Source organism: Parasteatoda tepidariorum, chromosome 7 (assembly GCF_982258835.1).
Source record: "Parasteatoda tepidariorum strain Cologne lab strain chromosome 7, Ptep-v5.0, whole genome shotgun sequence".
In the NCBI taxonomy this organism is placed as follows: Eukaryota; Metazoa; Arthropoda; class Arachnida; order Araneae; family Theridiidae; genus Parasteatoda; species Parasteatoda tepidariorum.
In genome coordinates, this window is record NC_141761.1 from 3,594,878 (window position 1) to 3,655,825 (window position 60,948).

The window sequence follows — 60,948 nt, forward strand, 5'->3', positions numbered from 1 at the left end:
TAAAGAATCGTTTCTTTTTACACGCATGCAAATAACATTTTGCTCAATATTTAATAAAAGGTTTTCAGTGAGAAACAAGTTAAAACATTTTAAAATATTAAGACCCAAAAACCTTTACGAATTTACCTTTGAATTCGATAATTTAACTGATAATAAAAAAAACACAATTCAAAGCAGATTTTAAGTAAATGATTGTTTAAAAAGTAATAGTAAAGGACCTATATAAAAAATGTAGAAACTTCAAAATTTTCAGTATTTATCTGAAATTACTGTTCAAAATGTATTCTTTCGAAGGAATTTTTTTCTGAAATTAAACACAATTAATATATGTTTACGGTTACTAGAAAATAATATTATGGGGAGAAAAATATCAATTTCGTTTAGTTACCGTAATCAAAACTAAACTTAATGAAGCAGAGCGAAATAAAGAAGCCAGTAGAGATTATTAAATCATCATACCTGTAAATGACTACTAAATATATCAGTTAAGACCAACATTTTTAAACCGATTGAGAGCCTTTTAATACATTTTTCTTGAATCACGAGAAGTTGATTAAACAATATAATTTAAGTAAAAGTTTTTATTTAAATCAGTTCTTTGATCTCTTAGTTTCTTTAGATCCTGTTCTGTCGTTGGTGTAATCAAAATGCAAAACCTGCTAACAGATCAGGGTGCGTAGAAAAATCATTCAACAAAAAAATAAGCACCTTTTAAGTACAATATACATTAGCAAAATGCAAAATAATTTTCAAAGACTTTACATAATCATGATAAAATAACTAGTTTCAGACGATGAACTCTTTTTCTTGATTATTACATCAAGAAAAGAAAGATCAGATAAAATATTAAGTTAATCTTGTTATAATTTTTATTTTACGAGGTTGTTATAATTATTTGCATTGTTAAAATTATATGTTAGAACTTTTCAGTTAAGTAATTACTGAAAGTATTTTACAAAATATGTATTTTATTAATACTTTAAAAAATAGTTGCATCTTGTATTTATTACTCCCATCTGTTAAGTTATTATTTAAATCTCTCAGAAAAAAAAATTTCTACAGATTTTTGGACATTTTTCTTAACTTCAAAATGTTTCGATGTGTTAATGCTTTAAAATTAATATTATTGACAGTTAAAGGTTATTTTCTAAAAAAATAATAGTACCTTAAATTTTGCCATTCCTGTAAGATACTTTTTAACTTATTTTATGTATAAATAGTCTAAGGAGTAAAACATATATTTATTGTATGAGCATCAGTTTTAATGGAACTGAAGAACAATGTACAGCAGGAAACTATTTTCTATATTTATATAAAATCACCTGTGTATGGAATTATTGATCCGGAAATCCAAGGCCCAGAAGTGTTAAGAAATAATCAATCACATTCATGTATTAAATTTCTTCATAGTAGTTTAACATTTGAGTGACATTATAAAATATGCTGCTTGTAAGATTTGAATCAATCAAACTGATTGTTATAACATCTTTGTCAACCCTGTTTGCTCTTTCTGATCTTTCAGCAAATAAATTTCTTGTGACCTAAAAGAAAAACCTCCTAAATTTATGAGTAAAAATTCAATGCATATTTGCGCAAAATGCAAATGGTTAAAATTCACCAAACAAAACTAATTCAATTTTCGATTCTCCACTTTTAATAATCTTTCTGTTCAATCGAATCTGTATCTTTTCCCTTTTTTCCCCTCAAAAAATTACAAATGATATTTATGCGAACTATTCTATTGTGGCAGAATATTGTACTATACACAATGCTTAATGGTTAGTTCGTCGAGAGTTTAGAATTGCTATACAGCTACTGATATGATTCATTTTTTATTTTGCTCAAAGTAATTTTTAAATTTAACTGCTTACAAAGAATTTTTCAAAGAAGTGAACGTTTGAAATATTATAATTTAGTGTAAGAAGTTCTATGTATGTTCATGTTAAAAATTTCCTGTAGTTCACTCTTATTTTTTATACGATTATTTATATTCCAATATATCTTTTAATAAAATATCTATGGCAGGTATTGCCCTATAAAGATTAAGATATAAAACATTTAAATATGTTTATTCTAAATTACATATTTTCTGAACTAAATTGTCAGATTTTTTTACGGAATATTTTAATTTTTCAATGCTCTATCATTTATTAAAGTTCTTCATTTTTAATATATTTTTGTCATCTATGTGAATGCATTTGAAACTAAACTAAAAGTGTGTCAGAGTAATATTTCAAAGGAGAGGTCTAAATATATTCCAGAATTAAAAAGCTTTTAAGTTAATCCTACTACGTCATCAGGTGAAAAATATATTCTCAAGCAGGCAACCTAAGATATTCTTCAGGCGATAAATTTCGAGTTTTGTCTGAAAGATACATCTTAACGGGATCTGCAAATTTTCATTAACGCTTAGCGAGACAGAAAAGCGTAAATTGCAATTGACTGGTAACTACGGCAACGAATGAGTGGAATAGTATCTAAATCCAGATATTAGAAAACTGAATTCATGGTCTCCCTATTCAAAATAGGATAATCATTTGCCGCTGAGATATTCTTAGTTAAAATTTCTGATGGTTTTCCATTGATGGACCAACATAATCTTGATGGTAACCATCAATAATTCCATCAAGAACCATTATATTTTTTTGATGGTAACCAACAATTAGTAAGAATTCGGATCGATTTATGACGGTCCAACATAAGAATAGCTGGTCCAACATGAAAAACACACCATCAACTTGATTTGTTCATGTTGAATCTTCACGAATTTCCATCATAGTGTCGTAGAAATCCAATGTTGGAACGATCATGAATAACCGTCATCCCGCAATGAAGAAATTCGGGATGGTTCAACATAATTTTTGATGGTCCAACATAAAAAACAAAGCAAATTGTTCTGATGGACCAACAAGAATTCCCATTAAACCAGCATGAACCACCACTGATCATCATGGATTGTTGGTTCATGAGAGTCAAACTTCTCTTGATGGTTAATCATCATAGTATTAAAGTAGCATTTTCCATCATGGAAATTTGCACTGAGTGGAAAAAGTCACTGATTAGTTGAATTATTTTAAAGATTGTAGCCTTTCATCTACAGCTTTACATATTTGTTAAGAATAAGCTTTTAGTTCTTGTTGAAACTAATCATTAATAAGAGACTTTGCATTTGCTTAAGCCGTTGGAGTAAAAATTGCACCAATTAAAATTCAGCTGTACTTTGGAATTCGATAAGTGCAATGTTTACACGAGTTCGGTTTATCACAATATAAAGAAAATTTGAAGTAAAAAAATGCCTTTTTTGAGAAAAACTATTTCCTTCAGTATTAAAAAAAAGTAATATTGTGGACTTTTTAATAATTTTTGAGGCCCCCCAAAAAGTGTGGAAAGTTTACAAATTTATTTATTTATTTCATAAAAGTTTATTTTGTTTTATGATTTAAACTACAAATTTCAGAAACGGAAAATTTTAAGAAATTTATAAATTTGTGAAGGAGAGATTTAAGTTTGGTTATGGTAAAAAGTTTTTAAGATTTTATATCAATTTTCAATTTATGTAAGCTTATTTCATTTTTTACCAAGTCGTTTGAAACCTAAACTAAATAATTTATTTTGCGAATTGATAAATTTGTTTCGATTAGGAGCAACATAGATTTAGTTTAGTATAAATTCAAGAAGAAATAAATAAAAATTAAAAACAGCTTATAATAAAATTTAAAGTGATGCAATTAATAATATTCTTTTCTCATCATGACTTTGATTAAAATAATTTTTGTAAATAAAAAAATAAATAAGTAAGTAAAAAATAAACGAATAAAAACAAGTTTTATTGTTTAATTACTTTTATAATAAAATTACTTTTATTATAAAATTACTTTAATTTCAATAACTAGATTTTACTTAGATGACTTAGATTTTAAAATAATTCAAATGTGCAAAACTCTAACTGAAAAACTCCCTTCGCTCCAAAATTATAAAATGATTTTAATAATTTTAAATATGAATTTTTTTTAAAAATTGATGCACACAGAAAGTGTACGTTTTCACCACTCTTAATATATTAGTTAAGAGTTCTTATAAAAATCTAAGAAATTAATTATTGGAAATTAGTATATAATCGAGAAAAAAAAACGAAGACTTTATAAAATAATAAATTATTAAAGAAGTAAGCTAGTTTAAAAATGTTGAAACCTGTTAGATTTCCAGAAAAATATACACTTTCTAAGAATTTAAGTTAGTATATTTTAAAACTACTTCAAAATTTCCAGCATGGATTCTAACTGGTTTCGAAATTTCCATCATGTTTGAAAACTGGTATCAAAACTGGCATCAAAACTGGTTGAAAACATGTTTGAAAACATTGCACAACCGACCAGATTGCGAGTTAACGACTACTAATATTCAACTCCGTGACCTTGTAATTTTGAACCGAATCCAGAAGACAAGGGAACTGCTAGATTTGTACCCAGAGGTATTTATTTGTTATTAGATTTTGGAGGACTTTGTGACCCCGACAGTTTTAACATGCACCAGTCACCATTTTATACATGGGTATTCTTCTGCCGGTTGGATTCAAACTCCCACTCTCACTAACACGAGTCCAACGCCCTATTAACCAGGCCAATATTATTAGTATATTTTAACAGTCATTGAACAACCGACCCGAATGCCCGAATGCGAGTTAACGACTACTAATATTCAACTCCGTGACCTTGTATTTTTGAACCGAATCCAGAAGACAAGGGAACTGCTAGATTTGTACCCAGAGGTATTTATTTGTTATGAGAATTTGGAGGACTTTGTGACCCCGACAGTTTTAACATGCACCGGTCACCATTTTATACATGGGTAAACTTCTGCCGCTTGGATTCAAACTCCCACTCTCACCAGCACGAGTCCAACGCCCTATTAACCAGGCCAAATTTATTAGTATATTTTATAAGTCATTGCACAACCAACCCGATTGCGAGTTAACGACTACTAATATTCAACTCCGTGGCCCTGTAATTTTGAACCGAATCCAGAAGACAAGGGAACTACTAGATTTGTACCCAGAGGTATTTATTTGTTATGAGAATTTGGAGGACTTTGTGACCCCTACAGTTTTAACATGGCCCAGTCACCATTTTATACATGGGTATTCTTCTGCCGGTTGGATTCAAACTCCCACTCTCACCAGCACGAGTCCAACGCCCTATTAACCAGGTCAACTTTATTAGTATATTTTATAACAGTCATTGCACAACCGACCCGATTGCGAGTTAACGACTACTAATATTCAACTCCGTGGCTTGTAATTTTGAACCGAATCCAGAAGACAAAGGAACTGCTAGATTTGTACCCAGAGGTATTTATTTGTTATGAGAATTTGGAGGACTTTGTGACCCCGACAGTTTTAACATGCACCGGTCACCATTTTATACATGGGTAAACTTCTGTCGCTTGGATTCAAACTCCCACTCTCACCAGCACGAGTCCAACGCCCTATTAACCAGGCCAAATTTATTGGTATATTTTATAACAGTCATTGCACAACCGACCCGATTGCGAGTTAACGACTACTAATATTCAACTCCGTGGCCTTGTAATTTTGAACCGAATCCAGAAGACAAGGGAACTGCTAGATTTGTACCCAGAGGTATTTATTTGTTATGAGAATTTGGAGGACTTTGTGATCCCGACAGTTTTAACATGCACCGGTCACCATTTTATACATGGGTATTCTTCTGCCGGTTGGATTCAAACTCCCACTCTCACCAGCACGAGTCCAACGCCCTATTAACCAGGCCAAATTTATTAGTATATTTTATAACAGTCATTGCACAACCGACCCGATTGCGAGTTAACGACTACTAATATTCAACTCCGTGGCCTTGTAATTTTGAACCGAATCCAGAAGACAAGGGAACTGCTAGATTTGTACCCAGAGGTATTTATTTGTTATGAGAATTTGGAGGACTTTGTGACCCCGACAGTTTTAACATGCACCGGTCACCATTTTATACAGGGGTAAACTTCTGCCGGTTGGATTCAAACTCCCACTCTCACCAGCACGAGTCCAACGCCCTATTAACCAGGTCAACTTTATTAGTATATTTTATAACAGTCATTGCACAACCGACCCGATTGCGAGTTAACGACTACTAATATTCAACTCCGGGGCCTTGTAATTTTGAACCGAATCCAGAAGGCAAGGGAACTGCTAGATTTGTACCCAGACCACATTCGCCACAATAGAAAATATTTTTAATACACAAAATAAATAATAAATCTTTTTTCATAATATTTTGCTTCATTTGTTATCCAATAGATGCCGCCACAATAGAAAATAAAATAATACAAAAATATTAATATTACAAAATATTAATATTACAAAATATTAATATTACAAAATATTAATATTACAAAATATTAATATTTCAAAATATAAATAATAAATATTTTTTTCTTTGATATTTTATTTTCCCTGTTATTCAATAGATGCCGCCACAATAGAAAATAAAATATTACAAAAATATTAATATTACAAAATATTAATGTTATAAAATATTAATATTGCAAAATATAAATAATAAATATTTTTTCTTAATATTTTGCTTCCTTTGTTATTTAATAGATGTCGCCACAATAGAAATTATTAATGTTACAAATTATATATATGATATTTTGCTTCATTTGTTATTCAACAGATGTCGCCACAATAGAAAATATCAATATTACAAATATAAATAATAAAAGATATATTTTTTTCTTGATATTTTGCTTCATTTGTTATTCAATAGATGTCACCACAATCGAAAATATTTATATTAAAAAATATAAATTCCTCTTCTTCTTGGGCACTACAGCCCATGACAAGTCAAGGCCGACCCAAGTTTTTGCCATCTTGATCTATTCTGTATCATGGCCTTCCAGTTAGTTATTCCTGTTATCTTTTTTGTCCCTCCCAACTGCGTCCAGCCACCTAGTCAGTGGACGACCCCTTTTCAAGTCTTCAGATCTATAAGGGTGTCCCAGCCATCGATTGCGATTGGTCTTAATAACACGAACTATGTCTGGTTTTTTTATACTTATTATATAACTCATGATTGTAAAGGGTGCGCCATTTGCTATTCTCATAGACTGCACTAAAAATTCTTCTAAGTGTTCCTCTCTCAAAAATCAGCAATTTGTTCTCCTCGTTTTTATTAAAAATCCAGCACTCACCGCCATATAGAATCACAGGCCGTTTTGCATAGGCTAATTTTTGTCTTTTGTTTAAGAAATTTACTTTTCAGTTGGCTTTTTAAATCAAAGTAGCACTCGTTTGCCATTGCTAAACGGCTATCGATTTCGGTATTAACATCATTTTTGTAGGTTACAGTAGTCTCAGGATGTTTAAATTTATCAACAGCTTCAAATTCATAATCATTCACATGCAAGGATATTGCCTTTGTGAGCCCACTGTTTATATCCTTTTATTTAGTTTTGTCTGCATTAATGGTTAGTCCCATTTCATAAGCTGCTACTTCAAGAGCTTTGAAGTTCTCCACCACTGATTGTCTAGATCTTCCCATTATATCAAGAGCACCTGCATAAGCAAGAATTTGCGTAGATCCTTGAAAAATAGTGCCTCTTACATTGATTCCAGATGCTCTGATTACTTTTTTAAGTGCGATAATAAATAGAAAGCAGGTAAGTGCATTTCCCTGCCTCAGGCCTGTATCAGTGCAGAAGGGCTCGGAGAGTTCGTTTTGCAACTTAACTTTGCACTTGAGAGTATTCTTAGTGTTGCCATTGTCAAGTTAATAAGCTTCAGGGAAATACCAAATTCCTATATTGCTTCATACTACTTATTTCGTTTGATACTGTCGTATTCTGCCTTAAAGTGAATGAAAAGATGGAAGTATCAATACTAACCAAAATATAACAAAATATATACCAAATATAAATAATAAATATTTTTTTCTTTGATATTTTGTTTTCCCTGTTATTCAATAGATGGCGCCACAATAGAAAATATTAATACAAAATACAAATAATAAATATTTTTTCATGATATTTTGCTTCGTTTGTTATTCAATAGATGTCGCCACAATAGAAAATATTTTTATTACACAAAATAAATAATAAATATTTTTTCATGATATTTTGCTTCGTTTGTTATTCAATAGATGTCGCCACAATAGAAAATATTTTCATTACACAAAATAAATAATAAATATTTTTTCATAATATTTTGCTTCATTTGTTAGCCAATAGATGCCGCCACAATAGAAAGTAAAATATTACAAAAATAATAATATTACAAAATATTAATGTTACAAAATATTAATATTACAAAATATAAATAATAAATATATTTTTTTTTGATATTTTGTTTTCCCTGTTTTTCAATAGATGTCGCCACAATTGAAAATATTAATATTATGAAATATGAATAATAAATATTTTTGTCTTGATATTTCGCTTCCTTTGTTATCCAATAGATGCCGCCACAATAGAATATAAAATATTACAAAAATATTAATATTACAAAATATTAATGTTACAAAATATTAATATTGCAAAATATAAATAATAAATATCTTTTCTTAATATTTTGCTTCCTTTGTTATTTAATAGATGTCGCCACAATAGAAATTATTAATGTTACAAATTATATATATGATATTTTGCTTCATTTGTTATTCAACAGATGTCGCCACAATAGAAAGTAAAATATTACAAAAATATTAATATTACAAAATATTAATGTTACAAAATATTAATATTACAAAATATAAATAATAAATATTTTTTTCTTTGATATTTTGTTTTCCCTGCTTTTCAATAGATGTCGCCACAATTGTTATGAATATTATGAAATATGAAAAATAAATAATATTATGAAATATGAATAATAAATATTTTTGTCTTGATATTTCGCTTCCTTTGTTATCCAATAGATACCGCCACAATAGAAAATAAAATATTACAAAAATATTAATATTACAAAATATTAATGTTACAAAATTTTAATATTACAAAATATTAATGTTACAAAATATTAATATTACAAAGTATAAATAATAAATATTTTTTTCTTAATATTTTGCTTTCTTTGTTATTTAATAGATGTCGCCACAATAGAAAATATTAATGTTACAAATTATAAATAATAAATGTTTTTTTCTTGATATTTTGCTTCGTTTGTTATTCAATAGATGTCGTCCCAGTGGAAAATATTAATACTACAAAATACAAATAATAAAAGTTATATTTTTTTCTTGATATTTTGCTTCATTTGTTATTCAATAGATGTCACCACAATCGAAAATATTTATATTAAAAAATATAAATTCCTCTTCTTCTTGGGCACTACAGCCCATGACAGGTGAAGGCCGACCCAAGTTTTAGCCATCTTGATCTATTCTGTACCATGGCCTTCCAGTTAGTTACTCCTGTTATCTTTTGGTCCCTCCCAACTGCGTCCAGCCACCTAGTATTGCATGAGCATATAAATATGCCTAAATATTGCATGAACATTTCAGCGTAAAAAATATTGTTCGCGTTGAATCCCGCATAATCTGACAAACACTCAAAAAAAGGCTCGTGTCGATTGGTACATAGAAATGTTGGAAAAATACGTTCAAGGTACATCAAAGGCTGTGTATAACATCTGCACAGGTGACAAATCATGGATCTATGCATATGAGCCGGAAACAAAACAGCAATCAACTGTATGGGTTTTCCAAGACGAGGCAAAAGCAACAAAAGTTGTTTGAGGAAGAAGCACATCGAAACAAATGATTGCCTGTTTCTTCGGCATTAACGGTCATGTGGCAACAGTGGCGTGAGAGCAACGCAGGACGGTCAATTCTGAATGGTACACGACCATTTGTTTGCCAGAAGTCATCGGAGAAATTCGAAAAAAGCAGAAGAACAGGCGAATCATTCTTCATCATAACAATGCGAGCTCTCACACATCGACTCAAACAAAGGCATTTCTGACGGAGCGAAAGATCGAACTGATGGGTCATCCGCCGTACAGCCTTGATTTGGCACCCAATGACTTCTTATTCCCACACATCAAAAATAAATTGCATGGACAACGATTTTCGACCCCCGAAAAAGCGGTTGATGCATTCAAAACGCATGTTTTGGAGTTACCTCAATCGGACTGGAAAAGGTGCTTTGAAAATTGGTTCCAACGCATGCAAAAGTGTATTGATCATCATGGAGAATATTTTGAAAAACAATAAAACCAATTTCGGTCCTACATATTTGTTTTTTCATTATTAGGCCAGAAATATGAATAGCAACCCTCGTATTATTCAATAGATGCCGCCACAATAGAAAATATTTTTATTACACAAAATAAATAATAAATATTTTTTCATAATATTTTGCTTTCTCTGCTATTCAATAGATGACGCCACAATAGAAAATATTAATATTATAAAATATGAATAATAAATATTTTTTTCTTGATATTTTGCTTCGTTTGTTATTCAATAGATGCCGCAACAATAGAAAATATAATATTACAAAATATTAATATTACGAAATATAAATAATAAATATTTTTTCATGATATTTCGCTTTCTTTGTTATCCAATAGATGCCGCCACAATAGAAAATATAATATTACAAAATATTAATATTACAAAATATAATAATAAATATTTTTTCTTAATATTTTGCTTCCTTTGTTATTTAATAGATGTCGCCACAATAGAAAATATTAATATTACAAAATATAAATAATAAAAGTTATATTTTTTTCCTGATATTTTGCTTCATTTGTTATTTAATAGATGTCACCACAATCGAAAATATTTATATTAAAAAATATAAATTCCTCTTCTTCTTGGGCACTACAGCCCATGACATGTCAAGGCCGACCCAATAAGTTTTTGCCATCTTGATCTATTCTGTACCATGGCCTTCCAGTTAGTTATTCCTATTATCTTTAGGTCCCTCCCAACTGCGTCCAGCCACCTAGTCAGTGGACGACCACTTTTTCTTTTACCTTCTGGTTTAAAAAAGTTATTTTTCAAGTCTTCAGATCTGTAAAGGTGTCCCAGTCATCGATTGCGATTGGCCTTAATAGCATGAACTATGTCTGGTTTTTTATACTTTTTATGTAACTCATGATTGTAAAGGGTGCGCCATTTGCTATTCTCATAGACTGCACCAAAAATTCTTCTAAGTATCCCTTTCTCAAAAATCAGCAATTTGTTCTCCTCATTATTATTAAAAATCCAGCACTCACCGCCATATAGGATCACAGGCCGTAGTACTGTTTTGTATATGTTAATGTTTGTCTTTTGTTTAAGAAACTTACTTTTTAGTTGGCCTTTTAAAACAAAGTAGCACTTATTTACCATTGCTAAGCGACTATAGATTTCGGTATTTATGTCATTTTTGCAGGTTACAGTAGTCCTAAGATATTGAAATTCATCAACAGCTTAAAATCCATTGTCATTCACATGCAAGGGTAGGCCTTGCCTTAGTGAGCCCTCTGTTTATCTCCATGTATTTAGTTTTGTCAGCATTTATGGTTAGTCACATTTCACTAGCTGATACTTCAAGCGTTTTGAAGTTCTTCGCAACTCATTGTCTAGATCAGTGATTCCCAAAGTGGTCTATATAGATGAAAAAGGGGTCCCAAGATAGTGGATCGCGTATGAGCAGCTCGTGTCTTTTGATTTTGACATATCTTGAATGGAATAATCAACATACACTGCTTGTACCTATTTACTTACATTATACTACCTTATGATACAAAGACATATATCTATCTATATAATTTATAAAAGTAGTTATGAAGTAAAAATTTTACTAAAATTTAAGTTATCATTATAGGGTATTTTTCCGCGGTAAATCGTAGCCTAACCTGTGTCAACTCTTTAGCTAGCTAGACTTCCAACTTTATCTGCGCGCAAGATCACGGACAAAAAAAAATCAATATCCGAAACTGTTAACATGGCAAGGGGTCTGCGAGACAAAAAAGTTCAGGAACCACTGGTTTAAATGATACGTAAGAGAAAAAAAAATATTCACTTGGTATACAGATCTGCCGACTTTCTACGCTTTTGGTAAAAATTTATTCTAGTAGTGGCTAAGTAAATGCTCAAAGTTATTATTTTTTATTCATTTAAACATATTTTCGGCACCACTACACATAAATGATTCAAAAGTTCATATACAACACCATATTTTTCCAGACCGACTCAATCTTGAGTTCACGCCCTATCAACCAGGCTATCCCGGCCAAATTTATTAGTTTATTTTATAACAGTCATTGCAAAGCCGACCTAATTTCGAGTTTACGACTACTAATATTCAACTCCGTGGCCTTGTAATTTTGAACCGAATCCAGAAGACAAGGGAACTGCTAGATTTATACCCACAGGTATTAATTTGTTATGAGAATTTGGAGGACTTTGTGACCCCAACATATTTAACATGCACCAGTCACCATTTTATACATGGGTATTCTTCTGCCGGTTGCACTTAAACTCCCACTCTCACCAACACGAGTTCAACGCCATATTAACCAGGCCGAATTTATTAGTATATTTTATAACAGTCATTTCACAACCGACCTGATTGCGAGTTAACGACTACTAATATTCAACTCCGTGGCCTTGTAATTTTGAACCGAATCCAGAAGACAAGGGAACTGCTATATTTGTACCCAGAGGTATTTATTTGTTAAGAGAATTTGGAGGACTTTGTGACCCCGGCAGTTTTAACATGCACCAGTCACCATTTTATACATGGGTATTCTTCTGCCGGTTGGATTCAAACTCCCACTCTCACTAACACGAGTCCAAGGTCAAATATATTAGTATATTTTATAACAGTCATTGCACAACCGACCCGATTGCGAGTTAACGACTACTAATATTCAACTCCGTGGCCTTGTAATTTTCAACCGCATCCAGGAGACAAGTGAACTGCTAGATTTGTACCCAGAGGTATTTATTTGTTACGAGAATTTGGAGGACTTTGTGACCCCGGCATTTATAACATGCCCCAGTCACCATTTTATACATTGGTATTCTTCTGCCGGTTGGATTCAAACTCCCACTCTCACCAGCACGAGTCCATAGCCCTATTAACCTGGCCAAATTTATTAGTATATTTTATAACAGTCATTGCACAACCGACCCGATTGCGAGTTAACGACTACTAATATTCAACTCCGTGGCCTTGTAATTTTGAACCGAATCCAGAAGACAAGGGAACTGCTATATTTGTACCCAGAGGTATTTATTTGTTACGAGAATTTGGAGGACTTTGTGACCCCCGCAGTTTTAACATGCACCAGTCACCATTTTATACATGGGTATTTTTCTGCCGGTTGGATTCAAACTATCACTCTCACCAACACGAGTCCAACGCCCTATTAACCAGGCCAAATTTATTAGTATATTTAATAACAGTCATTGCACAACCGACCCGATTACGAGTTAACGACTACTAATATTCAACTCCGTGGCCTTGTAATTTTGAACCGAATCCAGAAGACAAGTGAACTGCTAGATTTGTACCCACAGGTATTGATTTGTTATGAGAATGTGGAGGACTTTGTGACCCCGACAGATATAATACTACAAAATATTAATATTACAAAATACAAATAATAAATATTTTTTCATGATATTTTGCTTCGTTTGTTATTCAATAGATGTCGCCACAATAATAGAAAATATTTTTATTACACAAAATAAATAATAAATATTTTTTCATGATATTTTGCTTCGTTTGTTATTCAATAGATGTCGCCACAATAGAAAATATTTTTATTACACAAAATAAATAATAAATATTTTTTCATAATATTTTGCTTCATTTGTTACTTAATAGATGCCGCCACAATAGAAAGTAAAATATTACAAAAATATTAATATTACAAAATATTAATGTTACAAAATATTAATATTACAAAATATAAGTAATAATTATATTTATCTTTGATATTTTGTTTTCCCTGTTTTTCAATAGATGTCGCCACAATTGAAAATATTAATATTATGAAATATGAATAATAAATATTTTTGTCTTGATATTTCGTTTCCTTTGTTATCCAATAGATGCCCGACAGTTTTAACATACACCAGTCACCATTTTATACTTGGGTATTCTTCTGCCGGTTGGATTCAAACTCCCACTCTCACTAACACAAGTCCAAGGCCAAATTTATTAGTATATTTTATAACAGTCATTGCACAACCGACCCGATTGCAAGTTAACGACTACTAATATTCAACTCCGTGGCCTCGTAATTTTGAACCGAATCCAGAAGACAAGGGAACTGCTAGATTTGTACCCAGAGGTATTTATTTGTTATGTGAATTTGGAGGACTTTGTGACCCCGACAGTTTTAACATGCACCGGTCACCATATTATACATTGTTATTCTTCTGCCGGTTGGATTCAAACTCCCACTATCACCAGCACGGGTCCCACGCCCTATTAACCAGGCCAAATTTATTAGTATATTTTATAACAGTCATTGCACAACCGACCCGATTGCGAGTTAACGACTACTAATATTCAACTCCGTGGCCTTGTAATTTTGAACCGAATCCAGAAGACAAGGGAACTGCTATATTTGTACCCAGAGGTATTTATTTGCTACGAGAATTTGGAGGACTTTGTGACCCCCGCAGTTTTAACATGCACCAGTCACCATTTTATACATGGGTATTCTTCAGCCGGTAGGATTCAAACTCCCCCTCTCACCAACACGAGTCCAACGCCCTATTAACCAGGCCAAATTTATTAGTATATTTTATAACTGTCATTGCACAACCGACCCGATTGCGAGTTAACGACTACTAATATTCAACTCCGTGGCCTTGTAATTTTTAACCGAATCCAGAAGACAAGGGAACTGCTAGGTTTGTACCCAGAGGAATTTATTTGTTATGAGAATTTGGAGGACTTTGTGACCCCGACATATTTAACATGCACCTGTCACCATTTTATACATGGGTATTATTCAGCCGGTTGGATTCAAACTCCCACTCTCACCAGCACGAGTCCAACGCCCTATTAACCAGGCCAAATTTATTTGTATATTTAATAACAGTCATTGCACAACCGACCCGATTGCGAGTTAACGACTACTAATATTCAACTCCGTGGCCTTGTAATTCTGAACCGAATCCAGAAGACAAGGGAACTGCTAGATTTGTACCCAGAGGTATTTATTTGTTATGAGTATTTGGAGGACTTTGTGACCCCGTAAGTTTTAACATGCACCAGTCGCCATTTTATACATGGGTATTCTTCTGCCGGTTGGATTCAAACTCCCACTCTCACCAACACGAGTCAAACGCCCTATTAAACATTCCAAATTTATTAGTATATTTTATAACAGTCATTGCACAACCGACCCGATTGCGAGTTAACGACTACTAATATTCAACTCCGTGACCTTGTATTTTTGAACCGAATCCAGAAGACAAGGGAACTGCTAGATTTGTACCCAGAGGTATTTATTTGTTATGAGAATTTGGAGGACTTTGTGACCCCGACAGTTTTAACATGCACCAGTCACCATTTTATACTGCACCAGTCACCATTTTATACATGGGTATTCTTGTGCCGGTTGGATTCAAACTCCCACTCTCACCAACACGAGTCCAACGCCCTATTAACCAGGCCTAATTTATTAGTATATTTAATAACAGTCATTGTACAACCGTCCCGATTGCGAGTTAACGACTACTAATATTCAACTCCGTGGCCTTGTAATTTTGAACCGAATCCAGAAGACAAGGGAACTGCTAGATTTGTACCCAGAGGTATTTATTTGTTATGAGAATTTGGAGGACTTTGTGACCCCGACAGTTTTAACATGCACCGGTCACCATTTTATTCATGGGTATTTTTCTAACGCTTGGATTCAAACTCCCACTCTCACCAGCACGAGTCCAACGCCCTATTTAGGCCGAATTTATTAGTATATTTTATAACAATCATTGCACAACCGACCCGATTGCGAGATAACGACTACTAATATTCAACTCCGTGGCCTTGTAATTTTGAACCGAATCCAGAAGACAAGGGAACTGCTAGATTTATACCCAGAGGTATTTATTTGTTATGAGAATTTGGAGGACTTTGTGACCCCGACAGTTTTAACATGCACCGGTCACCATTTTATACATGGGTATTTTTCTGCCGGTTGGATTCAAACTCCCACTCTGACCAACACGAGTCCAACGCCCTATTTAGGCCAAATTTATTAGTATATTTTATAACAGTCATTGCACAACCGACCCGATTGCGAGTTAACGACTACTAATATTTAACTCCGTGGCCTTGTAATTTTGGACCGAATCCAGAAGACAAGGGAACTGCTAGATTTATACCCAGAGGTATTTATTTGTTATGAGAATTCGGAGGACTTTGTGACCTCGACAGTTTTAACATGCACCGGTCACCATTTTATACATGGGTATTTTTCTGTCGGTTGGATTCAAACTCCCACTCTCACCAACACGAGTTCAACGCCATATTAACCAGGCCAAATTTATTAGTATATTTTATAACAGTCATTGCACAACCGACCCGATTGCGAGTTAACGACTACTAATATTCAACTCCGTGGCCTTGTAATTTTGAACCGAATCCAGAAGACAAGGGAACTGCTAGATTTGTACCCAGAGGTATTTATTTGTTTTGAGAATTTGGAGGACTTTGTGACCCCGACAGTTTTAACATGCACCGGTCACCATTTTATACATGGGTATTCTTCTGCCGGTTGGATTTAAACTCCCACTCTCACCAACACGAGTCAAACGCCCTATTAAACATTCCAAATTTATTAGTATATTTTATAACAGTCATTGCACAACCGACCCGATTGCGAGTTAACGACTACTAATATTCAGCTCCGTGACCTCGTAATTTTGAACCGAAACCAGAAGACAAGGGAACTGCTAGATTTGTACCCAGAGGTATTTATTTGTTATGAGAATTTGGAGGACTTTGTGACCCCGACAGTTTTAACATGCACCAGTCACCATTTTATGGGTATTCTTCTGCCGGTTGGATTCAAACTCCCACTCTTACCAACACGAGTCCAACGCCCTATTAAACAGGCCAAATTTATTAGTATATTTTATAACAGTCATTGCACAACCGACCCGATTGCGAGTTGATGACTACTAATATTCAACTCCGTGACCTTGTAATTTTGAACCGAATCCAGAAGACAAGGGAACTGCTAGATTTGTACCCAGAGGTATTTATTTTTTATGAGAATTTGGAGGACTTTGTGTCCCCGACAGTTTTAACATGCACCAGTCACCATTTTATACATGGGTATTCTTCTGCCGGTTGGATTCAAACTCCCACTCTCACCAACACGAGTCAAACGCCCTATTAAACAGGCCAAATTTATTAGTATATTTTATAACAGTCATTGCACAACCGACCCGATTGCGAGTTAACGACTACTAATATTCAACTCCGTGACCTTGTAATTTTGAACCGAATCCAGAAGACAAGGGAACTGCTAGATTTGTACCCAGAGGTATTTATTTGTTATGAGAATTTGGAGGACTTTGTGACCCCGACAGTTTTAACATGCACCAGTCACCATTTTATACATGGGTATTCTTCTGCCGGTTGGATTTAAACTCCCACTCTCACCAACTCGAGTCAAACGCCCTATTAAACATTCCAAATTTATTAGTATATTTTATAACAGTCATTGCACAACCGACCCGATTGCGAGTTAACGACTACTAATATTCAACTCCGTGACCTTGTAATTTTGAACCGAATCCAGAAGACAAGGGAACTGCTAGATTTGTACCCAGAGGTATTTATTTGTTATGAGAATTTGGAGGACTTTGTGACCCCGACAGTTTTAACATGCACCAGTCACCATTTTATACTGCACCAGTCACCATTTTATACATGGGTATTCTTGTGCCGGTTGGATTCAAACTCCAACTCTCACCAACACGAGTCCAACGCCCTATTAACCAGGCCTAATTTATTAGTATATTTTATAACAGTCATTGCACAACCGTCCCGATTGCGAGTTAACGACTACTAATATTCAACTCCGTGGCCTTGTAATTTTGAACTGAATCCAGAAGACAAGGGAACTGCTAGATTTGTACCCAGAGGTATTTATTTGTTATGAGAATTTGGAGGACTTTGTGACCCCGACAGTTTTAACATGCACTAGTCACCATTTTATACATGGGTATTCTTCTGCCGGATGGATTCAAACTCTCACCAACACGAGTCCAACGCCCTATTAACCAGGCCTAATTTATTAGTATATTTTATAACAGTCATTGCACAACCGACCCGATTGCGAGTTAACGACTACTAATATTCAACTCCGTGGCCTTGTAATTTTGAACCGAATCCAGAAGACAAGGGAACTGCCAGATTTGTACCCAGAAGCATTTATTTGTTATGAGAATTTGGAGGACTTTGTGACCCCGACAGTTTTAACATGCACCAGTCACCCTTTTATACATGGGTATTCTTCTGCCGGTTGGATTCAAACTCCCACTCTCACCAACACGAGTCCAACGCCCTATTAACCAGACCAAATTTATTAGTATATTTTATAACAGTTATTGCACAACCGACCCGATTGCGAGTTAACGACTACTAATATTCAATTCCGTGGCCTTGTAATTTTGAACCGAATCCAGCAGTCCCTGGAGCAGGTGAGGGTCGTTACATTAATACTGTTTGTTAAAATCAAAAGAAAATTTCGTAAGCTGATATTATTTAATTGATGTTTATATTGAAAATATTTTTTCATTATTTTTGCTTCCCTTTTAGTTATTTGAAGTACATTTGATAAATTTTAGAGCAAGAATTTTTTTTTTCATTATTTATGTAAATTTTTGTCTTATAAGGGTTTATTAAAGGGTCTATTAAATATCAGAGAGAATAAATGTCATGCGTGTTTGAAGTATTAGCTCTGCTCTTGATGCTGTATAGTGGCTAGGATGTGAAAGAGCGACTGTCCCGGGCATCCAGCCAAAACGAGCATTCAACATATCAATGGAACACAATAAAGCTTTATATCAATTAGTTTTAGATAATTACAATTGTAGAATAATTATCTATTATAGAATGAAATGTTTTAAAAGACAAATATTTGTTAATGTTTAACATTTAATAAACGAAAAAACAGAACCAATATTGAAATCTAAAGAGTTTATTATTTTTAATTACTGATAAAGTTTGTGATAGAAAAAAAAATTAAAGCCTGATAGATTTCAGAATTTTAGAAACAACTTCTATTTATACTATTACAATCAAATAGGTTTCGATGTCTTTTATCCCGGTCTCATCAGTGATTCAGCATATTTCGATAACATTTTTGTTTTGTTCTTACTTAATATTAATTTGTTTGCGACAGTTAATTTGTATACCTCTTTTACTACATTTTCGAGGAATTTAAAAATATGATATTGAGGATTTTAACTGAAATGAAATTTGCTTTTTTTGTATGCCTCTTTTATTACGTCATCATCACACCCACACGCAACTGTCTACTCTAAATAATGCTATATAGAATGAGATAGCAAAACAAACGTGTGTAGTTATTTAAATTCTTATTCAAAAGTATTAGTTAAATTTTTTTTTTTTGAACTGACAATTTCTGTACTTTTTTAGATATTTTAAAGTGCTATTTAAAACCCTGCATATCACATGAAAGCATTAAATATATCATTTGTACAATTTTAAAGTAAAATAAAAGGGAATTCTGATCCTTAAAAACAGATATTAAATAGTCTGATGATCGAATGATGGGGCAAAAAAAAAAAACTTTTTTACCTTTAAACTAAAAAATTGTTTATTTATAAATAATTTATTGATACTCAAATTGCTTGAAAGATGATATGTTCCCTACTAATGACAACGAAGTTTTTTGTTTTATTCAGTCATTTATTTATTATGTCCGACAATGTAAAAAAGAAAAAAAGTGCATTTTGGGCTTCTGAGGGCCCCAGCTCCGAATAAAACTTTAAAAAAAGGGGAGGAAGTAGGATCTGGGGGCCCTTGTCATCTCGGGACCCCAAGCTACAGCTTGTTTAGCTTATACGTAAATCCGACCTTGGATACAGTGAAGATTAATCACATCTAAAAGTGACCTCTTTTTTAGAAGCAAGATACTGCTCAGAATACTTACGCATAACCCTTCTTCTTCACCCAGATTGTCACAGTGACGTCATAAATGTCACAGGTATGACCGTTCTGAAATGTCTCTCAGAGGCCATAAGGTGACTGATGATACTCTGTCTCGTGAAATCGCATAAAAGTCTCCATGATTGTGACTTTTGTTACTTCCCAGTTAGCAAAATAAGGTTCATTTTAACTCAGCAAAAACCTTTTAATATAAACCTCAAAAGGTTTGTTATGTGGTTTACATGTAAACTTTCTAACCTTAAAACGAGATCTGACAATCTATTCTATGCACATTACCCTAACCCAAAACATTCTTCGATATAAAAACCTCTAATCGAGGTTTTAGGATGAAATTAACCTTAAATCAATGTGTAATTAGGGTTTTCAAGCGTAAAAACATCCTTTATCAAAGCTAGTCTCAAGGTAAAAATAATCTTAAATCTAGGTAGGGTAAACTAACCAGTGAAGGAACACTTAAGCCTCGCTTGCCTTTTAAAAAATCATATTAATTTCAAAACTCGTAATTTTAGTTAAATGACAGTGTCGACATATTTGTTACTGATTGCAAATTATGTAAAAAAAAATTGTAGAGAACTTTCATAATATTGTTTTAAAGTCTTGGAGGTTCATATATTAAGTAGTAAGAAGACCCAGTGAAGGAACAGCTCTTACCAGTGAATGAACACCCAGTAAAGGAACATTTAATTTTGGTTATTTTTTAATGCTCTTTATGAATTTATAAGCCATACAAATATTTAAAAACAAGCCTATTCTTGAAATTATAACATATAAATACTTGGAAAATGTTAACTTTTTTTTGTAATCATGAATTGAAAATTAATGTGTCAACATATTAACACATACTGTTCATTCACTGGGAAATCTATGCCCAGTAAAGAAACATGCCTGTTCGCTCACTGGTTAGAAGTTGTTTTTCGTATTTTTAACATACTTTTGATACGGAACATCCCTAAAGGTACAAGAAAATTAAAGTTTATCTTTTATTGTCATTAACTTAGAAAAAAGAAACCCAGTAAAGGAACACTTGTTCCTTCACTGGTGTTTCATCGTTTGGTGATCCAGTGAATAAACACCCCCATTATCTCAGTACTTTATCATGCTATGATGCTTAAAAAAAATAAAACGCAAGTTCAATAACTATATTTTGAATTCTCTTTTTCACAGTGCGAAAAATAAAACTATTACATGCAATTAATTCCACTTCAAACATATAAATACAAACACTCACCTTATATTTTTTTCAAAGAAACAAGGTGTTGCAGAGATAATAACAAATTCAAAAATTTTTCCAGAGAAGTCTATTTGACCAGGTAATCCAAAACATTGCTAGATGACTTCCTATTGTTTGGCAGTAAGCTATTGTTACCAATCAATCTAAAGAAAAACTTTCAAATTCTTGTTTTTAATCAATATATATGAAATGTTCCTTCACTGGTTGGTTTACCCTAATTACAAAGTTTCTTTTTGCAAGCGTCTTGTATACTCAACTAAAATCCACCTTGTCATGAAATTTTAATGGACAATGCCATTTGATCCTATCGCTAGTGTGACGTTAGCTAAAACGTCATTATGGATCTAAGTGACCATTTTACTTAAACGACAATACTTTTTTTTTTAAAAAAAAGCTTTAAAAAATAATTTTTAATCATTTTAGGATGAAAGGTTTGAAACAGCAATATTTTTGCTTCATTGAAAAAAGGCTTTTAGTACAAACGTTTTCGTGTCACTAAAAAGAACACAAGGTTGCATGCTTTCTGGGGAAAATATCACAGCAGTCACAGGTATGACCGTTCTGAAATGTTCCCGAGAGGCCATGATGATACTCTGTTTTGAAATTCCATAAAAGTCTCCGTGACTTTCGTTACTTAGTTGTAGCAGTTGTTTCAATTTCTAATCTTTTCTTCAATTATAACTTTTATTACACTAATATGCCAAAAATTTTAAATAAGAACTATGATAAACTAATGTCATAAATTTTAGGGTACTTATATAAGTTTTACAAACAGCATGTTGGTGACAGCTTTTCAGATTAATCAACCAATAAGAACATCAATTCCTTTTACCGATTGGATATGATTATCACCAAGTATTCTCAAAAAACCTGATATACTTTTGTGAAATTTAATTCATATTTTTACATGGGTCGATATTTTTATTGCAACAAGCAAAATTTCTAAAGACTCACAATATCATATTCAAAAATTATCACATAATATTTAAGATGTTATCCTTGACATTTAATTTTTCTAACAATCGATAATTATAGTTACAAATAATGATAGTGACTTTTTCATATTCAATATCATTGCAGGCGATATTCTCGTATTTGATGCACATATGTTTATCAGGATGTACTTTGAAAATACCAGTAGAGATATATTTTTCAAATTTACTAATTTATTTTGACATTTGCCACTATTTCTGTAGTTTGGATAGCGTATAATACTCATATGCATTTAAGTAAGTATCCGCTATATATTGAAGGCAGAATTTATTAGCAAAAAATCCAAAAAAAAAGCATGATGTGCAAAACGAATTCTATCACTATGTGCTTGAAAACATGAACATTTAATGCAAAATGAGTTTTAGACTTTCTGGAAGGCTGCATTTAGTAGTTTAATTGATCAATTTTATTTACTATTCAAATTTATAAGGGGTCGTTCAAATATTACAAAAGCAAAGCAGATGGTTTTGAGATTATTTTGCCCACAAGGGTGAGGGGTTTGAGAAATGCTTACCGATAACATTAAAACCACATTTTCAAAACTTCTCAATGGAAAAAAATTGCACTTAGTAAACTTTATTTCAAATTTAAAGTTACGAAATAAAGAATTGGACTAAATTTCCTTTTCCCGAGGTCAAGACTTTAAAACTGAAAGTAAACTCAAGATTCCTAAAGAAACAGGAAACTTCATAAAATGGAACACTTGTTTTGCTAACTTGCATTGCTTATTTTAATTTGAAGCTGATTTTTCACAAAAGTATTTTATTTTCAAGTTAGTGAGAGAAAAAAGTTTTAGACTTTCCTACATAAGCGATGGAAGTGCAATTCTTATTTTGCTAACAAGAGGGGGGTTAGTGCCAAATTTACGAAAACTCGCTGGTAAAATATTTGAGCGGCCTTTAAAAATTGAAATGTACTATATAGAAGTAATATTAAGCAACAACACTAAAAATAATTTCAAAATTATAAGTTTATTCAAGATATTTACAAGAGTTGTTTGCCATTTAATAAAACAATGTATTTGTACAAGGCATGGTTTAAATATTTACTTCAAAAAACTGTTACAGCATATGATCTGGAAAATAACAATTTCTATTACAGTTCATCTATAAAGTCCCAAATGTCTAGTCAAGGTGCAAATCTTAACTACCATCTCGAAAAGCAGTTGTACAGAAGTTTTTTCCTATTCTGAATATTCTTTAAAATTGTATCAGTATATTTATTTAAACAACTGTTTATATGTTTTGTTAGAGAAAAAACCTTTCTGCAGGCAGCAGTGTGAAGGTTTTGCATCTGGGCTCTTTTACAATAGCGTATGAATACATTGTTTATTTCAAAATTGACAATTCAATAAAATGATACACAAGTATGAAAACAAAGTTTGAATAAAAGAATATAGTTTAGAATTTTCACACTAAACGAATAAACTCAATAGCTTCCAAACAATATTACAGGATACAGAAACAGATTTTAAAAGTTAATATTTAAATTCTCTATTCCAGGCAGATTTAACGAAGCTGAGACATGGTAACCATGTTAAAATTCCTCCCCTACTCTGAAAGTGGGTTACTATATCGTCTATCAAAGTTATTTCGAGCTCAGCAAAGAAAAAAAGATAACAAAAAGAGAGTGGGCCTTTTTTATTTTGATGCAACAAACCTAAATTTTGCCTGACAATTAGGTATAGATAAGATACCTAATGAACCAAGTTCCAAACCAAACATAACGATGATTAACATTTATTAAAAACAAACGTTATACGAACATTATTAAAAAATGCAACATACATCAAAAATCATCATTCATACATCACTTGGAAATTTTTTATTTATGAAAACAATTAAAAAATTCAAAACTTTAGTCATAAATAAGGTTTACCAACAAATGTTAACAGATTTCAAAAAATAAATCTTAACATTAATAAACTGAGCAACCTGAATGTTCAAACTGAGTAATAAATGTTAAAATAGAAGATGTTTGTTGCACATGAGAGGAAAATAATTAAAAATTTCAATCATTTAAAAAAAAATCCATAAGGGACAGTTTTGCTGTTGACTAAAGACATCTAAAAAGTCCTAACATCTTTAGTTGCGAAATTTTTTAAAGCCTGAGAATTAAAAAATTGGTTAAATAAATATCAGTTTAATCAATATAAACTAATTTTGAACAATACAATTCCAATTTATTACCAATTAAATTAAAATTTCAAATTTCTTAAATTTTCAACTCAAGTGGAATAAACCCCTTTTCAAAAAGAATTATCAAATATCTAAACAGTTTAAAATAGCAATCTAGTTTAAATAATAATATTAATTTTAGAGCTTTTTAATGTCATTCTCAAATAAGTGAAGAAAAAAAATTATGAATTTCTTAAAAAATTAAAATAAGTGATATTTTTAATATATTTTATATAAAAGAATTTAAGTTATGTTTGCAATATTTTACGTAAAATTGTATTTTATATTACTTAAAAGAACATAACCAATTTATCAATACCATTAAATAAACTAATCACAGATTAAACATAGTTACTACTAAAATCATATATTGAATTCACAATTACAAATAGCATAATAATTTTCATTATCAAATAATTTTAAGTATGAATACCCAAAACTCTTATCAGAAAAGATGGAAAAAAATTAGCAAAAGATGATAAAATAAGATTTTTTACATAATCTGAAAACCGATAATAAATAGAGAAAATAAGGTTGAAATTTGGAAAAAAAATATTTTTACAGGGGTTTATCGCTTCAGAGAATATCGTAGTAATGAGAGGAGCATGACATTCATTCGCATGCAAGTTTGTCGGAACCACGAAATATTATCGTAATAAGGGAATTATTGTTGTATGGGATATCGTAGTAGCAAGAGTTCACTGTAATTTAAATAATACAGTTAATTTTGAGTAGCAGTTTATTGCTACTCAATAATTATGTAATGCTTAACTTTTACAAAGTCTAACTATGGAACAAAAGAATTTTGAGATGGTTTTTATGATTTTAAATCTAACCAACCACAGTTTTTAATGTCAAATTTTACCAGCCAAAAAATTCCAAATTCTGAAGATACACAATTCATATTTATTATTATTCATTTTAAGAAGCAAATATTTCCCACCTGTTTTATTAAAACACAAGCATTTCAATGTTCAGTTCATAGAAATAAAGAAAACCTTCTAAAGATGCTCACATACGGATCATTTCATATACTGAAATAATTCAATGAAGTTAAACATTGCAATATGTAATAGAAAACTGAAGAATCACAATATTTATTTTAAATTTTGAAACTTTTATTACTTTATTAAGCAAAAAATGTTAAAATAAATGCTGAGTACAAAATGTTAAATAGCAACAAAAAAAAAGCTTTATTCTTTAAAACACTTGATTTCCAAAAAGGAGTTTTATGTAAGAAGAAAAAAAAATATAAATAAAATTAAAATTTGTAGATATCTATTTTACTCCCAGACAAGAGACTCAAAGCTTTAACAAACTTGTTTTTTTTTTAATGATTATTTCATGGCAGTAAGTTTTAAAAAATAAAATAGCAAGAAATTCATATATTTCTCATTACTCAAACACTTACTTTTGGTGACATAAGTGATTTGAACAAATCATCAAATATTAGTTTTTTACCCATCAGCATAGCTGCCAACATAGATAGGAAAAAATCCAGCAGATTTTACGAAATAATATAAATTTCATAATAACTGTTGCATAATGTACTAAATATTTAACACATAAGGAATTTTTAGGGATTTTTATAGTAATAAAAATAGAAAAAATTTAATATTTTCCAGTTATGATTGACATTAAATATACTTAAAATTATTAGTTTAGTATATATTCCTTCATAATTTTGAATACTAAAAGGCATTTAATTCATCAAAGATAGCTAAAAGAGTTTTTTCATTAATTTCAAATGGAGTCCTGAATAAAAATTAACTGAACGATTTTAGATCAAAAAAAGTTTTAAATTGATATTTCTAAATGAAGCCTATTTCATTATGCATTATGTACTTGTTTAAATAATTAAACAAGCATTAATCTATTTCAATGGAGATTTTTTTAAGAAACTTACACAATTTTAGGGAATTTTTTAAAATGTACAGAAACTAGGAGAATTTTTATTAAACCAGTAGACCAGGAGAAACTGGCAAAACTCCAGTAGAGTTGGCAGCTATGTATCAGTGTTTTTCTTTTCATTTAAGACTCTTTTTTTAAAAAAAAAAAAAAAAACACTTTAGTGTTTTGAAAATAAAAACTCAGTGCACCCTAATATACAATCAGTATTTGATCAGGGAGCATAGTCAAATCTTTCAACAAAAAATAAGTATCTTTCAAGTACTTTTTATGCGCTCAGAAATATTTTTCAGCACTATATACATAACAAAATACAAAATAATTTTTAGAAACTTTACATGATTATGATAAAATAACTATTTTATGACAAAGAACTCTTTTCTTGATTAAATTAGCCATTATAAAATGATCGAGAGATTTTTCGGTTCGAAATTAGAGGGTGGAAAATGAAGCCTGAAATTGATAATATTTTGCAAAATGCAGCAGAGTTGTAGATGAGAGTCTCATCTCGTACATGAGAGACTCAATCTCACCGAACCCAGCTCAGCAAAAGCACATGCAGTCTCGCAAGTATATTATCAAACATGTAAAATGTTTGGCGTTTTCGTACGCTATAAACAGATGGTACGCCGAAATAGATTGTAGGTGAATAAATTGGTAAAACGTTGAATAGACCAATGTAAAAAACACGCTTTTGCATAATACAAGTCGAAAATCGACATGGTAAAGAAAAAAATCTCATTTTCGAAAAGGGAAAATTAAGCACTTTTAAAAAAACACCCACTGAAAAAAGGACCTTTAAGGTCTTTTAAAAAATTAAAATAAGCACCTGAAAGTACTTTTAAAAAACGCTATGCACCATATGTATTAATTTGACTCCGTTAAGGTTGGAGTTCTTATGTAATAGTATTAAATAAATAGTATTGTAAAACATGAATTAGATAAATGCCATAAAGCTTCTCATTTTTAAATTTAAAAATTATATGAAACAAATAAATGTTTTGTAAATGTATATTTTGATTAATCAGAAAAAGAATAATCACAGCCAATCGCTGCTTCTATGGTTTAAGATCATTATTGAAATCGCACTTAATAAAAAGAAAGACGAAGATTTTACTTTATAAGGTATTAATCAAGTCAGTTTTGACTTATGCTTTAGAGACATAGACTTTAACAAAAAGGGAAGAGAAAATATTAGCAACCTTCGAAAGGAAGGTCCTACGAACCACCTTTGGTGCTATCCTCCATAACAACAACTGGAGAAAAAGATATAATTTTAAAATATATAAGATCTCTAATAGCGATGATATCATTAAATTTAAACTAAGTAGAATGCGATGGGCCGGGCATGTAGTGAGAATGAGCCCAGAGCGAACAGCATTAAGAGTCTTTAATGCAACCCCCTCCAATAAAAGTTCAAGAGGAAGGCCCAAAAAGAGATGGAAAGACTGTGTGGATGAGGATTTGGCCATCCTTAAAGTAAAGAACTGGAAATCAATTGCTGGGAGAAGGGCAGAATGGGAAAAGCTTCTGAAGAAGGCCCAGGCTCACAAGGCAAGATGATGAAACTGCAGTGCCAGATTTACCAGAATGGAATGCAAAAAAATCTAGTTTTAATGTTGACATTAATTTTGAAGATGTTTACAAGTGGACAACTGCCTGGCAACATGCGGAACATTGACAGATGCGGAAATCATAGATAATGATCAGGAATATCAGATGAAGAGGAAGAAGCTGAAGATCATATTGATGAATCAAAAGTGAATGCAAAAGAAGTAGAAAAAGCTGTAGAATTCTTATAAACTATTCTCGAATCCCAGGAAAATGTTGCTCTTTTAACCTCAAAAGAATAATAAAAACAAATAAGGTTATACCTCAAAAATCATGGAAAAATTATTTTCAGTGTTAAATATATGTTAAATTTTTTTTATGTAAATAGATATATATGGTATAATTAATTTAAAGAAATGTGTATATTTTTCTACTAAAAACAATTAAAGCACTTTTAATAGAATTTCCTAATTAGTATACTGTAAGTACCTGTATAACTTGAAACCTCTCAATCTCAAATTTTTCGCCTTTCTCGTGAGATTTGAGATAAACAGGTTTGACTGTAATTCTAATTCACTAGTATACAAGACATGTTAACTCTATTCTATGTAGTGGGGTACCTTTTCATAGATGAAGGCTGATATTGTGGTTAACTACTATCCCCAAAATGTATACTAATTGAAGTAAAATAATAAGCTATGCACTGAAAGACAAAATTATGGAGAAATGTTAATAATTCGTTTAAGAGAGGGTAAAAGGGCTTCCATAGCTTCCAAAAATTTAACAGGATCACTGATGGGTTTTAAATGAAATATCAATCTTCTGAAATTATTCTTATGACAGATCGTTATTATCCCTTTAATTCAGAGACAAGGATTATGTTTTGAGAAATAAAAAATAATGAACTGCAAAGATCAATTTAGAATAATTTATTTTTTTGATGTTTTCTAATCTAAATTTATTTACTTTTCATTTGATATTTAACTGACAAATTGAGTTCTTGTCTTATTTTTACAGTAATAAATTTGCAATTTTTTTTAACCATTTGAGTTAGTAATATTGAGTTCTTTAGTTATAATATTGTTTGTAAATAATATTAAACAATATTAATATGTTTTACATAATTAAGCAATATTAATAGAACTTTTAAAAGGTCTCTTTTACATACCACATGAGAAAAGACGAGGTTCTAAAGTGATGATGAAAGTATTCCCGTCTAACAATCCTATTGGAGATAGCATAGGCTGTGCTTTCGTAGTAGTTTCGTCGTAGGTTGTGTCTTTGCAATGGAACATAATCAATGAGCAGTTCTTTATGAGGCTAAATAATATTCGTGATGCTTGTATTTCTAACTTCTGCAATTACTTTCCATAAATGCATAGCCTATAAATATTCAAACTGAATTAACTCAAGTAAATATGTATAGAAATTTAAACAAAACAGTTTAGAGGCCGTCAATGTTACACAGATAATAAATGCTAAGAATATATTTGAAATAAAGATTACAAGTTACAATCTATCAATAATCTCACACAGTTTCTCAATGTCCTCAGTTAAAATTTCACAAACTATTGTAAAACTTTATTTTTTTTATTTCAGTAGTCCCCAAAAATAAAATAAAAAACGAGAATGTATTTCACAATTAAACAAATCAATTAATTTTATAAAAAAAAAAAAACGTACATATTTCTATGATTTTCTTTCTTCATAAATGCAATAGTTAATTTTTTAATGTAAAGCAACTAAAACAAATATAATTCAATTCTGTCCCAACTGTGTACAAAAAACAATTTAATAGGTTTACTTTGATTTTCAACGAACTTCCTGGAAATAAATCTCCAGCCTGCTTAATTAAATGTTAACATAGCTACCAACATAGAGAGAAAAAAATCCAGCAGATTTTACGAAATAATATAAATTTCACGATAATTGTTGCATAATGTACTAAATATTTTAGAAGTAGGAAATTCTAGGGATTTTCTTAGTCATCAAAGTAGAAAAACTGCAATATTCTATAGTTATGATTGGCATTAAACATACTTGAAATGTTATGTATTACGTTTACTCATAATTTTGAACATTAATAGGCATTTAATTCACCAAACATAGTTCAAAGATTTTTTAAAAGTAATTTAAAAAGATTACTGTGAGTAAAAATAAACTGAACATTTTAGAACAAAAAAAGTTTTGGACTGATTTCTATAAATGAAGTTCACTTCATTATGTATTAGTAATACTTTTTAATTATTCAAGCAATAATCTGCACAAAAAATTAATTTCAAAAGGGATTTTTTAAGGAAACTTACTCAATTTTTGGAATTTTCTAAATTGTACAAAAACTAGGAGAATTTTAAATAAACCAGTAGACCAGGAGAAACTGGCAAAATCCAGTAGTCTACTGGAAAATCCAGTAGTCTACTGGAAAATCCAGTAGAGTTGGCAGCTATGTGTTAACATTAAATATTGTGAGATTAGTACAATTGGCTTGAATTTTGGCTTTGTCCATTTTTAATGGATCTCTTTCTGTATTCCAAACCAACAATTAAATATGCACTTCTTAACTGGCATTTAATCAGACAGGTCATAGTGAGTTTATCTCCCATGGCTTATTCTTATATTATTATTCAAAATATATTATTTTTTCCTAAAATGTTACATGTAAACTAGGCAACAAGAGCTCTGCATTATTATTTTATGAAATAAAAGTTTCATACAGTCACCCTGTTCCTGTTTTAAATCACTTATGATTTATTTTATTTTCAACATATATCGTCTACAATTATTATCGAAGCAACATCACCTATCCCAACTGGAATTGTAAGGTTTAAGTATACTTTTTTACTAAGTTTGTTTTCAGTTAAAAATAAACTAACAATTAAATTGTTTAATTGTAAGTAAACAATTAAATTGTTTACTTACATCAACTTCAAAATAATTGCCACATGAAGAGTTTGATCAGTTGCGTGATCATCCAGCTAAGCTAAGAATTAGTAGTATCGAATTCCAAGATTAGATTCAATTTTTTTCAGTAAATAAGACAAGTTTAAAAGTTATGAATATGTTCCACAACACCTGCATTTCAAGTTTGAACACAGATTTCAATGAAATTCGCTTATAATTGGATATTCAACGGAAATTGAAAAGCAATGACTACAGCAATTATCTACAGCTTGTGAGGCAATAGTAATTGTTCTGTAATTAAATCAGGTATGAGATAATTACCACTCACATGCCAGTCTGAAAATATTTTTTTTAAGACTTGACAAAAATAAAAACTTGAAATAATTGAGCTACAAGTTACCAATTAATAACAGCATCAAACAGCTTCTCTATGTTCAGAAATTAGAATTTTCCGTATTCTTGATAAAGCCTCCAAACATAATAAATACTAAGATTATATTTTCTAATCAAAAATCATACATAAAAGGATTTTCATCAATTGAACCAGGTAAAGGGAAATTACCACTCACAAGCCAGCTCTTTCCTGTCTGAAAAAACTTTTTACAACTTGCCACAAATAAAAAATATATTTACTACATAATATTTACAATAATTATATCCTTACCAAATTATTGTAAACTGCTGTTTGTAGAAAATGCAACACCATGAAAGAATCATCAGAATCAAATGAAATTTAATGCAGAAACCAGGGATGAGATTAGCCAAAAGGCAAAAAAGCTGAATTTCCACGATAGTAAATTTTACGCAAGCGCAGCCCTTTAATAATAAATTCCAGACAGTTTAAGGTAATAAATAATGTGTTGACATACAATTGCGTACTAATCTATTATTATAAAAACGACTACATTGATACTTAACATTTAGTGAAAATAAAAATTACCAATTGAAAAAATAAAGCTGGAAATTATATTTTTCCTCAGTTCACATATTACTTGAAAAACTACTTGGTTTAGCAAATTAAAACTACTGAGAATGTACATTAATATTTCATTTCTTTTAATAAATACTGTTATGTGATTTATAGCAAATATATCAGTAATATTACTTTTTAAATTTTATTGGGAAAAAAAAACTTTAACAATGGACCAAATCATTATGTTCATGTTATAGTCTAATCTAACTACAGCCCTTTGAAACATATCAATAACAGTGAAGTAGAAATAGATAGTAACTCCTTAACATACAAAAATTGCTATTTTAGTTTGAAAAATTACATGACAATCAGCAATTGTTTAGATAATTGTTTTTTATTTGATAAGAATTTTGCATTTTATAGCATAAATAACAGCAATTACAAATAAAATTTTGATGATGAGTTAACTCTTTTAAATATTAACTCTTTTTCCAACAAAAAAAAAAATTAATTGAATCCCTTTTTAAGTTATTGCTTTTGTTTCCTATATCTTTTATGTTTGCTATATTTAGTCGTTAGTCCATCTTCAAACATCTTGTGACAAATCCTATTTTTTCTTCTTTGCAAGCACAGAATGTAAGTTTTGAATATATTCCCTTCCAGTTTCTCTGATGTTGTAACACTTACATATGCATACTAATAATCGTCGCTAGAAAAACAGTCACCTTTATAGTAAGTAACTAATTTTAAAAAAAATTTACTTCTTACAAGAATCGCGAGAGTTGATCTTAAAATTGCGTGAATATGAATAACAATTATGGATTTTGAAATCACATGAATATGAAACTAGATATACGATTTTTAAAATGAGAAAATACAAAATGGGATATAGAATTTTTAAAATGCGTAAATACAAATCCCGATTCATAATTTTTAGATCGCGTAAATACGAATCATGATGCGTAATTTTTAGATTGCATAAATAAGAATTATGATGCATAATTTTTAGAATGCGTGAATGCGAATCCCAATGCCTTATTTTAAAATCACGTATAAATACGAAAATCAATGTTAGATATTATAAACCGCATGAGCAAATCAAGACATTGAATTTTAAACTTGCGGGAATACGAATCGCTTCATAGGTTTTTAAAAAGGCGTAAATACGAAGCACAACGTACAATATTCAAATCGCGTGAATAAGAATCTCAACACGCAAATATGAAAAGCTATGTTTGATATTAAAATCGTGTGAATAAGAATCGAGATATTGGCAGGCTTGGGACCTCTAAAAGGCTTGTCAGAAACAGCGTCGTTTGAACTAAAAAAATCGGATCTACCTGGAGGGCGGGTAAGAAATTCGGAAAATCTTATCTGCTGCAAGTAAAAGGGGAGAAAATAGCTAAAATAAGTAAAAATGAGAAAGGATTGGTAGCTATGTAGTTTGAATTTTGTGTTTCTCTTTGAAAATGGGTGAATTTTCTGAAAAAGCGGAATACTTATAAAAAAAAAGTGAAATTTTTAGAAAAATCTGAATTTTTGATAAAAAAGCTGAAATTCAAGAGATAAAAGTGAAAAAGGCGGAAATCAGCTAAAAAGCGGAAAAATCTCATCCCTGAGAAACGACTTGTACTGATACAAATAAATGATGAAATTTTCAAAACAAAAGAAACAAATTAAGCGTCCGAAATCAGTATTTGGTGCAGCCACCACGCGCTGCAATAAGTGCTGCTATACGACGTGGCATGGAGTCAAGCAGATGTTGAATATCTGCTTGAGGAAGAGAATTCCATATCGCTTGTATGCGCAACCAAAGTTCGTCTTTGGAAACTGCAGGACGCGGATCACGAGTGAGACGCCGACCAACCATATCCCACACGTGCTCAATAGGCGACATATCCGGCGAATAAGCAGGCCAAGGAAGAAGTTGCATGCGTTGTGCTGAACAGAAGTCTCTAACAGTCCGCGCAACATGTGGGCGTGCATTATCCTGCTGAAAGATAGCTCCAGGGATGCCTTGAAGGAAAGGAACGACTTCGGGCTGTAGCACTTCACGGACGTATCTGTTGCTATTGAGATTACCCTCAATTCGTATCAAATTGGATCGTCCATGATACGAAATCGCACCCCAGACCATAACTCCGGGTGTTCGACCACTATGTCGTTCAATAATACACTCAGGAAGGCAGAGTTGACCGGCATAACGTCTAACACGAACACGGCCATCATGGGTCCACAAATTGAAGCGTGATTCATCTGAAAAGACAACTTGGTGCCAATCAGCTCGCCAGTCTCTGTGCTCAAGAGCCCACTGCCGACGCAGCCGTCGATGATCCGCCGTGAGGGGAATCCTGTATAATGGCACCCTTGCACGCAATCCACGGCGCAGCAGACGATGACGAATTGACGAAGCCGACAATTGTACACCTGTAGCAGTAGACCAATGTGCTGCCAGCTGCCTGGAGGAAGCTGTGCGATCATTCACCGCCATGCGGAGCAGGTGTCGATCATCGCGCTCTGATGTCACCTTCTGTCGTCCAGTGCCTGTTTTTCGAGTTGTTCGGTGCTCGTCGGTCCACTGCTTCCAAACTCGCATCACTGTGGAACTGTTCCGCTGCATACGAGCTGCTATTGCGCGATAGGAAAATCCTCCTTCTCGAAGGCCGATTATCCTCCCTCGTTCAAACTCCGTAAGTTGCTTGAATTTCTTATTCTTCCGTCGTGGAGGCATACTCAGGTCTCACTAAACGTTTGCCACTAACAAATAATCATAGACTATTTTCAACGTCCCGCTACAGCACTTTATTTATACGCTTTCAGCATCAATTCAGAGGGCGCTGCGCGCGCCACGCACGCGCGATGGCTCTGAAACTTTCTTAATTTGCATAATATCCTATAATTGACATTTGCTGCGAATTTCATTTGATTCTGATGATTCCTTCATGGTGTTGCATTTTCTACAAACAGCAGTTTATATTAGAGATAATATATGACTTCAAAATCTTATCCTTTATGAATAAACATGCATTTTCATCCATGAACCTTATGAAGAATTTTATTAAAAATGGAGGCAAAGGGATGAACATTTAGCATTACTTTTTGAAATTTGAACAATGCAGTTCAAAAATATTTTACAAATAACTTATGAAATCACAATTGTAGTTTAATGCAACACATTGCTATTTTTGCTGTAATATTCATGAAATTTTAAATTATTATCTTCCAATTTTCAAAGAATTTTGCTTAACACTGTATAAAGATAAACTAAACTATTTTATGATAAGCTAAATTTATTTACAGGGTGCGTAGCCAAATTATTCAAGAAAAAATAAGCACTTTTCAAGCACTCAAAAAATATTTTTAAGCACTTTAAAAAAATACCATAGTTAGGCAGGGTTGGAAAATTTTTGACAAATGACGGTTTTATCTTGTTAAAAAAAAAAAAAAAAACTTTTGGCGTTGTTTTTGACAATCGTCAAAAATCATGAAATTTTCAATCATGCAAAACTAATGGCGTTTTCATACGCTACGGACTGACAATATGCCGAAATAGGTTGGGGTTGAATTGTTTATGAAAACGTTGAATAGAACAATGTGTACTGCGTCTTTTTTGCATAATTTGAAGCGAAAACTAACATAGTAAAGGAAAAAACTCATTTTGAAAAAGGGAAAATTAAGCACTTTTTAAAAACACCCAAAGAAAAAAGCACCTTTAATGACTTTTAAAAAACGAAAATCGAAAAAAAGCACCTTTAAGCACTTTTTAAAAACGCTATGCACCCTGACTTATGTTTTTAATGCTAAAAATTTCCAGTCTTATGAACATTTTAGGGAAAAACAATTATGGTCCCTAAAATTTAAGTAGTAATTTTCTATACTGACTTAAGCTTGGTTAAGTTAAAAAATTAAGTTTCTGTAGTCAGGGTTGTCTGTCTCCTAACAACCCTGATGACAAATTTCTTTGAAGTCTCGAATTTTTTCAATTTATTCTTTGAGTGATAAAAATTTTTTCTTTTTTTTATAAATAGTATTATACCATATAAATTTATAAGGAAATCATTCACGTTAATTTATATATTTGTTCATAATATTTAATTTTTTACATAATTAAAACTCAAGAAATAAATCTGTTTGTTATTAAAGTTATTGAAAAATACATTAAAAATACTTACTCTGATCTTTAACTCATGTATTTGGTTGAGTCGGCTGTCGTACAAGTTCCTGAACAACTTCAATTATAGCTTTGTTTTGAGCTGCAACCATGTCTGCATCATCACCAGGAAAATGTTAACAGTAAGTAGTGAGCATCGTTTATAAATTATTTCTAAACAAATAAAAATGTAGAAAAAATTAATGAAGTAAAATCATTTCGTTTCTTTTTAAATTGTTTGTAAATAAGTAAGGAAAAAAAAAGGATTTTCATGAGAACTAATAAAAAAGCATATAACATGTAGTATTTTTGACATATTGGCTAACTTTTTCAACCTATCAATTACAATAAAAAATAGGAAATATTGTTGTGTCATGATATCCACTGATTAAAGCAGTTGTCATTTTTTTTAGCTAATGCAAAGTCTTACATTTTGAAAAGCCTCGGATTGATACTTGACACATTAAACAGTTTATTTTTAACTTAAGAAAGTAAAAGCATTATATTAAAAAATATTCACAATTTCTTTTGTTTTCAAGTTTATTTAACTCAAGGCAATTAATACATATAAAAAGGAGAAATATTTGGTTTTTCTTGTAATCATTGTTTTAGAATGAAAAATTTGATAAACTAGGTTGAAAGTACAATTTAAAAACATGTAAGCTAGATGTGAGCATGCTGCACAGAAGTCAAAGTAAAAATAACATTATGATCATTCATGCTCAAGTTAAAAAGTAATGTAACAATGGTATAAACTATACTAATATTAAACTATAGTGGTAAATATACACAAAAACAATATTGATTGGAGGATCAGGATAAATCTAAACAAAGTATTAATAAGGAAACTAATACATCATACATTACTTGATTAACTAAATAACTTTGAAATATACATTATAAAATTATTTTAAACTCATAAATAAAACTTATATGTATTGTTATGTCTCAAAAATAAATTTGTCTATTTTACTTAGCAAGATCAACAGCACCACTTGAAACTTCACCAGTTAAATCCATCATTACAAAAAGTAATGCTTTAAGAAAACTATACATAAACCCATATCTTATGACATTTTTCAAACAAGGTCTTTAATGCTATGCATCTGTAAAATACTTTGGAGAAATATTAAGAAAATGACAGTATATTTCTCCCAAAACAACTATTCATATTTTAAGTCCCAAACAGCATTAATAAAGGTTAAATTTGTATTTATTAATTTATGGAAGAAAAGTAGCTAAAGAAAGAACTATGGAGAGAAAAAACAGAGATCATAATATCAGGGATGATATTCAAAATTGTTAAAAAAAAAACTGAAGCTGTTCCATAATGAAAAACTTATCAACAATACTTTATGTATGATTATTCTCTTCAAAAATGTATTTGGAAGAAACAGAGTCCCATTTCAACAAGAAGGAAATTAATCTTTTAAAAAAAAAAAAAAAAAAAAAAAAAAACAGAATTTGGACGAAATAGAGTGGTGAGAGAATTGAAAGTGTCGTAAATTTTTAAAAAAACAATATTCTTAGCTTACAGCTTAAATATTTTTATTCTAAACATTTAAAAATATGGTCTTTTATTCTTTAAATTTTTTTTAACTGAATTTTCTTTTGGTGATGGGTGGCATTGTAATCAAACATAATCTCTCTGATCTCAACGCTTCCAAAGAGTTTTTGAGAAAAGAATACAGAAACTTCTGAACATTTTTTCAAAATAAAAATATTAGTTTTTTCTAAATTAAATATTAGTAAACTAAGTATTAATAAACATTGTTTACCCTTTAAAAAATATTTCTAGAAGCGTTATTTTTTTTAATTAAATTTTTTAGTTTTGTAAAGGAAAGAAATAAGGAACAACTGCAATAGATAACTTGAATAATACAAATCTACAAACTATGGAAACTAATATGCCCTTGAAAACGGGCAATAAATACAATTTACTTGATGATCTGAAATAAAATTTTAGATTCGATTTGATATTCTGAAACAATCATTGTAAATGATTAAACCGTAACCAAAATTAACAATTGAGAATCAAAGGAAGCCATTATTACAGTGATAAACATCTCTCATATTATTTGTAAGTTTATTTAATTTAGTTCAAATGATCAAAATTTAATTTAATGCAGAATATATGCTTATCAATGAAGATTAGAAACCCTTTGTTGTCAGGTTAACTGTGGAAAGTTTTCAAATTTTTTTTCCTTCTGAATTAGTTTCAAAATTATAAGGCTAAAAAGTTGAACATTGATAGCCGTATATCCAAATATGGATAGGCTATTAAATGAAGGAAAGATTAAATAAAACATATAATTGGGTAAAATTATACTGTGTTTTTTAATATAACAGGCTTTCCACCAGATACAATAGCCTTTAAAAAATTTCAATGTCAAAACTTCCAGCATACTTTGCAACTTCATAAGCAAAGCTTTCCAAAGTGGTGATTTGTATTTATTGAAATTGTGTACCAACTGTGATAAATAGAGAAGTTTAGAAATGGGTTCTTTTCTGAATAACAAATAATTATATGCAAATAAGCATTTTTTAGGTCAATATACATATTTTTCTGATAAGTAGAATTATAATCGAATGCTAGCTTTTAGAGAAAATAAAATATTTTCATAACTGTTGTTATTAAGAAAGGAACCAGATAATAAACTATTTCCTTTTGAAATATAAAAAGTTGGAAATATTTGAATGGAACCATTTCCTACAGCTTTTAATTTTTATTATGAAACTTTATATTATGCAACCAGTTTGTTCACAAATATTTTCCAGAGTTGTTTTAGATGGAAATTCAATTATCATAAATTCAATAGTGATTCCAAAACATTTTACAAAAATGTATTTTTTATATTATTGTCCAATTAAAAGGATTGAGTACAGCAAATATAATATAATTAAAAGAGAAAAAATAAACTATTTTTTTTTTCAAATTTATTTTTATCAATAGTCTAATTTAAAATTAAGAATTGCAAATTTAAGCTAGAAGAAAGCAGATTAAGAAAGTTTGTCTAAATTTATTCCTAAACAAGGTCTTTAACAAGGTTTAAAAAATTAAATCTGTGTAACATTATAAATGTAAAAATTTGTCCAGAATTTAAAGATTGATATGTCTAAAATTCATTTCTAGAACGAAAAAAAAAAGCTTGGTGAGTAGGTGTTTAACATTGAAATTGCTCGTTATGTTTGCTGTCAATAATATAGATAGAAATTTATTTGCGTTTAAAAAAAATAAAGTGGATGCCTTTTAATAAAATAAAAGTTTCATTCCTTGTGTTTTAATTATAAATATGTGAGAAGAATGATTTCTAAAATGCATTTGCCGTTATCAGCACTGAACAGATACAAATTCTTTAAGACAATATTTATATAATATATATTAGATAACATATATTATATAGACAATATTAAAATTAGTATTCTTTAAAACAATATTAGACAGTTGAAAATATCCTTCAAGTTTTTTTTTCTACTCTAAATGACTAATACTAGTCAATAGATGTTAAAAACAGTGGATACTATTTTTCTTTCTTTTTTCAATGAGATTCTACATTTTCAAATTTTATTGTGTATATAAGCACTATAAGCAACTATATAAATTTAACAGAAAGTAAATATATGCTTATGATTTTTTCTGCAGGACAGGCAGCTGCAGTTTTGCAATAGTTTCAAATTTTAAAACCAAAACTTCAAGCATTCTCATTAATGACTAATTTTCACAAACCAAACGTAATAATCTTTTAAAATTAACAATAATGTAGAGTAATTCCTATTTCTTTACTATATATACATGTGTATGTATATTTCACCACAGTTTTCAAATTAGAAATAAACAGAAAATCTCAATATTTACGATCGTTCAAGAGTTATGCACTGAGAATAAATTTCAGTAGAAACTTATCAAAATCTGAAATACTTCATAACTTAAAAGGAATATTACCTATGAACAAACACAAAGAAATTGAGAAAAAAAACACAGAATATATTTTTAATTTTAATCTAAGTTTAATTTTATACATTAAATCCAATGCAATCAGAGAAAAAAATTATTTTACTAATTTTTATGAAAATGTTACCTGCTGTTTTTGATAAGCACAAAATGTCTTATCAAATTTTTGTAAATCAATATCTTTGTACAGTTTTCCCAAACGGTTCAAATAACATTGGTTATACACTTATGAATTATTTTTTTGAAAAGTATATTAATAAGCAAGTTTGTTTTTCTTACTTCTGGTAGTTTACACCAATTAAAGGATTTCAAAGGATTTGATGGCTGAGGAATATTTTTAGACATCACTCTTGACAAATTTAAAGGTTTGTCATTTAATGAACCTAAAAAATTATTCATATAGAAAATAATCACAATAATAAATCAAAGAAGACACAAAAAAACATAATATTCAATAAAATGTCTACAAATAAAAACAGTTGAAAAATTACCATACTAAAATATTTGTTCAGAATTCACTTGACTCTATAAGCATTGAGCTCCTGGGTAATATTGTGCAAAAATTTCCTAGCTATACACTAACATTGAATAACAAGGGGCAGGGATTGATTTTTTGATGCAGTAAAGTTTGCAGCTAAGAAATCATAAAAGCACATAAAACTGCATGAAGCTAAGAAGGATACTTAGATTTCATTGAAATCATCTCTTTTTACATGAATGTTTTTACAACCAAGAAACAATTTTTAAGTCTAAAGATTGTCATTTATGTGCAGAATTGCCAGAGTCTACAGTTTTAAAATTTATGTCATTTGTTAAATTTATAATGGGTTTTTCTTTATTTGCATGAATGGCAAACTAAGTTAATAAATGAATAATTTTTCCCTTAAAACTGTTTCTTTTTTTTATTACCTAACATTTTCAGAAAATTCAATATTTATCAACAATTTTATATGCCTCGATATATTTGTGGTCTTATATCATAGTCAACAACTTGGGGTTAAGAGATTGTTACCGATGTGCATCATCACCAAGAGAAATTTTGGCTTGGATTATTACTTAAGTGTAGGATTGACAGAGAGCATAATTTTAAAAATTGTCTGCTTTATAATGGAAGTTCCTGAAAATTGAAAAAGTTTCAGTTAATATATGCAAAGGTTTCACCTCAAAACTGTACTGTCTTTATTCTTACATGTCATTCTAACAAAATTCAATATTTTCAAACAATCCTATTTTCCCTAATGTACTTATGGTTGTATATAAAACCATTTCAAAGAATAAATACTTTTAAAATTTTCATATAACTACTAAAAAGTGTCTTATAACTACTAAAGTGTGTCTTGACTGGATAACAGTGATAACAGAATATTATATTGAAATTGAATGTATTAACACATATTGTATTTATGTAAAATAAAAGCTGTTTTACCGATACGAAATGGAGGTGGTAGTGGAGGATATGGTACTATTCCAGGTGCTGGGGTTATTCCAGCTTTAGCATCATCAGATAAACATCCAGCTTTTGCCAAATTTTCAACTTGAGTCCTTTGTTGTTTTTCCATCTCAAGCTACATTAAAAAAAATTATGAATTAAATAAAGGGGTCCAATAGTAAGGCAAATTCCATGTATATGTTTAATATTATATACATGATCTTTGCCTTACTTACCTTAATTTATCTCAAGTAATCATAATTTTCAGAATTCACACACATTCTGGCTAATCAAGCTTTTACTATGTATTTATTGTATTCACAAAAGACATTTTAATTTGAGAACAAATTATAAATTGTAAGCAGAAAAAATTTAATGAAATTAATTTAAATCCATGTGGGAGCAAATTAAGAATGTGCTACAACCCATAAAATTTCAAATTTAGAACAGAATTACTAAAGAGGTCAAACACCCTTTTGGGATTTATTGTAGATGCCCTAGTTAATCACTAAAATACTTATTATATTTTAATTAGTGGTATTATATTATATATTATACCATTAAATATCACTACAATACTTGTGCAAAAAGGATTTTAACTTTTACCTATTTGGTTGCATCCTTACTGCAGTTTTTAAGTTGTCTAAAAGATTTGCACGGGCTATTATTTCATCCTCTTCACGCGGAAACAATAATTGAAACATACAATAGTAAAATTTTTATTCTGTTAACTGAAGAATAGGGATAAATATTTCAAAAATTAACTACAATGTTAATTTTGTGAATAAAACAAAAACATTTATTTCAAAACTTACTTCAAATAGTGTAGGGTGATTCCAATAGAGATGTGCAAAGTGTTTTTAAAAATACTGTCTTAAACATGAATTTCAAGTGCAACTAAATAGATGATATGGTTGGTAATGTTTCTGATACCAGAAGTCATCTAATTTAGCATTTTTATAAAAAGAAAACCCCATGTTTTTTTTTTTAAATAAAACCTGCAATAGGAGAATCACCAAATGAAATAGAGGTAAATGGAATGTACTTAATTTATGTAAACTAAGAAATATGAAAAAAACTTTTGATTGTTCAATTTTTGCATTAACATAACTAGTAATAGTTCATGTTTAATAAGCTTTGTATTTCCTAAATAGGGTTGATGTTTGTTGTAAGTACATAACAGAATTTATTATAAACTGTTTAGTATGAAGACAGATTTTATACTTATAGTTTTGAACCTAATCACTAAAATCCTGACAAGTATTTTAACATTTACATACCCTGATGGAATGAGTAGTTCATGTTATGAAGAATAAAAAACATAAACTAAATTTAATATTCACTTTTACTTAAACTAATAGCATATAAAGGTTTGAGTGATGGGCATCATTCACAGAAATTTTAGTCAGGATTAAATTTAGCCAGAATAAATTTATTCTGAATGATTATTCTATAGCAATTAAAAAATAATTCAATGTACTAGCAGTAAACTCCTTACTCTATTTTACAAATAGATCTGTAAGCTAACAAATATCACTACTGATGTCATATTTAAAATAGTTGAAAAACTGAACTGTCAAAAGTTAAATTCAAAACAATGGGTACTGCTTAACTAGTCAGAATTTCCTTGTTTGCCTATCCCGCTTGAACAATTCGTCATAGAATGCTATAACACTGACAATGATCTTCTTAGTGCTTTGAATTATATATATGCCAAATTTCATTGCATTTGGCACACAGACTTAGCCCAAAGACATTCATTTATATATATATGTATAATAACAAATTTAAAATAACTTTTATGTTTGGAAAAATTAGTACTTACATCATATTTAACTCCTTTAATCACAAAACTAAGGAACTAGTAAAACTATGAGCCTTTATTACTTAGAATTTTTAAAAAAAATTATAGAAACATTCTATCAAAATAAGTGAACAGTAAAATATTTAGAGGAAAGCTGTTAATTGTTTAAGTTATAGTTTAAGAAGAAAGAAGTTATAGTTTAAAAAGGTTAGAAGTTACAGTTTAAAGCAAAATGTCGATATTTTAAGTTCAAAGTGAGTTTTTGCAGCTATCTTAAATTTACAGAAGAGGTCAGAGTGGTGCAAAACTTAAACTTTGATATCTAAACAGGGAGGTGTTGTCTCTGATGAATTTGTACATGAAAATAGAACTAAGAGTTTAAAACTTAATGTGATTTAATGAAACAAAAAAAAAAATTACAAATTTAGACTAACAAATATTTAAGCATCTGACACTGCTGTCTGGGCTAGTGAGGTAATGTTTCATAAGTTTCATTTTCATTTAATTTTCAGTTTTATGTGAAATATTGATTATTAATATTGCTAAGAATTTTCAATTAAATTTATAACATTAAGTTATAATTAAATATTTCTTTAAATTAAACTCTTTGGTGAATAAAAATACGCATTGTGGATACATAAGGGAGAATATCAAAAATTAAATGAGTTTTTAAAGATAACTTTTTCTTTAATGTTTGTTTATAGAATTATGGAAGCCAGGGTGGCACTTTATAGACGGTGTCATGTGATGTGTATATATTTATGTATTATGTTAATATGTATTTATATCACTACGTAGGATTTATGCAGAGTTTTCCTTAAACAACTTTAGAAGCCCTGTCTACCCTTTGATCCCTATAAATGTACCCTCTTTGCCCTTTCTGTAAAAATAGCCACCATCTCTTAGAAACACTGCCTATTTATTCATATTCCATTTTTAAGAAAAATAAATGATAATTACACAATGGTAAAATTATCTGTGTTCATACATTTAATTTTCAATACTATTACAAATATTTACTTTGTTAGAATTATTTTTATATGGTAAAATTTGCATAAGTATCTCTTTCTCCGAAAAGGGAATATTAATGACTTTTTTTAACCAATTTTAAAGTTATTTTTTAAATAAATACTTTATTTTAAAAAATACACCATTAAATGCTTATTTTCTAATAATTTTCTGTTTGAGTTATACAAAAAAGCTTTCAAGCTGTTTATTGAAAAACAGTTTTTTTGTTTTACTTTTTTTTTACAACTAAATATAGATCAGAGTTAGATTGCATAGTATTCATATAAAGAGAAATTTTTGTATGATGAATTTTCTAAAATAAATTACCTAAAATCTGAAAAATATTTTACATTTTAAAAATATATTTCTAAGATGAGAAGCCAATAAATAATAGGAATTATGAATCAAGCTGTGAACTTCAGGATGATTAAACCATAGCCATTCTCAAATAAAAACTAAAATACAATGATTTTAATCATTTATGAAGGAATTTTTCTTCTTAGTTAAGAACTAATTAACTTCTGATCATATAAGTAAATCTTAATTGTACCTTAAATACATATAATTTTTTAACACCCAAAAGAACATGATCATAAAAGTTTCAATAAAACTCATAAATACCCAGGTATTTATGAGTTTTAAGTATTTACCCGGGTAAATACCCAGGGTATTATATAATATAATATCTAAATAGTGAAATACAAATTTTACAGTATCTTATCTGCTGTAGCGTATTTTACAGATATGACTTAATATTCTATTAAATTTAGGCAGTAGATAAATATGCATTTTACAGTGCTGACACCCTACTTACAACAATGCTCATAGTACTTTTCTTATTCCTGTTATAAAGAAATAGACTAGAAGAATTTAACACTAAGTAAAATTAATGATAGGATGATTTTAAACTTTCAACAAACGATAATTGATCAATATATAACTATACCATTTAAAAAGTGTTTACATAATAGAATGTTAAAAATATAAAAGGTAATGCAAGGTAGTTAAAGGTAGGTAATAAATGAAACATTTAGGTAGCAAAACTGAAAACCAGCACCTTAGTTAAATTTAGCAGGTCTATTATGTTACAAAAATTAATTAATAAATGACCCACATGTTAAAAATTCACATTGTAGGCTCGTCATATAAGAACTCATTCATTATCAATTAATAAATTTAAAGTTTGGTTTCAGTAGTTATTATAAATTTTAAAACACACAAGAAAGAGAATTATTGGCTTAAGTTATTTTTTAATTATGTACATATTTTATTATGCAAATGCCTTTAACTACCTACGGTAAATTCTTGTGAGTCTTTTTTTCTAAGCATTTACCTCAAGAAGGAAACTTTAAAATCCAAGGGGAAAATCTCTACTTTTTCCGGAGCACAATCATCTCTCTAATATAATCAAAGTTCATAAATTGTATGTAAAAATTAAGTTTATTGTTAATTACTAACTAACCATTAGATCAGCTGATAGCCTCTAGTTTTTGACTACCAATGATATCACCATCAATTCTTTCTTGTTTGCAATCTTCAGCTTCCAAAAGAATTTCAAGGATGTCCAACAATTTCATCATCTAGATAAGAAAGAAAAAATATTTTAAATTAAGTACATAAATAAGCATAGCTATCAACATGAAAAAAAAAAACAATCTGAGGATTTTGTAAAACTGTAAATTTCACACCAACCAACTCTCAAACCATATCGATATTTTTTATGAGCTTCGAAATTTGATAATAAGCTCACTTTAAAACCAATTTCTAGAAAGTACCAATTTAACTAAGGAACTATTTTTTTTTAATTTAAACTAATTATCGCTAAAAAAAATTTTTAGTGATAAATTTTGTATATTTTGAGTGTCTTAAAAGTCAAGCAAATATTTGTACATAATGCTTTTTTTTATGATGGGTGCCCTTTTTTAGGGGCTCTTTCCAGTTTCTAATGCCCTTTTTAAGGTCTAGAATGAACGCCGTAGACTTTGTATCTTAATATAACAGTTACAAAAGAATGAAATAAAGATAATATTTCAATTAAAAATAGCAATTGGAATACTAAGAAGTAATGTTTAAAAACATTAGAACATTTCAGATTAACAAAGCTAAGTATTACACAATACACACAAATTTATCAAGAAAATAAATAAACAAATAAACTGGTTCCTCGAATGTTAAGCACTGTTTTAAACTAGCAAATGAATTATTTCAGTTTTATAATCTCTTACTAATGAGTAAATTTCTTGTTCACTTCGTTACAGAACGATATAATATATATATATACCACACCAAATAGGTTTACACCATTTATAATATCCAACACAATTCAATAATTTTTCTCCAAATAAAACTTCAAAATAAAAGAGAGCACTTATAATAAATTTGAAACTAAAACTAGCTCAAAAATAACAAGTGGAATATCGACCTAAATAAAGCAAAAATTGAAATACTAGTACTATTTTGATCTTATGTATATATATATGCCCCATCCCTGCAGATAATTTCGTTTCTGAATATAATATTTATATAAAAATTACTATAACATAAAATACTCAAGCAACCTATCACTAGTCAACATGCAGAGTAAGTATTAAAAAAGGTTGTGCCCCCCAAAATTTGTAGTTTCAAAGAATTTTTTTTATTTTAGTCGATTTTTTTTTAATTTAAAAATTATCTTTTTGTTATTATTTCAATTAATTAATGCTAGAAGCAATTCAAATGCTAATAAAAATAAAATTGTTGACATTAAATCAGTTTCGAAGGACTGTGTGAAAATATTTTTACGCTTTTAGCTTACTAATTTTCTTTCCGTTTAGAGTTAGCGTGTTTGAATCCCGCTTTTACCCTGGATTTATCCTCGGACTGTCTTTCTCAGTATTTTATTTTATTACTGTCATTGAACAGCCGATCCAATTTCACGGTTTACAACTACTAATGTTCAACTCTGTAGTCTTGTAATTTTGAACCCTATCCAGTGGAAGATAAGGGGACTCCTTGATCAAGTATTGGTGACAATTATACCTTCGTGGAGGATTTTTTTGCAGTAAATAACCTACATTTGTGTTACATGGAAAGGAAAACCTTCCACAGTTAGTCTGACGGCATATGATTAGTCTAACCCATGACCCGTCTACCACTGAGGATATTTTTCATTTGTACTGTGGTCCGTGTGAGCTGGGTGCCGAGTTCGAATCTACCAGCTATCATTGGGATCGAACTCAGGTCACCTCATTTAGAGACAAGTGCTCTATTCTCTCAGCCACTCTTCTCTGTATTATAGCAGTCGTTGAACAGCCGACCCAATTTCTTTCGTGGTGTTTACGAATGTGGATGTTCAACTCCGTAGCCTTGTAATTTTGAACCCAATACAGATGACAAGGGAACCCCTGGATTAAATATTCGGAGAAATTTTGCCTCCATGACGGACTTTTTCGATGAGACTAACCCGCATTATAGTTGCATGGAGAATAAAACAGCAAAAACCTCCTACGGTTAGCCTGACTGCAAAGGAACCCATGATCCGTCTACCACTGAGGACACTCTCTATATTTTATTTAACAACCGATCCGATTTTTTGTGTTCACGACTACTCATGTCCAACTCGGTAGTCTTGTAATTTTCAACCAAATCCAGAAGACAGGAGAACACCTAGGCCTAGTATTGGGAGAAATTTGCCTACGTGGAGGACTTTATGATGAAACTAACCCGCATTTGAGTTACATGGAAAGGAAATCCACGAAAAACTCCCACAGTATTGTTTTTCCTGACGACGAACTGAATCTAACCCATGGTCCGTCTACTACTAAGGATACGTTACATCAGCACTATGATTGGTGCGATCCGGGTTCAGATCTCGAATCAATAAGCCATTGTCGGGATTCGAACCCGGTTCACCTTATTGGAAGTCAAAAACTCTATCCCCTGAGCCACCGTGCTCCAACTTCTTTGTATTGAGCTATCTGTCTCTCTATTTGACAAAGGTATAATAAGAATAAAGGGGATATTTCCGTATCGTGATCTAAAACGCCAACTACGATCTCCAAGGAGCCAAATTGATTTTAATGGGAAAAATTATTAAGAAAAACATGTAAATGTTTGCTTGGGAGTGGCTATGAGTTACACCCTTCGAGTTAGTCTCATTTTACGACGTTTCTTTAAGTTTCTCGCGGTCCGCTGCCCTGAAGTGGCCAAGATATAGCGATTATTCGGCCACAAATCACGGTACGGAAATCTTCCCAGCCTAAATTGAGCGCACAAACCTGCAGATCTAATAAATAATAACCAAATTCTTCAGCAAGTTTGAGTCAATCTTATATGACTTAAATGTTGCTACAGTTATCAAAGTGCCCTCGAATGATGATCTGTTAAATATTTTCTTTTTCTTGATTAATTTTTCTTTGGGGAATTTGCTTATTATTTTATTAAAGGCATAATAGAGCATGAATTCATTTTTTTTATTATCTATTACTAGCTGAGTACCCATTTTTGCGTTTTTTCAATTTTTTTTCCATATTTATCAGTAATTAATTCGACTAAAAAAAGTATAATATATCGATATTTGAATATTGGGGAAAAGGAAAAGAAATTCTATGAAAAAAATTTTAATGCTCACTGAAAGAAGAGTAAAATATATATATATATATATATATATATATATATATTATATACAAATGTATTTTAATGAGTAATATAAAATCAAATTAAATATCTTTATTAAAGAAAATTTATAGAGTTTAAAAAAAAAGCAAAACTTAAAAGCAAAATTTATTATCGCAATAATTGAACAAAAAATGCATTAATTTACGATAAAATTAGCACGAATAAGTAACTATGAGTAATTATTTGAATGTATGATTTATAATTCCCATGATGTAATAAATATCGGAATTTTTAAAATCATCTGGGATTGCATTATAAAAACTGCCAAAAATTAAAGAATAACATGGATTTTCAATAAAAACGGACAAAACACAGTACATTAAAAAGTGATTATTTAAATGTGTGATTTAAAACTCGCGTGTTGTAATGAAACTGAGATTTTTCACACTTGGCGTTATTCACGTAGTAACAAAGTATATTAAATTAAAATAAGTTCACGCGATATTAAAATAAGTTTTACGTAAAGATTGGAAAGAAGCTTTGGCTCTTAATTTGAAAAAATAATAACTTATAACTTGTCGCAACTTTCTTTCTTCAAAAAATTGTGACTTTCCTTTCCACATAACGCAAATGCTGGCTAGTTTCACAAAAAGTGATGAGGAAAAGATACTTGATCCAGGAGTTCCCTTGTCTTCTGGATCGGGTTCAACTTAGGAATATAGTGAAGTTAATAAATTTTATCTGAAAAAGAGATGTAGTTATTATAGTTAGAAACAGTAATAAAAGTAATAATAAAAAAGCAATAGTTGTTTTAACTTTTCATATAAGAAGTTCAGTGCTATAGCGTAGGTGGAGAGTCCAAAAGCGAGAGTAAAATCTGTAAATTTGCATGAATCGACCACAGTGCTGACTTGAAATATCTTCAGTGGTAGATAGATCATGGTTTGGAGTCCCTTTGCAGTCGGGCTAATCGATAGAGGTTTTCATGGTTTTCCTCTCCAAGTAACGCAAATGCTGGTTAGTTCCACCAAATGTCCTCCACGAAGTCAAAATTTCGCCCTATACTTGATCTTAGTTTTCCCTTTTCTTCTGGATTAACTTCAAAATTTGAAGACTACGGAGTTGAAAAATAATAGTCCTAAACTCTAAATCTGGGTCGGCTGTTCAACGACGGTTGTTAAATAAAATAATTTAAAAACGAACCTTTAATTTAAAGAAAGACCTAAACTAAATGACTAGCACAATTGATTAGTATGTTATTGAAAATATAATTTCCGTGGTTGCGTACATAATAAGATCTTGAAAAATTTAAAAATACAACTAAATAGTTGGTAAAATAGTCAGCTGCAAAAACAGGCAAGGCCGCGTAATTAAGGGATTAAGTTTCAAAAATGTTTAGTTTCATAAATGCCCGCCAACTGTCGATGAGCGGCCTGCGGCAACAACCTAAATAAAATAATCCAAAAAAAAGAAAATAATAAGAATTAAAAAAAAAAATCCATAATTGCTTAGTAAGGTTTTTAATACACCCAATCTCAATCAATGTCGTTTTTCGATCTCTTTTTTTCGATTTTTAACCCTACGGATTTACGCATAGTTTTGAAAATACCATATTTTCAAAACGACATTATTACGATATACGAATTTTGAATTCTAGTTATCACTTATGACGCTCTTCATGTGTGTGGGTTAATGGTAAATTCAATGACTTTTCCGTAGTTATTGCTACCCATTTTCACCCAGTTTGTGAAATCCCAATTATTTTAAAAATTTATTTTACGTTTTGAAAGTTTGAAATGGGGCATTTAAATAAACTCGTTTTCGACGTACTTTATTTGCGCAAACTTTATCGCAAATTTAAATGACGTATTTCCACGATGCTTATAAAATTTCGATATTATTACGAATCGCTCATTTAGATATCCAACTATGACGTGGTTTATTTGTGCCGATTTTGTAGCAAATCAAGTTATTTGTAGTCTCATGATTCAGAAATCCTATATCGCGATTCGTATTTACGCATTTTAAAAATCATACGTTTTGATTCTTCTCGCAATTTAAAAATCACGTATCGTGATTAGCTAAAAATCCCGTTTTGTATTCATCATTTTCATCTGCATATGAAAAGAATTCATATTCCAATATCATGTGTAATATTTTCTCATTTTGAATGAGGAAAAAAAAACCTTTGAGTTTATTTCAAGTGAAATGGACCAATGACCAATGTCGACATATGACAGATTTTCAGAAGAAAAAAAATTATCAAACAATGTTTTACAAAAAAAAAAAAAAAAAAAAAAAAAAAAAACGGCTGAAAATTTTTTTTCAAAATTTTGAGATTAAAACTATGTTTAGAGATCTACTTTGAAATATGACTCAATAGGGAGATTTAGATAGGGAGTGTTCCCCAACCTTTTTATCACCGCGGACCTGTCAACGTTTGATAATTTTACCGCGGCCCGCTTGGGGGGGGGGGGAACGTTTATTGTTTATATTTTAGATTATTTTGATTTATTAATTTTAATTTAATTGTATTTAAACACGCCTTCAAAATAAAATGCAGTTACACCAAAAAATAAATATAAAGTGACTTAACATTTTAACTTACTAGAACGTTAAATCAATAAGAACCTTGAACTTGTTTCTTTGCAATGAGACGGTTCCATCTGGGGGTAATCGTTTTAAAAAGTTAAAAAATTTATGTCACTACCTTCGGGAGCCCCTTTTTTTAAATAAATAAAATTTTAATGGAACACAGATATTTTTAATTTTTGGTTTAAACCTAGGAATTTAAATTCAGTTTCAATGAAATGGGCAGCCCGGTACCATTTGATTCACGGACCGGTACCGGTCCGCGGACCTGGGGTTGGGGAACACTGCCCCAGTGGACTGATCGTTAAGACACGGTTCCCACCAGATCACCGAAGTCAAGCGTCACTGACTGCGATCAGTGTGAGGGTGGGTGACTACTTGGATAAGTCTGCGTAGGGATCGAGGATGTGAGGTATTGGTTCTCGTTCGTTAAACAGTGCTACTGTAAAGAGCAGCGGGGGTGCCATCCCCTCTGCAAAAGATCAAAATCGTTATGACATGTCTTCAGATCAACCTCAGGGATGTTTCTTAGACCGTCGCCAATAGCCCATTGTGCAGCTCTAGTGCGACGTAAATGAATGAAGATTTTGCAAAGTCACGTTAGCTTCCGTACGTAAGATTTTAATTAATTGCGCACTTCCACTGCGCATATATATAAATTATATGATATAAAACTATCACATAATTTTGTATGATAATGTAAAATTATATGATACAAAACTATATATCATATAACATTATTGGTGATAGTATATTATGATATACTATACTATCATAAGTACAATTCAATCGTAATTTTTGTAAAAAAAATAATTAAAAAAATGGAAGATAAACCTTTCTTCCTCATAATCTGCGATGATTAATGAGAAGGAACCACGAGGGTTGGTGAGCAAAGTGAACAAAAGGCAGAGCCTTCTAGTTTCTTAAATAATTGTTAAATCATTAGTTTTTTAACAAGCATACCTTAAAAAAAATAAGAAATAATTTTTTTTGTATTAAGAAATAAAAGTTAAAAACTGTCATCAGCTGCAATAGAACCCACGATCTCTAAGTTTTGCCTTAGATTTCATATTCATCAGCCCCGATTATACACACCTGCTTTGCGGGTTTTATTTATTTATTTTTTTTTTTTTGAAATTTAATAAATTAAGAGTCATTTGAACACTTGACGTTCTTGATTTTGATGAAAATTTTCGATACGTTCTTTATGTTAAACTATTAGACACGTGTTTTTTTCCCTTCAATTTTGCGAAAGAAAAAATTTAGATGTCAAAATAGAAGACCTTCTAAAATATTATGAAAAACATATCTGTTTGCATGCTGCAATACAGTATCTTTTATGAAATGTGATCTATGATACTGACCGCACTGAGAAAAAAAAAAGCATGGTCAAAACTATTAGAATATAGTAAAATTTATAAGAGCACCAAAAAACAGAATAATTTTATTCCGTAACGATTTGGTCAAGACTTCTCATGAAATTAACATAAAAATATAGTTTTTTACCTTGCTGTTCGGTAGCAAATGTGGTAAATTTTGGTAGTTTTATCACGATACCTTAGAGAAGCAGTTCCAAACTGTGTTCTATGAAACTTTAGGGTTCTGGGAATGTTAAAGAGGTTTCGCGAATTAGTACTTTTCATTACCAGGGATAAATACTCTTATAACTTCTGGTTAGTACTTTTCATAATCTCTGATCATATTTAGATCCAATCTATAAATCATATCTTATTTCAAATTTTTGGTTTCCTTCATTAAATTATTTGAAGTAAAATACCAATTAAATCGAAATGGCATTTTTTAAAACGAAAATATATTTCTAAAAACAATGTATTGAATGTATAACAAATTAGGAAAAGAATAAGCATTTATAAAATATTACATTAGTATTTCATACTACACGGTTTTAACATTACCTTAAGAAGACTGATTATTTAGGGTTCCGAAGTCTAAACAACACTTGGGAACCGCTGAGCATGGCAGAATAATCAGTAATTCAGTTAATTTTATTTTGCATTTTTATTAAATGTGTGATAGTAAGAGCAATAATTTTTAAAACCAGAATTTTCGATAAAATGTTTGCAAATGACCAAATGAATGGTTTAAATATTTTGATTTCATTGGCCAAAATAGCTCTTTTTTCCTTCTTTTGCTTCATTTTGTGTTCTTCCACCTTAACTCTTTAGACATAAATACTAAAAATGGACTTTAGCATAGAAAGTCAAATCCGATTTTGAAAATAAAGCTATTTTCTTACACTTTGATTTCTACACTTATTTCAAATAATAATATTGCAGGTAAACTATTTTTATAAAACAATGCAATAAATTCAATTAATTTCCTTCTCTGTATCTAAATAAATACTTCAATACTATGAATTTAGAAATAGTAAGCAATTAGCAATTAATACCTTACATTTTATTTACATAAAAAGTGTGTATTTTTAGAAATTTTTTTTTATGTATTCCTGATTTCGGTACTATTCTCAATCAGTAAATTTTCTCGTTTTCTAATGTATTAGATAATAATAAATTATAATCATCTAGCAATGATATACTTGTTAAAAAATAAGCCATGTTGACTAAAGAAGCAATATAGAGAAAAAGCTAATCGCTACAAGGATGAAAATGAATGCAACCAGCACCCCCCCCCCCTCTCCAGCAGTTCAATACCTCCTTATTCCAGTTGATAATAATCGAAGTAAATTTTTCAACATTATGAAATATACAAATGTTTTTTATTCTTCTTCTAAGCCCTACACCCTGGAGCAGGTGAAGGCCGGTTATATTAATACTGTTTGTAAAAAAAAAAAAAAAAAAAATTTGCAAGCTGATTTTATTTAATTGATGTTTACATTAAAAATATTTCTTCATTACATTTGCTTTCTTTTTAATTGTTTTAAGTGCATTTGTTTCATTTTTGTGCAAGAATAAAAATTATCATTTATGTATATTTTTTGGCTTACATTTTTAAGGATTTATTAAAGAGTCAATTAAATATCAGAGAGAATAAATGTGACGGATTAGAAGTATCAGCTCTGCTCTTACATTTTTTACTTAATTTTTTGAGAGTAGTTTAAAAATATAATATCCAGGGCATTAACTGAAATTAAATTGGCTATTTTTTTGTATGCCTTTTTTACTTACATCATCCACACTCAACTGTCTGCTCTAAATAATGCGAGCATGAAATGAGATAACAAAACAAAACGTGTGGAGTTATTTAAATTCATATTCAAAAGTATTAGTTAATTGTGTTTTTAATTGACAATTTCAGTCATTTTTTAGGTAATTAAAGCTGCTGCATATCACATGAAAGTACTAAATGTATCAATTTTAAAGTAAAATAAAAAGGAATTGCGATCCTTAGAAACAGATATTAAATAGTCTCATGAGCAAATGATGGGACAAAATTACCTTTTAAACAAATCTCTTTTACCTTTAAAACTAAAAAAATTGCTTATTTTTACTCAAATTATTTAAGAGATGATGCGTTCCTTTCTAATGACAAGAGAAGTTTTTTTATTTTATCCAGTCATTTATTTATATTTTTTAAATTTCTTTTGTATTTGTTTTTATTTTATTAAATTAAATGCACAGACTTAAAATAAAAACAAATCTGTCTAAACTTCATAAATAGTTTCCATTTACAATTTTAAAAAGTTGTTTCGACTTTGATTTAAAAATTTAAAAGCCTTATTTCTTTAAACACATAATAACAGCAAAAATAAAAAAGTTAAAAATAGAAGAAAGTATGATTAATAAACATTTGTGTACGAAATATAATATTTCACAAATTAAACATATTTCATATTTAGGGAAAACATGAAAATTTGGTCAGACAGGAGGCCTGACATTTTTTTTTTTTACATATATATTTAAATATTTGTTTAGCTAATGATCAATTGACTTCAATGCTGTATCAAGCAATATCACATGGTGTTTCTGTCTTTTAGCCGTAAGTAAAATTAAAATAAAATTAGATCTGAATTTCATCCAAAGTAGACCAAATGAAGAATTTTAGTAAATCAAAGAGGGAATTAAATAGTGGTAACTAAATAAATACATAAAAATTTAAATAAATTAAAAAAACTAAATAAATAAATAAAAAAAGATATATTTCTCTCCACTAAGTTCAAATTACTGAATAAACCTTAATATTCATTCCGTAATAAGCATTAATATTAATATTTAACAATGTAGCTTCAGATTTCTTACTATTCAACAGTAAATAACAATAAGATTTGATGTTTCTTTAAACAAAATTATAGCATTTTTTAGATACTTATTTATTGCTTTGTTGGTTCATAAAATACTCATCCTTCAGAACAAAGTGGGTCAAGTTACCCTTTAGTAAGAAGCTTTGGCTTAGTTCTTCACCTCTTAAAAATTATTTATAAAACATATTTTTTTATTTGACAAATTTTTTAATTTAAGTAAAAAATATTGATGTAAGCAGGGGCAAATATAATAAGCTATTAGATAATTGATAATTTCATCATGTTAAAAAATGTATAAATGAAAAACTGTGTAAACCTTTCACGTGTTTTCCTTTACCACAAAGTTCATTTAATAAAAACCTTTACTTACCTCCAAAGGTGAAAAATTTATGTCTTCTTGATGTCCTTCAATATAGAAATTCGGAGTTCACGAATTCATGTGCGATTATTTTGGATTAATTAAACAATATAAAATCAATTACAATAATCAGGGGTCTGTCTAGGTTTTTCTGAAAGGTACCTATTTTGTGAAAATTTAGACATAATTTGTGAAAAATTAAAAATTATATTAAAAAATCAATACAAAAACATGGTAAAAATATAGATTTATCGTTTCTTAAGGGATACAAAAATAAAATTTTAAGAAAAAGTATTTTGTGAAACTACCGTTTTTCCTAAAGTTGAATTTGTGAAACTACCGTTTTACCTAAAATTGAATTTGTGAAGGTACCGCGAAACGGTAGTAAATTCGGCCTGGACGGACCCCTGATAATTAAGTAAATTTAACAATTAGGCTAGTTGAAACATTTAGGATAATTAAAGGGAAAAAAAAGCCTTTATTATAAATTAGAAGAAAATATCTAAATTTTGTAAAAAAGAAAAATTAGAAGTGAACGAGTGATACAACGGAAATCTCGAAGCAGAGTGACCCAAATAAAGAAATACGAACAAGACCTTATTAGCAGTCTTAGAAATTTTTTGTTCCGAGCAATTTATGACCAGAAATCAAACAAAGGGGTGTTTCTCTGGATATCCGATATTTCGGAAGTAATGACAAAAAGAGCCCAAGACAATTTAAAGAAGCTAAAAACTTTTTCCAACAGTGTGAAGTGAGGCAGCTATTTGACAATTCTGTGGGTGGTATGTACGACAGCAGGAATATTTATATCAGTTTTATTGCTCTTTTGGTTAGAAAAGTGAAGACAATTATTTTATATTTATATTTTAACTGCTTGGCAATAAATTTTTGTCTAAAAGTGGGTATAACAGTTGGAAAATAATTTTAATTAAGAAAATTAGTAAATAATTTAAATTAGTAAAAATAAGAAAAATCAAAGAAAAAATTCCAGCTTTTCTTTAAAAAATCCCTGATTTTTTCAGGTTTCTGTACAAATTTCCCTGATTTTTTCCAGTAAAAAAAAATTCCCTGATAATTCCAGGTTTACAAGGTTATCCAGGTGGGTGGCCACCTTGAAGTAAGATTGTTACATTCACGAAAATCCAAATTACTTTCAATAAAACTTAAGAAATAAAGAATTCATAAAAATTCAGTTTTGCAACAAACATAAAAAATATTAAAAAGTTCTTTAATTAGACCTAAAAGATAAACCTAATATTTTTTAATTAACAGCATGAAAATATTTTTCATTAAAAAGAACAAAATTAAAACAATCATATAATGCATTAACATGACACATAATCACCATTTTTCGTAGCTTGAAAACAGAATTTATTGCTTTGCATTTTTGCTTTTCTTCTTTTCAAAAAAATATTAATATATAGTTAAAAAAGAAAACCGTTTTTGTTTGTCATTTAAATGTGTTCAAACAACAAAAAAGTCAAAGAAGCCTAATAAGAAGAAAACAATAAAGACAACGTTCTGAAAAATACACAAAAACAATATTGCCACTAAAACTACCAAAAGCAATTTTTCTGTTCTGCTTTTCAAAAAGAATAATAATATATAGTTTAAATTTAAAAATAAAACAAAGACAACATTCAGAAAGATACACAAAAGCACTATTGCATATTAAACCTATGTTGTTAAATTAAAAGAAAACACAATAAAGTTGAAAAATTACCAGTCTGGGTAATGCCATTCCTGTAACTGAACAGACTAACTTAACAGTAGAACCATAATGAATGTAACCATCATGAACAGTAAATTCCTCAGACTCTGATTCAGTATCATCCACTACAAAACAAATTCAGCAGTGAGAAAAGAAATTATAACATGTTTTAGATGTAAACAGCTTTACATCTGCTGTAATATAAAATAAAATATTGTACAGCTAACATTCATAATTTTGTGTTGGGAGAATCTTCTCAAACTATCTTTCTTTTTCTTTAATTTTAGGGTTATAGCTTACCACATTTTTGACAAAAGATCACATAAGTTTTAGCTTTTTAAAAAGTAGTTAAACAGTTAAACAATTAAAACAGTTAACAACGTTACAAATACCCCTTGATACTTTTGAACAGAACAGTATTCAATTAACAAAATTATTCAATGCAAAATAAGATCATGGTTTATAATAAATAAGTAAAATTCTTTAACTACACAAAATACCATGAAATCAACAGAATTTTTCAACATCTAGAGCAAAATCAGTGCATAAATGAAATAGAAATCAATACCATTTTTCTTTTAACTTAAAATTTCTTCAAAATTAAATGGAATGAAAAAAATAATGATATCAATTCTGTTAAAATTATTTGTGTTTCTGAATCATGTGAACAATTTTTACACAGCTCTGCCTTAAATTTGCTCGGTTTCACCCAACAGGCTTGCTCGTGTGGCAAGTGACATTAGAAATAACATTTTTACACAATAGTGATAGAAAAGAAATTGTGTTTTTTGCTCTTTCTTATTCTATGTTTTCATTTAAAATTTACCCTATAATAATTATTTTACTATACACTAAACTCCTCTTTAACTGTGAGCGGATTATTCACTTCAGTTTATCAGCTATCTGGTCAGAGGAAAAAATTTCCTGTTCATTAAATATTTCAATAAATACAATTCACAAATATTTATTTTACTGAACTAGATGATCCACGAATGAACCTGATCAACAGCAATGTTCGTTAATAATACTAAGTTAAATAAATGTTAAATGAGCAATGAAATAAGCACACAGACAATCTTTCAATTCTATATACTGATAATTTATAAATTTCTATTCATAAATTTACATTGAATTTGAAAACTGTTACTTTTTGTTTAGTAACAAAAAGGTTAAGTTTTTCTCCACCAATACTTGAAATAATTTAAAAAGTTATATTAAGAATCAGCTAGACTTATTGCCTTGTTTTTAAGTTCTGATAAAAATTGTGCCAACATTCTTTTTGTTTTAAAAATTTTACTTAAATTTAAGAAAAATGAAAAGCAGCATGATGTAAATTTTATAAAATATACATTAAAAAGGAAAAGGAAATCAATAAATAAAAAGACATAAGTTTTTACATAATGAGTACTTGCTTTGCCATTGAAATCTAACTGTTGCATTTCTTGATCAGAATTTCCAATCCCAATGAAAGCGCATAATTGAGAGCCTTGCTCACTTTCACCATCTCGAACTATTTGCTCCTGTTTTTTCCTCCAACCATCTCCAAGTATATAGATAGATGGGGGAGGGCAAAAAAAACCTAAAAATGCATGATTTTGTACGTCAGCAGTTTTAAAAGCAATAAAATTACAGTCATACATCTACATTACAAATTCAAAGAGAAAGCAAAAAAATATGTTAATGAATGAAAACGGTAATTTGTTTAACATTTTCACCAAAATAATAACTGTGTTGGCCTTTTAAATTTTATAAAGCACGTATTTGCCTCAAACAGTTACTTCTGACATAGCCAAATTTTCTGACATAACCAAATTTTTCAACAAAAAATAAGAATCTTTTAAGCCTTTTATAAATATTTTGTGAAATAAAATATTTGGCTATCAAAAGGAGTCTCCCCCCCCCCCCCTTCACCGTTAGAAAAACAAATGTAATTCAAGTTCATGATATACAGGTTTAACTATAATTTTAATTTATAAAAGAAAAAAATAACATTTTTACCTTTTTTCACTGCCATATGATTATGATATGATAAAAGCTCTTCCGCCAAGAAAAATAAAATACACTAGCTTAAATGATTTAAACTTAAAGTAAAGCTTCAGTTTCATAAGATACGTAATCTTTCAGGTAGGAATTAACTAGATTGTATTTTAACATATGTAACATATTTTAAAAATATACTAATGGGTGATATTTTTCTCCCCTGTGGCAACATTGTCACAGAACAATACCGAGTTCTTGAAAAAAGATTTTTCTGGTAGGAAGTAAATAATTTCGGTTTTCTTCTCAGCAGAAATTTTCATTCTAGTAATTTTTTTATTTAGTTATTACTTTTGATTTCACATAGTTTTTAAAATCCTATATTACTAATTTGATATTATTTATTACAGCAACTGAATCTTGAAATGAAAACACGCATTTAGTAACCCTTTTTCGAAGAAACCGATTCGCGTGGTTTCGCTACAATATTTTTTTCCCCCGGTAGTTACTGCTATGGATTTCACAACTTTTTTATTATTTTCTTTTAATGTGATGATAATTAACAAAATTGCTTAAAAAGAAATTATTAGTGCATTTCCCCCCTACAAAATGCAAGAATATCTGCTGTAATATTAGATTTTTTTAAAAAAAAATTTTAAGTTGACGTTACCATGTTCGTTTTTTTCCCCCACCTAAATTAAAACCATTATAAAAGAATAATTTAAACTTTAAATTATTAATAAATAATTTAATTAATAAAAAAATAAAAAAAATAGTACTCTCACATTATTTATTTTAATTTTTACCTGAAAAACTAATCTATATGGATAGTGATAAGTCTAAAAGCTACTTAAAAATCACAGTACAGAAAATGAATATGATTTTCAACACTCCAAAAACAAATCCATTTGTTTAAGAGACCATTTATAACCAAGAGTTAAATCAATCCAGTGATGAAGTCGTTCAGATACACGAGAGCTTTCTGAGATCGTAAAAAAAATCTGGTATATATTCATCTGGTGTCCATTCCTGTGAAAGAATAAAAAGTTTGAATGAGAAACTTTATTGCAGTGGACAGTGACTATAAACGTGTAATGACTATAATCATATAATTTTTCTATAATTCCATAATAGAGAAGATTAATTCTTAATGATACAATTCTTAATGAGTGTCTACCAAGAGGTCAGTAAGTCAATATTTAAAATTTCCTAAACTGTAATAAGTACATCAAGGGTTTATTTACCTATAAAATAATCTTAATATATAACTGAACACACGTTTATTACATCAAAACTAGCA

The 60,948-nt window shown here is 29.9% G+C and overlaps 1 protein-coding gene across 11 annotated transcripts; it reads right to left on the reverse strand.

Annotated features, from left to right (window-relative positions):
- Window positions 1-23,354: 23,354 nt before the first annotated feature.
- Window positions 23,355-59,686, reverse strand: LOC147806733 (uncharacterized). 11 transcript variants are annotated; one of them, XR_015435098.1, is made up of 9 exons: window positions 59,670-59,686; window positions 59,069-59,211; window positions 57,684-57,796; window positions 45,658-45,775; window positions 41,381-41,519; window positions 40,234-40,337; window positions 36,025-36,176; window positions 29,207-29,421; window positions 23,355-25,613 (listed from the first exon to the last, which is right to left on the reverse strand). XR_015435098.1 is itself a non-coding variant. In XM_087167125.1 (7 exons), the coding sequence occupies exons 1-2, from the start codon at window positions 59,309-59,311 to the stop codon at window positions 45,665-45,667; spliced, it is 339 nt and encodes a 112-aa protein (XP_087023251.1). In that variant the 5' UTR covers window positions 59,312-59,585; the 3' UTR covers window positions 23,355-25,613; window positions 29,207-29,421; window positions 36,025-36,176; window positions 40,234-40,337; window positions 41,381-41,519; window positions 45,658-45,664. The 11 variants fall into 11 exon arrangements, 9 of the variants coding, with proteins under 9 accessions (XP_087023251.1, XP_087023249.1, XP_087023247.1 ...); XM_087167125.1 differs by lacking the exons at window positions 57,684-57,796; window positions 59,670-59,686 and having other exon boundaries at window positions 59,084-59,585; XM_087167123.1 differs by lacking the exons at window positions 57,684-57,796; window positions 59,670-59,686 and having other exon boundaries at window positions 23,355-24,509; window positions 59,069-59,584.
- Window positions 59,687-60,948: the final 1,262 nt, after the last annotated feature.

Coding starts and splice junctions, on each gene's coding strand:
- LOC147806733 (XM_087167124.1), bottom strand. CDS start 59,311: ATGTATGACTGTAATTTTATTGCTTTTAAAACTGCTGACGTACAAAAT. Junction 45,776..59,068: donor GCAAAGCAAGTACTCATTAT/GTAAAAACTTAT, acceptor TTTCTTATCTAG/ATGATGAAATTGTTGGACAT.